We start from the raw sequence: 72,089 nt of genomic DNA, 5'->3' as shown, positions 1-72,089 counted from the left end.
ATTTAGCCATAGGTTCCAAATTTTGTGGAATTGTTTGGAGGTTTCATATCAATTCATATCTTTAATTCTATGGATATATAGAAAGAGTTACACTTTCCATAGATATATCTATATGTGATATTCTGTTAGATCTGTAGTGAGGAGATTTGCTCATATTCAGGCTCAGACTGGTCATCGGACAACCTGGCCAAATACTTGTATGTAGGACATTGCCAGAGTCCAGATGACATAGGGCAAGTTGTGGGATTAGTACATGCAAGTACCTTTTACCTAGAAGAAGTTCTTTCCTTAATACTGACCATGTGTTCCCCATGCAGGTCTTAGTTGCCTCGATCTGGAGTTCAAGGAAATGTTATTGTCTGTGATTATTACACCGATTGTGTTAGTTAAGGTGTGGAAAGATTATCCATTGTGGAACAGAGTGATGGAACATTATACCACGCTACACCAGGTTATACACCAAGTTTAAATCAGACTAACCCTCCCAAGTGGGCAGGGAAAGAAAGCTTTTAAAATCAAGAACATAACTTTTCATTGCTGTAGTTTTACTTTTGGCCAGAAGATGGCCCAAGAGAACCCATCAGCTATATTGTACATATGTTGTGCAGCTAAGCAGTATGAGAATATTTCAATACTCCCAACTGCCCATAATATAAAGATACTGTGTCTGGTCATTTATTTTTCTAGCATATGCCAAAGAAAAGTAAAACAGCAAGAAACGTTTCGGCTCCACCTGGAAAAAAAATTAGATCACTGTAGTACTTCAAATATCAGTCCTTTATTAGAAAAACATAAAATAATATATAAAAACGTACAGTGAAACAAATTAGAGTCTGTATTATTTATGATAATGCTATTAGCACAAACATTATACTTTTTCGAGATAAATCTTAATGTATCCTTCCTGGTAAAAATATTTTATAAATAAATACATTTAAATTTGAAGTACTACAGTGATCTATTTTTTTCTGGTAGGAGCCAAAACATTTTTTTTTCTGTTGTACGTGGAACATATAGTGAACTGACCACTCACATGGCGACTGGACACGAGGACACTAATACTGAATTGAAGGCAGTGAACTTTAGAAGGAGCCATGCAGGAGAGGTACCTGTTTACTAATGCAAGCTTTCCTGTCTGTGTTATCTGAATGCCTAAGTAAAGGTCAAAGGTTAAAACAAAAAATGAATGAATGAGTGCATTTTAGAGCAAACATGTGCAAAAACTATTGCTATATGAATGATCATACCAGATTGGTTAGTAAAGTCAATTCTGAAGATAAAACTACTCATATTAGAGTATTAGAGATGTATATTAGAGATGCTGTCTCCATCTTACAAAATAAACAAATAGCCTCTTTCTTCCTCCTCCTCTAATGTCCAAGAAAAGAGATTTCACCTATTAAAAAAAGAAAATCTGCATACTCTGTCCTCTATACATGAAAAAACTATTAGAAATATAAACCCAGAGTTTTGAATTGTTGACCATTCAAAGTGAATTCATAGTAAACATCAAATTTTAGGCCAAAAAGACACTTTAAAAAATGTCAGCTGTGCTTTCAGGTTAGACCCCTCTAGATAATTCCCATCCTTATTTCTAGATGGTTAGAAAGCACAAAATCCCTGGCTTCATTTGCTTTGTACTAAAAGGACCCTCTTCAGAGTCTCCGTGAGTATTAGGAACAGGTTTAATCACGGGTATGAACCCTTTGGCATTCCAGATGTTGTGGACTACATTACTAGCGATCATTTGCCACTGTTATGGCTGTAAGGGTTTTGCAGGAGACGTAGTCCACAGCATCTGGGTGCCGAAGGTTGTCTATCCCTGGGTTACACCATTTTTCAGATGAAATACAGTCAACCCCAATACTGGGGAATCTTGAGAAGATGTATTCCTTTATTATCTACATTTTCGATTGCTATTGTTAGATATTGTATCACTACTTCACCAGTATGTACCATTTGGATGTGGTTTTTTTATCCCTTGCCCTACATCTATTTTTAATCTATTAAATATTAAAGGAAGAATGTATATTTTAGCCTTCTCCTTCAAGGCCTTTGCACTGAACGCCACCTCTATACATCTTACTGTACACAAGTAATTTTCTTCTTATGTTTCTTCCTGTCAAAGTGCAATCTGACAATTATTCAACAAGGAAAAAATAAGTGACAGAAAAAAACCCAACATAATTTGTGACCTTGCACACTCCATATTGCATAATATACGGAAGAGAGAGAATTTGTGCCCAGCTGTGCCCGACTCTGCAATACCCACCGCTGTATGCAACAAGGAAAACATTTGCTGTAGATAAGGCAGGGAGTGACCTTGTATCTGCCTCAATACCTGTGAATAAGTAACCACTGTCACACTAGCACCAATAGGCAACTGTTACAATGAACATTTACTGCTATAAAACTTTGATTCAATCTTTCACAAGTTTACTATAGTTCAAAAACTATATTAAGGAAACAGCACACACACTAAATTCCATTTTTAAATGTTACAAGGCAATTTAAAATCATCTATCTTGGGGGGCGGGGCCTGGCCGCCAAGGTGGATGGACGTGGGGCACTTCAGCTCCCAGAGGAATCTCCAATAATCAGACCAAAACTACCCCTTTTCACCTGAAAAAACATCAGCAGCTGCCAGAAGGCAAAGGGGAAACTGAGCAGCAACCCTCGGGGCGGATGTCAGACTCCCGTACAGCCGACGGCACCGACTGATGGGCTGATGGGTTTGCGGCCTGCTGCGAGGCTCTGGCGGGAGAAACGGACGATCTCCTGCACTTAGTCCGGCGGGTCCTCTCTCACGCCTTTGGAGGGCCCCGTTCTCCCCCCCTGTGGGCCGGTGGGGGTTATCCCGGCCCACACCAGGGAAGCAGTGCTCACCTGCAACATTTGAGCAGTGGAGAGACCAACCTGGGCCCGCATGGCACAAGCAAAATGCCCGCCACGTCTACCATAAGCTGGAGAGCAGAGGCTGTCACAAAAGAGGCTACATACAGAAAGCCGGGGCCGAACTGAACATCGGATGCTGGCAGCGGCCCAAAAACAAACTGTGTATCCCCTCCGTCCACCAGATCTCTCTAAAGGGTGAATACCCAACAAGCATGTTCAGAGCCATTCCGGCTCATCACCGAGAGCATCCTCACTCCACCCAAGACCTCACCTTCCACGGTCGCAGGCAGGTTTGTGGGGACATTGTCAGGACTCTGATCCAGCCTATACTTATGGACATGGGTTGCAGGCTCAGCCCTTTGCCTGAGGTTGGTGCCAGCAGACACACAGACACACTCCCAGCTACTAAGACACCAAGCACGCAAGCAACCAGCGCGAGCTATATGGGACCCGATCCTGGCTATGACACCGACGGATGCGGCACAACTACAGGAACGACTAAGAGGCTGCCTGTCACACATACTCAAGTCTGTAGCAGACAACAATTGTATATTCTTTATTTCCAAATGTCACCTTTAATCCCATTTTTGTTGTTAAGTATTAAGTACAGTTGATTTAATTTTGCAGCTCCCCACTGACAGCACTTAACTCTCCTGAGCCTGCATGCATATCCGACCTGGCAGGCCCAGTGCTCCACTGCCCCTAGGTGGTTAAACCATACTATGTAAATGCAAGTTAACGAGTAACTATACTTACCTGTCGGTCCTGCATAACCTAGCAGGTCAGTCTTGTATGAATACCAGCATGCCTACTTAAATCAATGCAGGTCATCAAACTAACTATAAGCATCTTCTGTTAAAGCTATTATGCTAATCTATTACGTTAACCTATGTCAATGTTACCTTGTCTTGCATAACTCATGTTTAGACACCATGCCGACTTATCTGACAAGCCTGTTTATTTCTCATGCATAAAAAAAAATATATCATCTTTACCATAATGTCTCTGTGTTGACTCATGTAACCAGTTAAATGTCATAACCATACGATGTAATTGACAATGCGCTTCAAAAATAAAGAATTAAAAAAAAAAAAAAAACAACTCATCTATCTTAGTAAATAAATATGAGGATTTATTCACACCGTGACTATGACTAGGTGTTTAAGCCCACCATTGCTTTCGGGTACTTCAATGTAGAAACATAGAATGTGACGCAGATTAAAGCCATTCGGCCCATCTTGTCTGCCCAATGTTCTAAATACTTTCATTAGTCTCTTATAGCTAGGATAGCCTTATGCTTATCCCACGCATGCTTAAATTCCCCTCACTGTGTTAAACTCTACCACCAGCTTGAAGGCTATTCCATGCATCCACTACCCTCTCAGCAAAAGTAATACTTCCTGAAATTATTTTTAAACTTTTTACCCTCTAATTTAAGACTATGTCCTTTTGATGTGGTAGTTTAACTTCTTTTAACGCCTTTCCGACCGCGGATGTATCAGGTATGTCCAACAAAAACCAGTCTGTAAGGACCGCGGACGTACCTGATACGTCCACGGCTAATTAGAGCGCTGGCAGCAATCATGATCACTTTCAGCTGCTCTGATGGTATTGCAGAGATGCCTCGATGTCGAGGCATCGTGCAATACCTCTCCTTACTGCCAGATCACTTCCGGGTTGCTCCATGTGGCGCACGGCAGTTAAGCAGAGCATCGAAAGCCATCAGGCAGGCTTCCGATGCTCTGCCTGTGCTGAGTGCCTCGAGACACTCAGTGAAGAAATAAAGAAAATTTTAAAAAATAAATAAACAATAAATAAAATAAATAAATGTAAGCTATAACCCCCTCCCCCCCTGCAAAAGGCAGTGCATCATGGGGCTTCTGGGGGTGTCCCTAGCCTGCCTCATCATAGAGGCAGGCTAGGGTCATCCAATTAGAGCTTGCCCCTAGAATATTTATTCTAACCAGGGCCGCCACCAGAAATTTTGGGGCCCCTAACTGAGCTCAGTGTCTGGGCCCCTGGGGCCCGTCTCCAAGCCCGCCCACAGGGACCGCCTCCAAATCCCGCCCACAGGAATACACACACAGACACAAGCAAATTCACTGATACAAAAGGACACAGATACACACACACACACTGATACATACTAACAGACACACATACTGAAACAGACATACACGCATATAGGCAAACATATGAACACACACATACTTAGACATACACACATATACAGACACACAGGCATACATAGTGACAGACAGACACATACTAACATACATACAGACACATACATACATTCACACTGACATACATACAGACACCGACATACATTCATAATGACATACAGACACACATGCATAATGACATACAGACACCGACATACATTCATAATGACATACAGAACGACATACATACATTCATACTGGCATACAGACACTGACATCCATACACACATACATACATACACAGACATACATTCATAATGCCATACAGGCATACATTCATACTGGCATACATTAATACTGGCATACATACATACATGCATACAGATGCTGACATACATACATACATACACACATTTATAATGACATGGAGACATAGATACACTGACATTCATACACAAATAATGACATGCATTCATACAGACATGCATACATAGACATGCATACATTTACACACACACACACACACAGCTCATTTCTCAGCCACCCTCCTGTTTCTTACCTTTTCTTTGCAGAAGGGTGGCTGGGGCTGATGGGAGTCGACGTGGCTCGCCCTCTTTACTGCAGGGTTGTCTCTCCTTCCGCGCGGAGTGAGCTGGGAGGAAGTGACCAGTTCCTCCCAGCAGCACTTGCGCTCCGGCTGCTTTTTTTTTTTTTATAAAGGGGCCCGGTGGCGCTATTACACGGCCACAGCGCTGACCGGGCCCCTGAAGATATAGTTCAGCCGTTACACGTTGTCACCCCCTGATGGCGGCCCTGATTCTAACTATGATCCCCATTTGTCTGATCAGGTCAATATTAGTAAATATTGACTCTGATCAGTGTGGATCTCCCTCCCTCTCTTCACTTGCAGGCAGTGTTTTAGTGAGAGAGATCTGTGTTTTAGGTAGAGAGATTTAGGTAGGGATTTGTAAAATTGTGAGACCCAAAGGCTCTTTTAGAGCCATTAACCCCTTTCTTGCCAGTGATCACTATAATCACTGGCTCTTTTCTTTTAGGGGTTTGATTTTTGTGATTTTTTTTTTTTTTTTGTGAGACCCAAAAGCTCTTTTCAGAGCTATTAACCCCTATCATGCCAGTGATCACTTTATAGATCAACGGCTCTTGCACAGCAGCACTTATTTTTCTGTATGTGCATTTTTTTTAGGGGTTAATTTGTTTTAGTGTTTTTTGTGTAAAATATCACTAAGTAAAATGATTGTGATCATGTCATAGAGGTCGTATAGCGCTGAGGAGGCGTATGGCGGGGTCAGACATAGACGCGTCAGGTGGCGTATGCCATCCTGACACGTCTATGTCTGGCTCCGACCCTGATTTTGACCCTGCCAGGTGCTCAGATACATCACTAGATACAGAATCTGCTGCTAGTGATGTATCTAGTTATGATGTATCTGTGGCTGCTGGTCCCCCTGTCAGAAGGAGACGTGCTGCTCCAGCTGGCAGTGCTGCTGAGGAGTGGGTGGGTGCCTCATCGCCAGAGGACAGATATCCCACCCTTCACTGCAACTCCTGGCATCAATGTGGATGTCACAGGATTTAGCCCTCAGCAGTGTATAAAGATGTTTCTGGTTGCGATGATGTATTGGGGAACATTGTCACCCAAACTAATTTATATGCCCATCAGTTCCGTGCTTCTAAGCCTGAGTCTTTTTTGGCAAAGTAGCAATGGGACAGTATTTAAAAAATTCTGGACATTGACAATGCTGATGGGCATCATAAAGAAGCCCTCTATCCGCTCCTACTGGAGCAGGAACCCCATCTGCTCTACCCCCATTTACTCCCAGTGTATGTAGAGGAAGAGGTATGAAATGATTCTACATTTCATACACTTCAACGACAACAGCCTGTGGCCCCCTAGGGAGCATCCCCAGTTTGACAGGCTGTATAAAATCTGCCCCCTGATTACCCACTTCGCTGCCAGGTTTGCAGAGGCTTATACACCTGGAAGAATCCCTGATAGTATAAGGGAAGGCTGGGATTCAAGCAGTATATTCCTTCCAAGCACTCAAGGTATGGTGTAAAGGTGTATAAGCTCTGTTATAGCGAGACTGGGTATACTCAGGCCTTCCGGGTGTACAAGGGAAAGGATAGCCACCTTGACCCTCCAGGTTGCCCAGAACATATGGGAACTAGTGGCTAGATTGCCTGGGACCTGATATTCCCCCTGATGAACAAAGGGTACCACTTGTATACAGAAAATTTTTATACAAGTGTCCTTTTGTTCAAGCTACTGTACTGTTTTGATACAGTAGCTTGCGGTACAATAAAAAAGAACCACGCAGGTTTCCCAGGACAACTTGCATGCACCCGGCTCTGAAGGGGGAAGACCTCAGCTCTGTGCCAAGAGGAGCTGTTGGCAGTTAAGTACAGAGACAAGAAACATGTGTACCGAGGCAAACGGCGAGCAAGAGTCCAAGATGGCAGCCCTCATGGGAGACTGCTCAGACTTTTCCGACGACCAGTCTACAGACCTAGGCGAGGAGTACCCAGCCGCACAGGCAACCATACCAAAGACGTCACGGCCGAACACAAACTCTGCCCCTGTAACGACAGCCGTAATGAAGGAGCTCCTAGCGGACCTACAGCGGAACCTCATGGCCACCGGGAGACCTCATTGCCCCGGGAGAAGACACCTCCGATGATCGGATGGGGAAGGGGGGGCAAAAGCTTCTGCAAAAGACTGAGACCTTTAGCCAAGATCACTCCTTAACCGATCTTTTCACTGTTAATTGTATTCACACAAGTTCAGTGCTTGCCCAGTATCAGGCAAAACTTCCCGCTTACCTCTTATCGACAGAATCTATGACCACGCCACCGCATCATCACACATAACTGGACGCAGGCACATACAGCACTTACACGGCCCATGGGTAATTTTGGTGACAGACCACTCTTACGGTTTTTCTGGACCTCAGGCAAACCACTCGATGGACTGTGGCAAAATTGTCCTATTCTTTCAACAAAAAAAAGAAAAGGAAAGGAAGAGAACATTTTTTCCCTTTTTTTTTTTTAATTACATATACTCAACCACTATAAATAATGTCTCACTGAACACTCGATAACGACAATTTCCCGCCGCTAGGGGAAGCAACTTAAGACACATACATACACACCCGAATACTGCTGACTTCTATGAAAGTAGAGAAGCCCACATGGTGTTACCCTATGCCTAAGCCTATTTCTTTACCAATGTTAAACTATGCTTTGTCCAACACACACCCTAAGTGAGAACCCTCACGCATACTATGCTAAGCCTGCATATTACTCTAGGTCTCGGCAACACATAGTATTTTAAAATGTCAGAATGTCCTGCTTACTTCCATGCTACATCTACAAATGAGCACAGTATTCCCAATGCCAAGTTGTATATAGATGCTCCTCGATTACCTACCGCTAATGTGGCGCAGCAAACACGATAGATACGTAAATTTTTACTATGCCCAACACGTACCCTAAGCGAGAACCCCCACGCATACTATTTAAAGCCTACATATTACCCTAGGTTTCGACAACACACAGTAGGTACAACGACTGAATAGCGTGTTTACTTGCATATTACCTTAAAAACTACGACTAACACGTACCTAAGCGAAAACCCTCACACGTACCACTTACAGCCTACATATCACTCTAGGTTTCGGCAACACACAGTATTTGAAACGTCTGAATATCTTGTTTACTGTCATGCTACCTTTAAAAATGTGCACAGTATTCTCAATGCCAAGTTGTATATCGCTGCCCCACGGTTGCCCACCGCCATTGTGGCGTGGCACACCAGATTGTTACATTTTTCATGCACTAACACAAATAAAGAATTAAAAAAAAAAAAAACATGTGTACCTTCTTATCACCATCCACACTGAGAGGACTGTGGAGACTGCAGTATCTGTATGTGGCAGAGCTGAGAGCACAAGGAAGCCAGTGTGCATCAAGGCCTATAACCGGCATATGGGTGGCATTGATCTGGCAGATCAGCTGCTGCAGCCCTACCTAATTATATGGAAGACAAGGGCCTGGTATAAAAAGGTTGCAACCTACTTAATGCAGTTTGCAACCCACATCACTTTTTTGTTGTGCACAAAAGCAAACCCCGAATGCAACTGACTTTTTTACAGTTTCAGCTCCAGATCATTTTGGAGATTTTGTACCGTGATGCACCTGCTCCCCGGGAGGTGATGGGAGAGAGCAGAGTTGGGGCTACACATTTTATTTTTAAAATCCCCCCTACTGTGGCAAAGCAGAATCCCCCAAAACGATGCAGTTCCTTGCATCAAAGGAATCAAAGCACTCCATGTACAATACCTCTGGGTGTCTACGTTTCAAATATATACACGTTCATGGCAATAAATAAAACTGGGGTACGTGATGAGCCCAAAACTAAAGATGGGCCTATCAGAAGAAATACTCTCAATTTCAACTCAAATTACAAGTCATACAATTGTAACTGAACGTTCCCAAAATCCTGGCAAACCTATGCATGAGGAGCATGGGTGTACTCAGGAGGCCTTGAAGAAAACAACCTGGAGTGTTTTCTTGCAATAACCAACAACAGGCTCCCCTAAATCACAGTCAAAAAGCAATGTGTGTGTAAAAAGGAAAATTGACAAATTACTGCCACACATTTTCTCAAAATTTTTACTAAAACGATTGCATCAAAGGCAGGGCCGGACTGGCCCACCGGGATACCGGGGAATTTCCCGGTGGGCCGGTGGACTTGGGGCCGGCAGTGCAGCATCTGACACATTTTTCCCTCCTGTGAGGTTTTGTTTGGAGGCTGGGGGCCTGGGGCAGACAATTACCGAGGTGGCTGCTACACAGTCAGAGGTGGCAGCCAGCTGCAGCAGGGAGGAGAGAGAGTCTCTCCCACATTGCCAGCTCTTCTGCACGGCCTGTCTGATAAGGATCCAGCCCCTGCACTGGAGCTCCGCCCACCAGCCTCAGCCTGGTGAACTTCCACACAGGAAAAGGAAGTACAGGAAGAGGAAGCACCTCACGAAGGAACCTCACACTGAACTTAGAATCCACACTGCGAGGGACAGGTAAATGTATGATTGATACTGAGAGAGAGAGAGAGGGTGAGAAAGAGAGTGTGTGAGAGAGGGAGAGAGTGAGGTTGAGAGAGTGTGTGAGAGAGAGTGAGAGAGAGAGAGTGTGAGAGAGTGAGAGAGAGAGTGTGAGAGAGAGAGAGAGAGAGAGAGAGAGAGGTAGAGAGAGAGAGTGTGTGTGTGAGAGAGAGAGAGTGAGAGAGGTAGAGAGAGAGAGAGAGTGATAGGGAGAGAGGGAGAGAGAGAGTGAGAGAGTGTGAGGGAGAGGGAGAGCTTAGAATCCACACTGCCATTGACAGGTAAATGTATGATTGATACTGAGAGAGAGGGTGAGAGAGAGAGTGTGAGAGAGAGTGTGAGAGAGAGAGGGTGAGGGAGAGAGGGTGAGAGAGAGAGAGAGGGAGAGAGGGAAAACTTAGAATCCACACTGCCAGGGACAGGTAAATGTATGATTGATACTGAGAGAGAGAGGGTGAGAGAGAGAGTGTGAGAGAGGGAGAGAGTGTGTGAGAGAGAGTGAGAGAGAGAAAGAGAGAGAGAGAGAGAGAGTGAGAGTGTGAGAGGGAGAGAGTGTGAGAGGGAGAGAGTGTGAGAGAGAGGGAGAGAGAGAGTGAGAGAGAGTGTGAGAGAGAGAGAGTGTGAGAGAGAGAGTGTGAGAGAGAGAGTGTGTGAGAGAGGGTGAAAGTGAGAGAGGGTGAGAGAGAGAGAGTGTGAGAGAGAGTGAGAGAGTGAGAGAGAGAGTGTGTGAGAGAGTGAGAGAGAGAGTGTGTGTGAGAGGATGAGAGAGAGAGGGTGAGAGAGAGAGAGCGTGAGAGAGAGTGAGAGAGAGAGAGCGTGTGTGTGTGTATCAGTGAGCTTGTGGTGTGCTTGTGTGTGTATCAGTGAGCTTGTGTATATCAGTGAGCTTGTGGTGTGTATCAGTGAGCTTGTAGTGTGCTTGTGTGTGTATCAGTGAGCTTGTAGTGTGCATCAGTGAGCTTGTGGTGTGCTTGTGTGTGTACCAGTGAGCTTGTAGTGTGCATCAGTGAGCTTGTAGTGTGCTTGTGTATATCAGTGAGCTTCTAGTGTGCATCAGTGAGCTTGTGGTGTGCTTGTGTGTGTATCAGTGAGCTTGTGGTGTGCTTGTGTATGTCAGTGAGCTTGTGGTGTGTATCAGTGAGCTTGTAGTGTGCTTGTGTATATTAGTGAGCTTGTGGTGTGCTTGTGTAAATCCGTGAGCTTGTAGTGTGCATCAGTGAGCTTGTGGTGTGCTTGTGTGTGTATCAGTGAGCTTGTGGTGTGCTTCAGTGAGCTTCTGGTGTGCATGTAGTGTGCTTGTGTATCAGTAAGCTTGTGTGTTTGTCAGTGAGCTTGTGGTGTGCTTGTGTGTATATACGTGAGCTTGTGGTGTGCTTGTGTGTATCAGTGAGCTTGTAGTGTGCTTGTGTGTATCAGTGAGCTTGTAGTGTGCTTGTGTATATCAGTGAGCTTGTAGTGTGCTTGTGTATATCAGTGAGCTTGTAGTGTGCATCAGTGAGCTTGTGGTGTGCTTGTGTGTTTGTCAGTGAGCTTGTAGTGTGCTTGTGTGTGTCAGTAAGCTTGTGTGGGTCAGGACACTTCTGTGTTTGTCATTATCAAGCTTGTGTTGGTCAGAGAGGTTGTGTGTGTGGTGAGCTTGTCTGTAGTTAGGTTGTGTTTGTCACTGAGTTTGTCTCTAGTGTGCTTGAGTGAATGTCAGTGAATTTGTGTACGGCAGTAAGCTTGTCTGTAGTGAGCTTGTGCATGTGTCAGAGAGCTTTTGTGTTTATCGGTGAGCTTGTCTGTAGTGAGCTCTTTTGTGTCCGTGAGCTTTTCTGTAGTCAGTGTGTGTGTGTGTGTGTGTGTGCGCGCGCCATTGAACTAGTGTGATTTATTAATGTGGGACATTCTTTTAATATATATATTTTCTGAAATTACACAATTGACACACTGATGCCGATATGCTGATATTGGCATGGAGTGTTTCCCTGCTTAAAGAATTGTCCCCAAGCAGAGGCAGTCACAACGGACAGGGAGCATCCTGGAGGGTGGTGGTTATAGCACTGTGTAACACCCATGGATCATCTAGAGCAGTGGTAGTCAACCTTTTTCTACCTACCGCCCACTAATGCATCTTTTTGGTTGAAAAAATGTCCTTACCGCCCACCAGTTTTCGCGCAAATGCAGAATATTTTTAAGAAAGGAGGGTGTTTTTTAAAAAAATAAATGTACGTACATTTATCTTTTTATTTCTACTTAATGCAGGTTTATAAGGTTTTTAACTTTATAACGTTTAATGAGAAAACAATAAAGTAAATTGAAATTACCTTTACTAGTGATTAATGAGATCCTTGAGGTTGATGCTGCGAGACTAAATATTTGATATCTGGTTCGATTTTCGTAAGGAACAAACAAAGGTCTCTTTCAGTGATATTCAGACGACTTCTCTGTTTGCGCATAATATGATTTCTCATTTGTGCGTCAGCTCATCTCCTCTCCCTCCTCAATTCCCCTCCCCACCTTTTATTCCCCTTTTTTTCTATTTTTTAACCGTCCTTATAGCAATGCCCAGTAGGAAGGCTGAGCTAGGTAGCCCACTTACTATAGTCCACTATAACATACAGACACACACACAAAGACACAGACAGGCACACATACAAAGACACAGACAGGCACACATACACACACACACGTATGTGTGCCTGTCTGTGTCCTGTGTGTGTGTGTCCTGTGTGTGTGTGTCTTGTGTGTGTGTGTCTTGTGTGTGTGTGTCCTGTGTGTGTGTGTCCTGTGTGTGTGTGTCTGTATGTGTGTGTCTGTATGTTATAGTGGACTATAGTAAGTGGGCTACCTAGCTCAGCCTTCCTACTGGGCATTGTTATAAGGATGGTTAAAAAATAGAAAAAAGGGGAAAAAAAGGTGGGGAGGGGAATTGAGGAGGGAGAGGAGATGAGCTGACGCACAAATGAGAAATCATATTATGCGCAAACAGAGAAGTCGTCTGAATATCACTGAAAGAGACCTTCGTTTGTTCCTTACGAAAATCGAACCAGATATCAAATATTTAGTCTCGCAGCATATACATACAAACTAACAGGCACACATACAAACAGACATGCACACACACATAAGACATACATAGACACACACACATGCAGACACACAAACAATGACACATACATACAAAGACAAGACACACATACATACAGACAGACACATACAGACACACATACGACACACACAAGACATACATACAGACACAGACAGGCACATATACAGACACACAAGACACACATACATACACACACAAAGACACAGACAGGCACACATACACACAAGACACATACATACAAACAGACACACAGACATGCACACACACATGCAGACATACATAGACACACACACATGCAGACACAAGACACACATACAATGACACATACATACAAAGACAAGACACACATACATACAGACACACACACACAAATATATACACAGACAGACACATACAGACACACACACACATATATACACAGACAGACACACACACAAGACATACATACAAAGACAAGACACACATACATACAGAGACACACACACACATATATACACAGACAGAGACATACACACACACAAGACATACATACAAAGACACATACATACAAAGACACATACAGACACACACACACATATACACAGACAGACACATACACACACACAAGACATACATACATACAAACAGACACACACAAGACATACCTACAAAGACACACACACACATTATATTTAAGTCACCCTCCTGTTTCCTACCTTTAAGGTGCAGGAGGGTGACTTTCCCTGGGGTCCAGTGGTGGCTCAGGTGGATGGGAGTCAGAGTTCCCACTCTGACTCCCTGGTGATCCTCCCGCGCGGCTCTCAGTTTTAGCTGGGAGGAGTGACCGGGGAATCACTTCCTCCCAGCTCTGTGATGTCATCACAGGGTGCCCGGTCGCGCTGTTAAAGCGCCCAGCGCTGACCGGGCCCCCTTACAATCCGCATCCATCGGGTGGCCCTGACAGCATGGGCCACCCGATGGACACTTTGGAAGGCGGCCCCGGCGGTTTACCGGGCGGGGCGGAGCCGCAAATGGTCACAGCGGTACCCAGTCGCACGGGTACCGCCGGCTCGCACCCGCCCGCCCGATCAACCTGGAAATCCCTACCGCCCACCTGGAATCCTGAAACGCCCACTAGTGGGCGGTAGGGACCAGGTTGACGAACCATGATCTAGAGCGATGGGCTGCAGGTAAGACAAAAGTCTTCTTCAAAGTGCATACATATAAACAATACAAGCATACTATATGACACAATGAATTAGAGGGCTGAAATATTTTTTTTCCAGGGCTGCTTTCTGTTCCCAGTCCGGCCCTGATCAAAGGCATCAAAACACTCCATATACAATACAGTGGGGTGTCAACTTTTCAAATATATGCACGCTCATAGCAAGAAAATAAAATTGGCATATCTAAAAAGGCCCACAAAAAGAAGATAGGCAAAGAAGATATGTCAAGTTTGAAAAACACATGTAAGAACTTTGGCATTGCACCCCCCAAACAACCCAACAAACCTATGCATAGGCGGTATCACTGTACTCAGGAAATGTTGCTGAATACATATTGGGGTGTTCTTTGGCAGTAACACCTAACAGGAGCTGAGAATCCATGCCTAAAGTAGAATGTGTGTGAAAAATAACACAAAAAATGACTACCCAAACGTTTGACAAAGACTGGTGGTAGAATTAGTGTATGGAAAGTGTTAAAATACCACCATTTGGGGGGGGCGGAGCCTGGCAACCAGACTGAGCGGTGGTGCTGAACCTCAGCTCCCGCTCTATTACACATTTTTCGGGGGTAATTCCCCTTAACACCGGCACAATCACGCACAGGAGGGAAGCCAGCATGACGGGGTTACCCGGGGGAATCGCCCGATTCCAAACTCAAGCCTGTAACCCCTTGGGAACCCAGCATGACACTCTGAGGCCTGCCGGAGATCGAGCTGCGGGGAGACGGCCGCTCCCCGCACTGAGTGACCTGGACACAGATCCCTCGGGGCTACCGTCTCCCACCCCCCCCCCCCTTTGGACCGATGGGGGTTATCACGGTCCGTACCTAGCGACAGGAGGGGCATACGCGAGAAGAATCCACAATCTGAATCCCCGCAGCACGAGGGCAGCCGAGCACATGGCGCCCCCACAATGGCGGCGGCGGCAAACACATCAGGCAAGCCAAACCACGCGCCTGAAGCGGAGGAACATGGCGATGTTCTGCAGCGCATTGAAGCTTCTTTTGCCCGATTTTGGCACAACTTAAACAAACGGCTGCAGGCACCTCAGGTGACCCTACTCTCACTACCAAGAGCGAGTAAGCAGCACCACCCCAACGGGAGAAAGGAGAAGGCACCACCGAGCAAACAGACTGAGCGCAAAGCAGGAGCTGGGAGCACGGGGAAGAGAGGCACTACGCCCAAGCTGCTGCACAGACACCCGCTGCGGAGGCTGGGGATCCACCGCCGCAGGCGGCGACATCGCAGCAAGAATACCAGTCATGCCTTAACCCAGAGAGACCAAGCCTCAAGACAGAGGACCCGAGTTTGTAGCCTCTCCTTCCAGGCCTTCACTCCGACCAAGGGCCGAAGGGCCTACGCACCCTGCCGCCACATGATACGACCCATGAGCATACGTGCACACCCAAGTCTGGGTATAGGTTGACGTTGGACTCTCTGACCATGACACCCTTATTCGGACTCCAACATGCCTGAGAATAAGGCGCAAGTATTGATTGTTCCCTTCCTGGTGTTTGATTTTCCTTTTTCTAAGACCCTTCATATTGCTTCTCAATCCCAATGATGCTGCAGCTAGGAACCCTGACCTGCATGATTGAACTGCCTAATTGTCATCGTTATTATTTGACTGCCTATGCTTCATCTGAAAGCCCACTGATATTATACCATATACACCTAAGCAAATGTCACACACAGCATACTGACTAGCAGTCACATTCACACTTATAATGCTCTTTGGTTATGTTTAGTTTTTATCTCTTGCTCCCCTTTCCTTGACTTACTAGTCTTACACCTCGCAAATTGTCCCAGCGTGTTTAACACCACTTATAAGCACTAAGATGTCAGTTCCAGTACTTAAAGCACTACCAGCTATTGTTCTAGAATTCACTGACAAAATCGAGTTCTACTCTAGACATGTATGCATGCTAGCATAAACAGTGCAGAATATGTGTTATGATGCAAACCTCGAGACTAATCGCGTAGTTTTCATACGAAGTCACTAGTCACTAATCATTCTATATGCAATCTGGTAGAAAGTTCCTGTTATACAGCTGTTAAATATATAAAATTGTGCGTAACTTATAATGACAAACGTACTTAGCCAGCTTGTACCTAGCATGTTTTATTACTATAAAAAAAATTGTGCATTTCCTCTAAATGCTGCTTGAATGTTAACAAATCTGTGTGTTCAAACTGTCTGATTATGCTGTTGTGGCATTATTAGCACGCTCATGTTATTTTTTCTGCACAGCAAAAATAAAGAATTTAAAGAAAATAAATAAATACCACCATTTGAAATACCCTAGGGTGTATAATTTTCTAAAATATATGGTTTAAAGGGGGTAAATTGCATTGGCCGGCTTCAAAAATGGCCCAAATAGGACATGGGTGGATGATGACCAGCTGTGAAAATTCCAAGTTGGAAAACTGGAATGCGCACCCTCCAAATAAGGTATTTTAGCACCCAGAGAACCCGACACACCTGTACATGGTTGGTATTACTGTACTCAGGAGATGTTGCTGAATACATATTGGGGTGTTATTTGGCAGTAACACCTAACAAGAGCGGATAATCCATGCCTAAAGTAGAATGTGTGTGAAAAATAACACACAAAAATAACTACCCAAACGTTTGACAAAGGCATCGTGGTAGAATTAGTGCATGGAAAGTGTTAAAATACCAGTATTTGAAATACCCTAGGGTGTCTACTTTTCAAAAATATGTGGCTTTATTGGGGTAGATTTCATTGGCCGGCTTCAAAAATGTCCCAAAGAGGACATGGGTGCATGATGACCATCTGTGAAAATTCAAAGTTGGAAAGCTGGAATGCGCACCCTCCAAATAAGGTATTTTAGCCCCTAGAGATCCCACCACACCTGTACATGGGTGGTATCACTGTACTCAGCAGATGTTGCTGAACACATATTGGGGTGTTCTTTGGCAGTAACCCTTAAAGCTCTCAGTACATCTATTCTTCAATTGCTATGTGTGTCAAAAAAATCACCAATTTTTTTAATTTATTTTTTGGCATCGATTGGTGGTAAAATGGTTGCATGAAAAGAGTCAAATTCCCCAAGTTTAATACCTTAGGTTGTCTTCTTTTAAAAAAATATATACATGTGAAGGGTAATTCAGTGATTTCTGAAAACAAAAAATGGTTTGGAAATAGCAAAGTGCTTCTTGTACTTATTGCCCTATAACTTGCAAAAAACTGGTCCTTAATGGTAAGAAAATTGAAAACCGGTCTGGTCACTAAGGGGTTAAATATGCTCTTGTCCCTACTGTGCTCTCCATTAAATATAGTCTTCTCCTTTACTGTGTTGGTTCCCTTTATGTATTTAAATGTTTCTATCATATCCCCCTTGTCTCGTCTTTCCTCCAAGCTACATATGTTAAGACCCTTTAACCTTTCCTGGTAAGTTTTACCCTGCAATACATTACAGTTTAGTAGCCCTTCTCTGAACTCTCTCCAAAGTTAATCTGTTCGCGGATGACATACTGGTAACAATTACGCAACCCCTAATATCCCTACTGAACCTGATGACGCAAATCCAAAGGTATGGAACAGTGTCTTATTACAAACTAAAAGTCACCAAAACCCAGGCCATGGGAATGCAATTGGGTGAGAATCTAGTGAGCAGGCTAGAGCTGGCGTTCCCTCTGGACTGGAGGCACGATCATCTGAAATTTCTGGGCCTCAAACTTCCAAAAAACCCAGCCCATCTATTTAGGCACAATTATGCACGCTTGCTTAAAGAATTCAAGGATATCCTGCAGACATCGAGGGGACGATTCTTTTCCTGGCTTGGCCGCATAGCGGTAGTTAAAATGTCGCTCATACCCAAAATCCAATATCTTATTCGAACACTGCAAATACCCATACTGAAACAATACCTGAAAAACAAGCAAGATACTCTTAATTCTTTCATATGGGAAGAGAAAAAGGTGAGGGTGTCAACGGGGACGTTGCAACAGACAGTGAGCAAAGGGGGGTTGGGCCTACCGAACTTGACAGCATATTACAGAGCAGCCTACCTCCACAACATCGCTCAACTAAACCGGCCTACTAACGCCCCCCAATAGGTGGCGATTGAGTCCAGCTGGGCACCTCGAGGAGATCTCCGATCGCTTGTGTGGACACAGACATGCCCTAAACGCACTCTAGACGCCCTCCTTCCCATTACCCATACCCTATTACGAGTGGTGTAAAATAAAAAATAAACTGGTGGTGGAACCGCACTTACCCTTAGCCACGCCAATGCAAACTATAGGGCAAGAGATCCCAACCTTACCCAGGAAGACATGGGTGAGAGGAGGCGTACATCACATATATCAAGTTATTGATAGGGGCCGAATAAAATCTTGAGCCGAGCACTCACAGTCCACCATACAGCCCCCTACCCACCTTACAACCCCATACCTACTCACAGTCTCTCTACCCACTATATAGCCCCCTACCCACCTTAAAGAACCCCTACACACCTCAAAGCCCCCTACCAACTCACAGTCCCCCTACCCATCTTACTGAACCCCTACCCACCTCACAGTCCCCCTATCCACTCACAGCCCCCCTACCCATCTTACAACTCCCCTACCCACTCACAGCCCCCTACCCTCTCACAGCCCGTCTACCTTCTCACAGCCCCCCTACCAACTCACAGCCCCCTACCCTCTCACAGCCCGTCTACCTTCTCATAGCACCCCTAACCCTCTCACAGCCTTCCTACCCACACCTTGCCTTAGCCATTCCCACCCTGTCTCCCCACACACCGTCACAGCCACAGCCACACACTCTGTCACAGCCCCCTCACACATCCTGTCACCTCTCCATACACACACCCTGTCACACCCCCCATACACACACCCTGTCACCCTCCCACACATACACACACACTGTCACCCCCACACACACTCTATTTTATATTTATTGAAGGTCTGAGCTGCTTTAGAACCTCGCTGTAACTCCTCTGCCCCCTAGTGGCTCTTCCATCTCAGGGTTATGGAATGTTCCCAGCACCGTCTTATTTTAGAAACATCTATAGTTGAGTTGGGATCTTTGAGTTATTAATACTGTCTCTTAGGCAGTATAAAATATCCCACTCCGTGGTAACACAGAGCAAACACAAATCACTTTCATCTAGAGCAGGGGTTCTCAACCCAGTCCTCAAGGACCCCCTACCAGTCCAGGATTTAGGGATTACCTGGGTGTGTCTTAGGTGTTTAGAAAAAGAAGGAAATAAACACCTTAGACACACCTTTTTTCTTTTTCTAAACACCTTAGACACACCCAGGTAATCCCTAAATCCTGGACTGGTAGGGGGTCCTTGAGGACTGGGTTGAGAATCCCTGATCTAGAGATTGGAAACTTATAGGGAAGGTTCACTATTATTCTCAGTAGAGTTAGTGTAGTTTGTAGTAGACTTTGAATTGTAATATACAGGAATACTCAAGCAAATCAAGCTTTTAAAGTAACAGTTAAGAAAGGGTAATGTTAATAGGAGAAAAATGAATGCACGTGGTGAGCAAAAACGCAGTATCGCTCAGTCAATGAGCTAAGCCCTGGGCTCTCTGGCTGAGGTAGTGGAGAGGCGAGGAACGACGCAGACCACAGGAAACACATTAAATAGTTCTAAAAGAAAACTGTTCTGCTAGGAGATTCCATTAGCTCTCCTGAGCTAAGCTTTGGAATTTTATGGAAATTCAAACACAATCACAGGATACCATGAGACAAAATAATAACTACCTTGTCTTTTGGGAAAAGCAAAGTTGACAAAATTGAAAGAAAGAGAGTCATGAAAAAATATGAAGAAGGGTCTGCAGTTAAGGCCAGTGATAATCGTGTGATTATTCTGTAATGATGTAAAGATATTTAAAGGAGTGGGTGTTGACATGACCCACCTTAATTGAGAGGGATGAAGTGGGTTCAGAATTTGTCTCTGATTATTAATTTTCCTGTAAGTTACTTGGAATGCAATATTAAATTCACACTGAATAAAGGGGTGTGTAAAAATTTAAATTTAATTGATTAAAAATGGAAAAAATAAGTTTTGTTTTATTACAGGGAATGCTTTAACCCTTTTTTAGAGCAGTAGTAATGAAATAAGGTCATGTTTTATTACAGGACACTCTAATCACCCTAACAAGCTATGTCCCTTGCATAGATTATGATTAAAGCATGGTCTTTGTCACTCTCATTTCAAAGTAAATTTCAAATATAAGGTAAAAATAGCCAAATTAGATGCATTGCAGACTTGGAGAATATTTCTAGTTTGGCTATTTTGGCCTTAATTTTCAAATTAATTTTAAATTCCCTGCAACTAAAGCAGTACAAGCTGATCACAAGCTTATGAATCATAGAGCAGGAAAGGTTTTATTTTTAGCGAGTACAAGAGTTCAAAACACAAGACTGTTCAAATAAAAATAGGACAGTTGGCAACTATTTTAAAATAAAGTAACTTAAAATTTGTAATTTTTATTTTAAATGTTTTTATATTATTTAAACCAGCATTCAATAACAATAATGTAACACATGCCACATTTAATTTTATATATTATATAAACCAAATAATGTTTACATTTTGTATGTACTATCTACATAATATAGTAGTAAAGTGATGGGAGTTCTAGCCTCTATAAACTATCTAAATTAGTTACATTTGATTCTTCCAGCAGTGGGTTTGAACCTTGTCTGATAATTATTTTAACAAAAATATGAAAAAAAGAAGGGGGACAGCAAATACAAAGTATCCCCTTTATCAATACAATGTATTGATGTCAATAAACTCAATGGATTCTGAGCCATATAATTGTGTGTTTTGCAAATATTTATTTTTCCTGAAGCTTTGATGCTGAGAGACTTTGGTAAATTAACCCCAAAGCACATGACTCTGGTATATTGACCCTTTCATAACAATGCACCAAAGGCAGAACTGGCTGCACGGACATACTGCCCCTATTAGTAAAGTTTGCACCAGAACCCTCTCCCTCTCCATGATGGCTCCACCTCTCTCTGTCTATCCCACCTTCTACAGCAGGAAAAATAACCCTACTTCGATCCCCAGGGACTGAGTGAGCCGCAGAGCTAACAGTTGCTGCAAGGGTAAGTGCAAAGCTAATAAAACTACCTACCTGCTTCACATTACTGATTCTGAAAATGGGAAAGAATGAATCGATAACACTGAGATAAAAAACGTATTGATTCTCACAGTTCCAGATTTTCCAGGAGAACATAAGTGTTCATTAGACTGCCAGCTCTGCAGAACAGCTAAATAATAAATATATAATTATAAACAACTCATATATAGAGCCATGACATATATAGCAAATCAAATCACCAGATAAACTTAATTAATGCATTTTAAATGTACTGCCTCTTAATTAGTGCTGACAGCTAGGCATTATTAATGCTGAAAATGATATAGTACAGTGAGAAGTTATTGAACAGACTGGCATATAGTATTGTAATAATGAACCCCAATGCTTTCTTGGAAATTCTATTAAAATTACATTGAATGATCACTTAGATCAGGGGTTCCCAGCCCAGTCCTCAAGTACCCCCTACCAGTCCAGGATTTAGGGGTTACCCTGTTGTGTCTAAAGTGTTTTTTGTTTTTTTTTTGTTTTCTCAAAAACACCTTAGACACAATTTGAATAATTCTTAAATGCTGGTCTATTAGGGGGTACTAGAGGACTGGGTTGGGAACCCCTGATAGATGTTTAGCATTTATAGTAGCAGCAAATTCATGGGTGGATGTTGTGCATAAAGGGGACGCAATAGTAATTAACACCTTCACTACCAAGTCCTGAAAGATATTTATAAAGGAGACACAGTAATAATTAACACCTTCACTAGCAAGCTATTTTTGTAAAAAAAAAAATGTAAGCACATAGATATAAGATAAACAACATTTTTTTTTCCAGTGTACTGGGTGTTACAAATATATATTGTACTTATATTTATCAGAAACTGATGGGATTTCTGGGAATGCAGCTTTATAAAAAAAAAATGCCACCATAATGTTAAAGGACCACTATAGTGCCAGGAAAACATACTCGTTTTCCTGGCACTATAGTTCCTTGAGGGTGCCCCTACCCTCAGGGTCCCCCTCCCGCCCGGCTCTGGAAAGGGGAAAAGGGGTAAAACTTACCTTTTTCCAGCGCTGGGCGGGGAGCTCTCTACCTCCGATCCTCCTCCGTTCCGCCCCGTCGGCTGAATGCGCACGGACGGCAAGAGCTGCGCGCGCATTCAGCCGGTCGCATAGGAAAGCATTTACAATGCTTTCCTATGGACGCTTGCGTGCTCTCACTGTGATTTTCACAGTGAGAATCACGCAAGCGCCTCTAGCGGCTGTCAATGAGGCAGCCACTAGAGGCTTTGGGGGAAGGCTTAACCCATTTATAAACATAGCAGTTTCAGAGAAACTGCTATGTTTATAAAAAAAATGGGTTAACCCTAGCTGGACCTGGCACCCAGACCACTTCATTAAGCTGAAGTGGTCTGGGTGCCTAGAGTGGTCCTTTAAAATAAGGTCTGCATGCTTGTAGCATTATACTATAAAGAACACTTTAGGTTGCCACTGTAGCCTGCAGAAACACCTGGTAGTGTCTTCTGAACCAGCCCTCTCTTCTTAACACCACCTTTACATCTCTCTACATCCAGCAGAATGTGAGTGGCTCTGAGATGCAGAGCTTTTTAAACAAAAGGAAGCTCTCCGATTTGCCTTGCTGCCACTTACTGAAGTGGGAGAAAATCTGTTAGAACTGGTACAGAGGACCCAATTCAAAAGTGGTGTGAGGAAAGGGGCAGAGGACCCCCAAAAAAGGCGGTAAAAGCCAAGGATGAATGAAAGCTGTGAGAATGAGTTAGTGAGCATCAACTCAGCAAATCGGCGACAATAGCTGAACTCAAATATTCCAGTTTTACCATGGTAACCCTACCTAAATATTACAAAGAAGCCTAATCCTGCAGTGCGACCACCGAGAATTGGGAGAACACTAGCTCTCAACAATTTCTAGCCTGTGGGTACCGTGCAGGATTGCACAGCTATGCGAATGCTGAAGGTTAAGGAATTCAGAAAAAATTATACCTTTTTAATATTGTGAGGAGCAGGGCTGTCACAGAACAATGGTTCTGTTACTGGTCTGTCATCATGGCAGGCCTATGTTGTCCCTTGTTTTGCCAAAGATGCCAGGGACCCTCACCATGTTCCCCCTTTGCTTTATATGTACAAAGCATCATTCTAGCAGTAAAACAGACTCTGCAAGATTACATTCTGTCACAGTAAGTGAGTCAGGCACAATGGTGGATGATTGACCCTCTACAGTACAGGCACATCCTCTATACACAATTTTAAAAGTTTATTTATTACTGGTATTTATAAAGCGCCAACAAATTCCACAGCGCTGTACAATTAGGGGAGAACATGCAATCTACACAGACAAATACACAAGGTAGAGAGGATCCTGCCCGTAAGCTTAGATCTAGCCATTGAGGCTCTTTTACACAATTAGGGATACAGCGTTGGGGTCTGTTAACTGGATTCATTGTTTCCCCCCTCGGTCTTGAATTTCCTGTACCTGATGTCTTCTGTTAAGTAGAATTTGATATTTTTAATAACATTTCCTGTTGTCTGGTGTACCTGTAATTGGATTAACTGTTTTAAATTAGGCTCTCTGTAATTTGAGATGTAGCATGTTATAATTGATTTCATATTCCCCTGGGCATGTCCCTGATTGGCCACTGTTATTTATGTTTTATATGGAGAACTGCTATATATTCTGTCTATGAACCAGAACAAAGTGGGTTTGGGATTTATCAAGTAGGAGCTTGTGTGTCTTTTAAAGCATGCATGTATTTTGCTGTTGTTTGTCTACTATGGGATAGTTACCCATAGAGAATTGCCAGTGGACTATATACATAGAATATCCTATCCTATATAAATTGTTGGTGGATACACAACTCAAAGTACCAGGTTTTAGTGCTTGGCAGATAGTTGTGCAGGTTAGCAAAAGAAACCCATGGATGATAACATGCCTGAACTCCTACACCTTCCATAGTAAAGACACCAGGGATGTATTGTCACAACACATTCTCATTACATTTGGGTAAAAGTAAATCATTTATGTTATGGGACCAATACATTATTCACTTCCTTGTAATATAGAATTATCTCCTTTAAGGACAAGAGCTGAACTTAATTTTGATCTCACCTCCCTTCAAATCTATCAGCCTGACTTGGAGGAATGCAAGATGCCCTGTTGCAGTATTTGATGTATTCCCTGTTTGAGGACTGTTTCAGATTAGGGCTAGTGGCTCACTAGAAGATTTTTACTGTAAACTTAAACTACTGGTGACCTGAGGTAAGGACCAAACTTCTGGAATAAAAGGGAATCATGACATGTCACACATGTCATGTGTCCTTAAGGGGTTAAAGGGACACTATAGCGTTAGGAATACAAAAAAGAAGAGTAAAATACCTTGTGGCCCTTGCTGCCCCGATCTCCGTGCTGCCTGTCCTGTCTCCTTAAACATAGTGAAGCTTTTGGAGGCTGTTGAACAGCAAAAATGGCATCTCCGGGGCGGGGCCGGACCGCCATGCTGGAGGGTCGCACAATGGAGTAGCTCCGGCAATACTCCACAGTTTTCTTCTTTAAAAAACGACTTCATACCTGCTAAACGACTGGTAGCTGTGACCCAACGCAAGAAGCCACCCTGGTACCGAGGAGAGGCTTGCTGCAGAGTTGTAGTCCCTCGGTGAGGGGAACCCCGTCAATTATGATGAGGACCGCTCGGGCGGTTAGTGGGGTGGACGGCCGCTGCCTAGCTGGCCTGCTCACCAGCGGCAAGGCAGAAGCGCGAGGCTAGGCGAGTCTGGCCCTGTTCCCCCCCCCTCTGGACCGGCGGGGGTGATCCCGGTCCCCACCCTGTGGCCCAGCGGAGTGCACTAACACCGGCACCTGGAACAACGGCAGGTCGAACCCAAAGCGCCCACCTCTAAAATGGCGGAGACTGCATGCCCAGCCATCCATGCTCGAGGGCTGACTGGTGCACCCTCCCTCCCGACTCCACAAGGGCGGACTGCCGAAGTGAGCTGAGCAGGAACAGGCCTCATACCCCACCAGCTTAACTACAGAGTGGGACTTCATTACAACATAGCCTTACTTGACATACCGCATGTGAGTTGACAAACGAGGATTGACCAGCAACAGCCACCATACTGTACATGATGATCGGCACGGCAACAAGGACTCTTCTCCCGCCTAAGACAGGCACTCGCCTGGATCGCCCATACAGGCTCTGACCTTACACTACAGAACTCTAATTAGAAGCATAAAAATGAACACACACCTGGCTAGCAAGTGCCGAAGCATTTCAACAACCAGCTGAAAAAACAAAACAAAAGGGGACTTGATGTTGGCCAGGATGCCAGCCGAACCAGCGCAGTATTTAAGTGGCTGTAAATATATATAATTATGTGTGTACTTAACATTATTGCAGAGCACTGTATATTATTATTATTATCCTCGATCATAATACAATCGGTAGTACTACTGTTAACCTGCATAGATATCATCTAAAATTGCCTAAGCCTCCATGTAAGTTAAATTTGGCTAGCTCAGTGACTCGCTGCCCCCTGGTGGTTAATCTTCAGTAGTGTGGAGAAATTTGCACCTGACATAAATTCACATAAGCCTGTAACTTAATAATCGTTTCCTACTTACTTAAACATGCATAGCTCAGCTACAAAGTTTTATCAACATGTACCAAACCTGTTATGTCAAAAATTTAAATGTGCCGACAACTCTGCCATGACCTAGTATAAAGCTACGGTTTTCATTTAAAAAATGTATGCATACCTAACGTGCCACAATACTGCTATCATATGACTATGAGAATCGAACCTGTCAACGCTGTTGTGGCGACACAGGCACTGTTGTACCTACCTGCATACCAAAAATAAAGAATTAAAAAAAAAAATAAAAAAAAAATGGCATCTCCTCACACAGATGCATTGAATCAGTGCATCTCTATGGGATAGTGTTCATCTACTTCCTGCAGAGAATTAATTGCAAAGATTGCACTAATGGCTGTCTAATCTCCTGTTCAGGGCAGTGGCGGATCCAGAAGCTAAACTCGGGAGGTGAACTGGCAGATCATTTTAAGAAACAATCCAGGCACAATAACCACTACAGCTCTCTGTAGTGGTTTTGGTGCCAGGAGTTTCTTTGGCGCCCTCACAGAGTAAGTAGTCAAACCGTTTCAAAAAACTTTGATAACTTACCCGGGATCTGCCGGGGTAGGGGCTGTAGTGTGTATGTGTGTGAGGGGTGCAGTGTGTGTGAGGGTCGCAGTATGTGTATGGAGGGGTAGTGCATGTGTGAGAGGGGTGCAGTGTAAGTATGGGGTAGCAATTTGTATATTGGGAGCAGTGTGTTTTGTGTGTAAAGGGTGCAGTGTGTGTATATTGGGAGCAGTGTGTTTGTGTGTGAGTGGCACAGTGTGTTTTTGTGTGAGGGGTGCTGTGTGTGTATTGGGGCTATGTGTTTAAGGAGGGCAGTGTGTGTATTGGGGGCAGTGTGTATAAGGGGGGGCTGTGTGTATAAGGGGCAGTGTGTGTTTATGGATGGCTGCGTGTGTAAGGGGGGGGCTGCGTGTGTGTAAGGAGGGGGTTGGCTTTGTGTGTAAGGGGGGGCTGTATATTTGTGTATGGTGCAGTGTGTAGGGGGTTATAGTTTGTGTGTGTGGCACTGGGGGGCAGATTAAAGATTCTTTTTTTAAATTATTAAAGGACCACTTCAGCTTAATGAGGTGGTCTGGGTGCCAGGTCCATCTAGGGTTAACCCTGCCTGCTGTAAACATAGCAGTTTCAGAGAAACTGCTATGTTTACCTATGGGTTAATCCAGCCTCTAGTGGCTGTCTCATTGACAGCCGCTAGAGGCGCTTCCGCACTTCTCACTGTGATTTTCACAGTGAGAAGACGTCAGCGTGCATAGGAAAGCATTGAGAATTATTTCCTATGGACTGGCTGAATGCACGCGCGGCTCTTGCCGCTCATGCGCATTCAGCAGGTGACATCAGAAGAGGGAGGAGAGTCCCAGCGTCGAGGGAGCCCGGTGCTGTAAAAAAGGTAAGGGATTAACCCCTTCCTCACCCTTCAGCACCACGGGAGTGGGACCCTGAGGGTGGGGGCACCCTCAGGGCACTATAGTGGTCCTTTAAATAATAACTAAATAAATATAGTTAATGTCCCCCCTCCCTTCTTACCTTTGCTGAGGGAGGGGGAGACATTGCTTTCTTTCCATCCCTGGTGGTTTTAGTGGGGGAGTGAACTCTACCCTGCAGCTTAGGCTAGAGTTCACTCTCACGAGAATGAAGCGTTGCCGTGCTAGCCGCAGCAACGCTCCGTGCCCGCTAGAGGAGAACCCGGCGGAGCTTCAGTTAAGAGCTCCTCCGGGTTCTCTTTCTCTCTCCCTCCCCTGCCGGCCGTCCATCAATGTGCCTGTGTGGGCCGGCGAGGGAGATCACTGATCTCCCCTCCGGTCCGTGAAGGCAAACAGCTGGGCTGGTGCTTGGATAGCGCCAGCCCTGCATGGGCTGGCAGGGAAGACCCTCGGCCTCACTATTTTCTCGGAGGGGGGCAATTGCCCCGTTGCTCCCCCCCTCCCCCCCCAGATCCGCCACAGGTTCAGGGCTGGCTAATGGTGTCACTTGATGCTGCCGGAGATTGGGATATAAACACCCGACAGCAGAGGGGTTAAACTTTGTATGTGAAGGGTTACATTGTAACACCATGCAGATACAGACTAGACTACAGGCACCATGATCATATTAAATCATTGATGTGGACTCCAGCATATTGAGAGGTGGGATGCCAATGGGATATAGTCAAGGAGGGGGAACAACTGTGTCACTGGTTCTGCCCAAAAAATGCATACCTACCCAGAAAGGAGGCGGGTCTACCCAAATTACAGTCAGGTCAGCCTACTGTGCATACATGCCAGGTTGCCTGTTTATTATTATTATTATTATTATTATTATTTATATAGCGCCAACAAATTCCGCACTGCTTTCTATCTTGTTTTTCAGTGCTCTCTGCAGGATCCTAGTGCCCTGAATAGTACAAGTGCGTCTAATGATGTGCTCGCGCTATGCTTGTTGGTGGCCGCAGTTCCCTGGTTTCCTTAAAAGTGTGACACCAGGGAACAAGTTGGGACGGACAGACAGGATCTAAAAATTGCTTTCCCACTGAAATCGGGATGCTTGGGAAGCCTGTTGTTGCCTGTGCGTGCTGTCAGCTTGATGTCATTTTCCTTGATATTTGCCCCGCTATCAGGTTATAAAGTTGTGTATTGAATAAACTTGCCTGTTGTTCTAAAGACCCAACCCTCTTTAACGCCTGCCACCCTCAGCCAGTACACAGACCTCATGCAGAATGAGCAGACCACAATAAAATAAACTACATCACCAAAACCTATAATATAATTTTTGAAACATATTTGTACATAAACAAAACAGAAAAATGAATAAGATTAAATGAATACATTTATGAAGTGATAAAAATGCATTATTTTTTTTTTAGCACATAATCACAGTGGCATGATAAAGGAGTGAACTTTCCCTACATCATGCGTTGTAGATAAAAAGCAATTAAACAAGTTATTTTTGCTTCTCAGGGAAACAAACTATACAGAACTAACTTCAGCTTATGATGTTTGCTTTAAATTGTTTTCTAGTGTCTACATTAATGTCTGAAGAAGAGGTAATCTATAGTCCTATATGAGGTATTTGGGTAAAGGTGCAAGTGATAAAATAAGGGGTTGTTCACATGATACTTAAGGCCATTGGCAGAGCTCACCGGCAAGGGGGAGGTGGCTGTTTGTTTGTTCAGGATATTAAAAATTCTTTCCCCACACCTGCCTCCTCTTTCTCATTGGCTATTTCTTTACTGTCCATTTAAATCGCTTTAACTTGTTTTGTACCTATGCGAGGATAGACAAGGGGACATTATTAATGCTATTATTATCTTAAGTGACAAGCAGCTCAACCTGACTTAAACTTTGGATATCATTTCAACACCCTTGTGACTGGTTCTAATTACATTTTTGCATCATTTAACTAATTTAACAAGATCTAAAGAGGTAAGATCGAGTTTGTAAAGCGGTCTTGGAGATATATATTTTCTATTTAATGTTTAATGATAAATAGGATATAAAGAATTACATATGTACATAGTTTGAGTAAACAATTTGAGATAATGCATTTCAATTTCAGACATTTTCAATATAATTTATTATCATCTTTATTAATGCTCATATTGCTGCAAAACATTTAGGGATTTACTAAGATTCTAAATTTTTTTAAATTGTATCATGTAATTTGTGTAATAAAGTGCTAGCTTCATTGCTGCACAAGGTGTTATTGTAGCAGGTACACTATTTTAACTCTTCTCATGCCGAGTTGCTCATCTTAGAGATACATTATAAATATATAATACCTTCTCTCTTGCCTTTGCGAATCTAGATCTTACCTTTTACAGAGACATGAAAATAGCGGTGATTGGGCAGAGCCTTTTCGGCAGAGAAGTTTACAAAGCGCTGTTAAAAGAGGGGCATCAGGTGGTAGGTGTGTTTACCATCCCAGATAAAGATGGTAAACCTGACCCCCTTGGTAAGTTATAGGCAAACTATGTAATGCATATTCTGTAACACGAGCAATGCAAGTTAGTATATTTTACCTTTGGTAATCACATATGAATAAGAATCTGGTATTCACTAAAACTGCCTTTAGTGTAATTCATCCTAGGGCCCTGTTAGGCTCATTGGGCAATGCATTAGTCATGCTCCCTCAAATTATGCTAATTTCAGAAATGGTTAGTTATTAAACCACGTTTTATAGAATTAGGTCAGAATTGTAAAACTGAGGTTAAATATTAGTGAAATTGAGGCTAAAGCTGTGACTAGCGCAGCTATTTTATACCTCAATTTTATAATTCAGGTTCAATTTGTCAAAATTAACTTTTATTAAAAATTCAACCCTAAATTTCTCTGTTATCAACAGTTTAACTTTGTCATTGGGGTTTAAATGAGAACACAACATGTAAACTTAAGCATGCCCTACAGATAGCTATTATATCAAATATGGGAGACTTCCTAACGTTTTTCTGCTTAATAGAAACCCAATCGAAATGTCCACTTTTTACTTGGAGTACAATGTCACTCCAAATGTTTACTTTTAACTTGGAGTCATCATATACGCCAGCAATAGTTTAAACTGAATCCTACAACTTGCGTTACTCACAAGGTGACGCATATAATGCTACCTCAGTATGATGGAGACAGGTAACAGCAGACGTGCAACTGTTGCAAATCCCAGGTGTCTGTATTTGAGTAGAATGTTCCATAGGATTCATAGCTTGCTGCTGTGTTAATAAATACATTGCACCACGGCACAGTATGCATTGCTGGTATCAGATATTTTTGTAGACTCTGTTTTAAAACCCATGCTGTGTGTGAACTCCTACTGTTGTAGGATAATTAACCATGTTATGTTCTTTTAACTACGGTTCTGGTGTTTGCTGTCAATGCATGTTTAATGCACCCCTGATTAATCTTCCTGCAGGCATGGAAGCAGAAAAGGATGGAGTGCCTGTATTTAAGTTTCCCAGATGGAGGGTGAAAGGGAGTGCAATCCCTGAAGTGGTAGAGAAGTACAAGGCGTTGGAAGCAGAGCTGAACGTGCTCCCATTCTGCTCCCAATTTATTCCAATGGAAGTAATTGATTTCCCCAAACATGGATCCATTATTTATCACCCATCCATCTTGCCACGTCATCGTGGAGCCTCTGCGATCAATTGGTAAGAGTTATTGGAACTGGTTAGGTTTGACTGATCGATAATCCACAATGAAGGTCCAGCACACTGACTGCCGTAAATAACCCGACACTGTCCTTTATTAATAGTTGATGTTAGAGATCTTGACTAGAAGATCATATACTAGAGAACGATAAAGAACACAAGAATACTTGCCTTGTAGTACCAATGCATCTCTCTGTCATCAACCCCTACATATAGCTGCGTGATTACAGAATTATTATATGTATAATCTTTTCATACTTTGGGTTTTGGCGGCAGTCCATCTGTAGGGCCATAAGATTCTCATATTCCATTTTCTGTTTTGAAAATAACTTTTTTTTTATTTTTTCCAGGACCCTCATGCAGGGGGACAAGATTGGGGGCTTCACCGTTTTCTGGGCTGACGATGGGCTGGATACAGGAGACATTCTGCTACAGAGAGAGTGTGAGGTCCTTCTTGATGACACTGTGAATTCAATATACAACAGGTTTCTCTTCCCTGAGGGAGTGAAGGGGATGGTGAGTCTATTCAGTATACAAAGAAAAGAGATCTTATAGCAACTTCACGTCCCTTGTGCTCCTTTTCACCTGTTCCTACAGAACTTCAGTTGCTATGACCTTGCACAGGTTTTACCAATCTCTCCTCATCATGTCAATGACAGGATTTTGCTTTTAAAATGCTTTAACCTCCTTTGGTCTGAATACTGCATACATATATCATATCTTTAATTGTGCATTGCTATAGCAGGCAGCATTATCTTACATAGTAAACATTTTTGCAAAACTATACTTCCTGTATGTGAGCACATACAGCCTACAGACATTATCTTTAAGTCTTGAAGGCGTTAAAATTCCCAAAATACCCTCAATTTCCTAACAAATATCAATTTTAGATGGCTATAGTTATCTAAATAAATCTATAATATTATCAAAAAGGGTATTTCTGCTTCTATGCTAATATTTAAGTCCCTGTCTGAATTATTGTGCACCAAGGTATCCAACATAATTTATAAAAACATTTTATGCCTCTAATAAAACTGTAATAGATGAATAGATAGAAAATTATTATAATTCAATGTACATGTTTACTTACTGTTAAACCTAGGTTAATGCAATAATTAAGCAGCAAATGTTTCAAATATATAATGGTAATTTGTTTGAAAAAAATATGGTAATAATGACAAAGTTAAAGGACACTCCACTGCCCCTCCTCTCCCTCCCCCCCTCTCCCCTCCCCCCCCTCCTCTCCCCTCCCCCACACACAAATAAAATCCATAAAAAAAAAAAAAATCAATGTTTAGTAAGGCAGGTGATCTGGGCAATTGTTGCCTTTTGAATTTAGCTCCATTGAGCTAACCAAACCAGAAAGTAACAGGACCTGGTGTCTGATAACTTTGTATTATAAAATTGCAATTGTTTGTTAAAATCTGCACTTGTGTATAAAGAAAAAAAGAGGACACGCTCTTCACACATTAAGCAATTCAGTAACCAAAGTACTTTAGGGGTCTGGAATGTCCCTTTAAACCCACGACTGCAAACCCATTTGCTTTACTGAACATTAAAACTGCAGCAACATTTAAAGCAAAGTCATTCTATGGGCACCAATGAAAGTCAACGTTTGACTTCCCTCTACAATAAAGAGATTTCTGCTTTTCAGGTTGTGCATATTTTCATGAATTTGTGTCTGTAATAATTCATTTTTCTTCAGTTCATATTTCTGTTCTGAGTAGGTAATACTTTTCTTTAATTCTAGGTGGAGGCCGTCCAGCAGATTGCCCAAGGCACTGCACCAAAAGTCCCGCAGCCCTCAGAAGGTGCAACATATGACCCCATCCAAAGAAAAGAGAATGCCAAGGTAACAATCACAATGACTCCCACCCTTCTATAGATTGCACCAACTCTCATTTTTGGCATTTAATATCTTCTCTTTGACTTTATTGGAGTCAATAAAAAAGATGACTTTATTGACCTCAATAATAATCCAGCAAATCTTTTTTTTTTTTTCTCGCAATCAAGAGTAATTGGATTAACCCAATCATAATCAGGTGAGTCTGAAAGCCTCGGATATGGGGAAGCACTCCCACGGGGTTATTTGTTAAACTAAGAATTCACAGTGAATTTAAGGTGAATTTCAAATTTAAAGTGACACTATAGTCAACAAAACAACTACAGCTTATTGTATTTGTTCTGGTGAGTATAATCATTCCCTTCAAGCTTTTTAGTAGTAAACACTTTCTTTTCGGAGATTAATTTTGTTTTTGTTTGTATAAAGATTAACTGGGACCAAACTGCAGAAGCTATCCACAACTTTATCAGAGGGAATGACAAAGTGCCCGGAGCTTGGACAGAAATTGAGGGAAAGGTGAGTGTCTGTTTTGAAACATTCCTAATGCTTCCTGTATGCATCCCAGGTGTCTGTATTAAGGACATAAATTACTTTATACCTGCTGTCTTTTTTTCTAGGAGCTCAGAATCTGTGTCCATACAGCTTTATCATAGCATTCTACAGCAATCAATTTCACAGTAATACGTGGTCTGTATGAGTGTACCACAGAGCTCAACAGCAATAAAACTAATTGTTACAGGCCTGTACACAAGTTGTTACTGCTTGCACCTCTGCCTTCACAACGGCTAGGTCAATTTCCAACTGCTTTTGAAAGTCTGTAAATAAACTGTGGATATCCTGTTTGGTAGCTGGGGTTGAACCATCCAATAGTGCTGGAACCTCTTGACGGGGAATGGTGTACAGGGAGGTAAGGCCTGGTCCACCATGCCATCATCCGATGAAGTGTAAGCCTTAGAATCTTCTGGGTATGCCATCTTGATGCGAGGTGTATAGTGATATCAATATTGCGAGTATCTTTAGCAGTAGACAGTTGAGTCTTCTGAGATCTGTGGATGTACATGTGCCAAGGTAATTGTAGATTATGCTAGCTTTAGTGTACCTATAATCTTAATTTTATTAATGACAGGAGGCGAGTATTTGCTTAAGTCTCTCTTTACTAGAACTCCACAGCAGCACAGAAAAAACAACCAATCAGAAAAAAGTTAGATACTATAAAACTCCCCTCCCCATGCATCATTTCCTCTTTCAAGCTGCGACAAAAACAGAATAAAAGGCAGAGAACATCATGGGGAAGAAACGAAGTCCTAGACACGATGAATATAATGACGTCCACCATCCGAGAGTAACCGTCAAACTAGATAGTGTTGATGGACTGTAAGCTGAAACGAGAGAAAAACAGAATCGAACAGGTTGATTATCCAATGAAATGTACTCTGAATAAACATGTGTGCACCCATGTAGCAACCAAAAAGACCTTAAATTCTAGATATCCCAACCCTACTTATGAAAGAAAAGACATAAGAGCATGTAACAGGTAGCAGAGACAACAAGCAGAGTTGCATACGTACCTGATCAAACCAAACTATAAACATAGAACAAGGGAGGGATAAAAATGGGTGGGAAATACTCGCCTCCTGTCATTAATAAAATTAAGATTATAGGTACACTAAAGCTAGCATAATCTACAATTTTATAACATGACAGGAGGCTTCGTATTTGCTGTTTCAACGCTCAGATCACCAATCCAACGCTGGTTGTGTCGCTGGTACCTATTCCAGGAGATAGCGGAGTAATCCTAATTGCACTTACCAACTGCGAAAAACGACAGTAGACGGATCAATGAAGATGTCAGCCGATGAAGCATCTCAAAACACAGAAAAAACACCATCTGCTGATAGATCCAACAAACTTGTTGTTGTCACCCGCTTCCTAGCGGTTGGGGCCTGAGCTTGCAAACTGACCTATCAGCTATATTCCTGTAATTGTAGAAATAACGAAGGCCTTTTGCGGATGCAAGGCCGCGAGAAGAAATTGCCACCTTGTCTCAACTCTTGATCTGTAGGGTGGTTCCTTCGATCGTGTCAGGGTCATCCGGCGACGCGATCTTGCAGGTAGATCCCCAATCACAAGGAATGTGTCTAAGTCCACCACCAAGACGCAATATAACCGAGTATGATCCTTCGTTCACTCCTGGTCTACCTGGTGAGATGTCTCATCCGAGAATAAACTGTAGTGTTGTCAATTAGCCGTATCCTAAGTGATTCCGACATTCCAAATGGACTGTGTAATCCTCGGACTCTGTAGAGAAAAGATTCCAAAAGGACGTCCAGTCATGGTTCCGAACTGAACTCGTGTGGAGGAACAGTGGTCGACTAATTTCTGGAATAGAGAATCCCAGAAATATTCAAAGGGATGGAGAGTGCAAACCGGAGTGCAGATTTCCATCCAGGTATGTCCTCGCCTAAGAGTGAAAGGCGTCTGTGTAGGAGTCGGGGTACCCCAGGTACTCTCCCAAGGTCCGTAGGTCTCCTCGACGGTAGTTGAAGAGTAGGTTAGCGTGAATCAAAAGGCAGAATGGCTCCCGCGAGGGGTAAATAGCTAATAGACGGAGAACCCACCAACTCCGAATCCTGTTCGCCAGGTAAGCGTTCCGAGGAGATGGGGCCGTCCTGCCCCCTTCTCCCAAGATCGTATGAGCAGGGAACTCAAGCCAACCGGGATGTCCGGTCTTACCATGTGAACCATGTGTGCGGTTACCTAGGGGCCGGATAACTGGCCTTCCTTGATCTTGGTACCCGAGCAAGGCAGTGTCCTTTCGTTCCATGAAGGTTTCCGTAGCTCCTGTCATCTTGACATGGGAGAAACGGTCTGTGCGGTTGGTCCGCAATAGTCTGGATATCCAAAAACAGAAAGCAGGTTTCCGATTTATAAGGTGCAGAAAATACCAAAAACCTGCACTCTCGTAATACCTGAGGCCATCCGTTAGCCGTACTATCTCCAGTAGTGTGTGTACCTAAGTGATCCAGACCCAGTAGAGCCCTCACAGGAGATAGAATAGAGGGATCCAGACTAAATTTATATCTTGTATGACTAGGCAGTCCTCTATAACGAAATCAGTAGTACGGGCGTCAGATCCAATCGAATGCAGGAGGGACGCCCCGCTATGCAGTCACCGATGTCTTGCACAGGTACAAGCCTGTGTAGAGTGTCGAGTGTACGAGAGAGCCGCGTTCTCATCTAATGAGATCGACTAACGTGAGAGCGTCCGGCCAATAGCCAGAGCGGCCGCGCCTGTTAACAACCAAAACAGTAGGGTTTACATCCGTGACCGGTTCCTTCTATGAGAACGTGTCCTCCGAACATGTACTCTGTATCCAGCCCAGTATTCGGCTGCGCCCTCCCATAACAAATCAGTGTCCGTCCTGTATCTGAGAGGGTACGCTCTCTGTTCCTGAAAATAAAGTATTCTTGAATCGGGATGATGGAGGGCCGCACCCTCCTGTGGTCCAAACTAGAGTCCCTAGAGAATCAGGGTGACCAATTGTAGGGTACACCCAAAACCAATATCAGTATAAGGCTGATGGCAATCCACGGAAGAAAACAACAATGGAAAAGAAAAAACTACCAACTGTCCGCCCGGATCCCGTGCGCGCGCGCGGGGTCCAGGACGACCGTTGGTAGCCGGAGGAAAGCTGGAGACGTTCTCCGCAATCCACAAGCACCCGGGAGGTCGGGGGAGGTCAAGTCAGGCCTCTCGACGACCCGAGCGAAAGGAAAAAGAAGTTACGAAAACGAAAAAATTAACGCAGATAAGAGAAAAATACATAAATTCTTGAGCACCGATCCTTGCCCGTGCGAAGTCTTCCTTGGAGATGTATGACCGGGTACCTTATAAAAAACCCTGCCCTTCAGGCATGAGGTTTAGGGCCTTCACCCTAACCACCGTATTCAGAAGGCCGTATACTGGTTTCCTCTTGGATAGGTTGGCAAAGATGCCAGTCTGGACACCTGCCTATTTCCATGTCACTGGTGGGCACCGGCATTTCCCAGTGATATTCCCCCAGGTCTGCGGCCTAGCAGGGGTACGGCACCCAGACATAACAGGCCGTCTTAATAGGTACCGACATTCTTAATAGGCACAGACGTAGTCGGCCGTACTTATGGGCACAGACATAGCAGGTCGTACTTATGGGCACAGACATAGCAGGCCGTTCTTATGGACACAGACATTGCAGGCCAATCTTATGGGCACAGACATAGCAGGCCAATCTTATGGGCACAGACATAGCAGGCCGATCTTATGGGCACAGACATAGCAGGCCAATCTTATGGGCACAGATATAGCAGGCCAATCTTATGGGCACAGACATAGCAGGCCAATCTTATGGGCACAGACATAGCAGGCCAATCTTATGGGCACAGACATAGCAGGCCGATCTAATGGGCACAGACCTAGCAGGTCGATCCTATGGTCACCGCCATAGCGGGCCGTTCTTATGGCACAGACATAGCAGGCCGTTCTTATAGGCGCAGACATAGCAGGCCGGTCTTATGGGCACAGACATAGCAGGCCATTCTTATGGGCACAGACATAGCAGGCTGTTCTTATGGGCACAGACATAGCAGGCCATTCTTATGGGCACAGACATAGCAGGCCAGTCTTATGGGCACAGACATAGCAGGCCATTCTTATGGGCACCGACATAGCAGGCCGTTCTTATGGGCACAGACATAGCAGGCCAATCCTGAATTGTGTATTATTGTTATATTATGCTAACCTGTTATTCATATAGCGCTCTCCGATTCCGTAGCGCGTTCCTATGGGTATGGAGTGAGCAATGGGGACCTCCGAGTTTCAGCAGAGGTCCCTAAAAAAAGCAGAGCCTCAGAGCATCCTGTGACATAGGACCTCTAGACGCCAACCCATAGGCAGCGTAACGCCGTATGAATAACCTGAACCGGGACTCGCAGTCCCTCAATGCCCAGCAGGCAAATAGTGGTATTCCATCCGTATAGGGTATAAGCGGAAGTTGTTCCAGTGACTACCATGTCCATGAATGTAAGATGCACTGAGCAATACTCTCCGTAAACAGCGAATTGGTATGGAGTAGGGCTAACGATAGCCAACTCAATGAATTCCCCCGGGAAACTGGTAAAAAATTATGGTATCAGCGTAGACTGGTCTCCCTTACCAGTTTGAGTCAGAGCCAGGTCTGTAAGCGAGAAAAATATGCCAGGGACAGAGAAATCATACCAGAGTAGTCTCACAGAGACTTCCAGCTGGGCAGAAAAAATATATACCGAAACGGAGATGAATCCTAGAGCTAACTGGCACTGTAAACACCCTGTACAGAGTCTGTGTAACTGAGTTCATATATATCTGCAACTCACAATAACCTGTGACGTATCCCATCAGGCACTCACAGAAACCTGTAGATATACACTGACAGTAAAACTCACAGCGATCCGTGACGTACCGTCAGCAAAACTCACATCAATCTGCGATGTACACAATCAACAGAAACACTAGCAATCCGCGCTATACACCGACAACAAGCCCACAGTAAACCGTGATACACACTGTCGGTAAAACTCACAGAATCTGTGATATACACTGTCCGCAGAGCAAACTAACATGTGATATCCACTGTCAGTAAACTAATGTGTGATCTACACTGTCAGTAAACTAATGTGTGATCTACACTGTCAGTAAACCAATATGTGATATACACTGTCAGAAAACTAATATGTGATATACGCTGTCAGTAAACTAATATGTGATATACGACGTCGGTAAAACTAATATGTGATATACATAGACAGCAAAGCAAAGCTAAAATGTGAGCTCCACTGTCAGAAAAACTAAATGTGATATACACTGTCAGTGAGACTAATGTGATATACGCTGTCGGAAAGACTAATGAGATATACACTGTCAGAAAACTAAAATGTGATATACACTATCAGAAAACTAAAATGTGGTATACCCTGTCAGTAAAACTAATGTGTGACGTACACTGTCAGTAAAAACTAATGTGACATACACTGACAGCAAAACTAATATGTGAAAAAACACTGGCAGAAAAACTATGGGATATATGCTGTCAGAAAACTAATAAGTGGTTGTCAGAGAAAAACCAGAGCAAGACAGAATATCCAATAAAAACTCACAATATACAATATATCTGAAGAAGTGAAAAATGCCCTAAGACACACAGTAATCTGTGAGATATATGCTGCAAATACATAGTACATGGGAGGAAGGCATGGGATGCAGCACAGAGCCCTCCGTTCCACACAAAACGGAAGGCAATCCGCCGGGGAAAAAGCAGGGCAGCGATAGCCGCGATCCGACCACCGTGGGCGGAGGAGAGGCCGCGGGTAGGTGCACACTCCTCCACCCGGTCGGCCGCCTGCGGCTCTGTGAAGAAGTTGAGCGCGGCGGTCGGCCATGTGGTGGACGGGGCGGCCACGTGTGTGAGTGGAACGGCCGGCTGGTACTCGCGTCCGACCGCGAGCACCTCGGTCGCCGGAATGGAACTAGGGGAACGGGGAAATCAGGAGGCAGCCAGAGGCTAGTCTCCTGAAACCCCTATACCGCGCAGGCAGCCCGCGGAAAATGGCGGGCAAAGAGAGTGGGCAGTGAGGGGAGGGAGGGACGACATGCGAAACAGGGAAGACCCCCAAGAACTCCCCTAAAACTACCACATGGAAGGGAAGAAATCCCTAAGACGACAGGGGAAGCAAAGGCAAGGGAAGAAATATATGTAAGCAGACAATGACACAAAAAATAACCTAATATATAGAAGTACAGAACACATGGTACTAAATAAAGGTACAGATAACAAAAAGTAAATATACTAAGAAATCAAATATAAATCCTAATAAATCATAATACAACCCAAAGCCACCCACATAAGCAGGAGGCAGTGGTACTCTGACCTGTACTGATGCGGAGCAGCAAAGAAAGAGGGAATGATGCATGGGGAGGGGAGTTTTATAGTATCTAACTTTTTTCTGATTGGTTGTTTTTTCTGTGCTGCTGTGGAGTTCTAGTAAAGAGAGACTTAAGCAAATACGAAGCCTCCTGTCATGTTATAAAATTGGTGAGTAGTCATCCATAGGGCCTCCGGAATAACCAGCCTTTACCAGTAGGCCACCCACAAAATAAGACTTTAGCAAATGGCAACAGTCGGGCAGAAAAAAATGCGTCCTCCTGCTCTATGCAACACTCTGCCACAAGCAGATGGGGGAGTTTTCCTGCATAGAGGGCTAGATTATACACAAAAGGACAGGTGCTACTAGAAATTACATCTGTACTGGTTCCATGGTAGACTCCACTGAACTGGTACTTTCTGCTCCAAACAGTTACAGAATTTGATAGTGCAGATTCATTATCCCTTTTCAATAACAGTTACAGAACTTGTAATAAAATATTCTAATACTTTCTGTATTGGAATTAAATGAATGTATTCATTATTTATGTTTTATTGAAATTTTTCGATGGTTTAACATCATTATCTGTCTCATGCGTTACATAGATTCATATGTGACAAGTAGTGTAAAACGACTAGTATACATATTGTTAGTATATAGGTGTAGGACTATTGGTGTGAAACAATTGGTAAACATATGGGTAATATATAGGTAGATAAGTATGTGAGGAATAGACTCTCGCTATTTAACAGGAGTCCTGGGTAGAAGACACATTTTCAGTACTATAGTGAGTCACTTAGTGAGTCTGCGTTCTGGCGCTCCTTTGGCTGCCGGTATCAGTCTCTTAATTGTCACATTGCCCGGTGCCTTGTTTTGCTTGTGCTTATGGTGTGGACTGTGCTCCCGTGCCACTAGTGCATCTTCGGGCAGAGGGTTACCTTGCTGTTGCCCTGTCGTCAGCCCTGCGAGTTGTAAGAAGCTGTCCGGGTCATCTGTTGAGGTAAGTGTGTGGCTTTCGCCTGCGATGACAGTGGTGAGGGACCCGTCCATGCCCCAGCGGTATCTCAGGTTGGCGTCTCTTAGTTTCTTGGCCACCGGCGCCAGTTTCCTTTTTCTATTCGCGCCGAAAACGGTGTGTCAGGGTACACTGCTATTCTGTGGCCTTCGTGGGTCATTGTGCCTAGATCGGGTCATTATTGCGGCCCGCACGGAGATGTCCCTGGTGACAATGATGACGTTTCTGGGCGCTTCTTTGGGCGCTGCTGCGGATTTTCGCACCCTGAAAGCCGTGGTGATTTGTGCCCTGTCTGTAAGGCCTCTGATGCTCATGGCTGTCGTGAGGTCATGGACATAGGGCAGGAGCTGTGCGTCTTCTATGTGTTCGGGGACACCTCTAAGGCGCAGGTTTTTTCGCCTGTGCCTTGCCTCTATGATAGACATTGAGCGTCTCAGGTCTCGTACCTGTAGTGTGAGCTCCTGCAGATTCTGATCAGTGTCAGAGAGTTTTTTGTCCCTGGTTGTCTCCCATGTCTCTAGGTCGCGGACTGTGCGGCGCACATCCTCCACTTCTGTCTGGACCTTCCGGAGGTCCTCTCTCCAGATCTGCCTTAGGTCGAGCAAGAGCCTCTTTATATCCCCTTTTGTGGCCGGGGTCTCGTCTGTTTCAGGGTCCGGCGAGCTTTCTCGGACTTCTGAGCGAGGCGAGGGCAGTGAGTCCTCTTCTTCTGCAGAGGCTTCTGGTGAGTAACAGGCCTCAGGCGCCATTTTGGGTCTTCGTGGAGGCTCGAAGGAAAGGCTGATGTCGGGCAGACGAGGTGTAACTGATCCCAGGTTTTTTCTATTTTTCTTCCCCATTGTCTCTGTGTGGGGGTTTTGTTCGTCTCGGGTGTGTTTATTTTATTTTTCCGTGGTATAGGGCCGTATTATCTACGATTGCGAGCAGAGCTCCGTGGAGAGACGTCCGCTCGGTTCAGCCGCTGGCCACGCCCCCGAATGTATTCATTATTAATGTGTTTTTTTAATTCATCTGAAATGAACTTTGAATTGCTAGAACTTTGGCATTGCAGTGAAAAGCCAGTCAATGCAAACTGCAATATTAGAGAATTTGGCTTCCTGTGAATGAATGTTTACTATCCATACAATCTTGTAATCATCATGACACAGCATGAAGGCAAAGTGCAAATCATTAATACAGCAGACGTTCACTTAAAATAGGATGAGAGCATAACAAAATAATAAACTGTGCACATCGGTAACAACACCCATACCAGCAACCACGCCACTAGTTAAACTCATAGCACCACTGACACCCCCTCCAGCAATAATTTAATATTTCTCAATGCTAGGTTTATAATAAAAAAGTTCTTATGCCGCCTCCTTCCTATGTGTAGTTTCCTTGTCACCCCAGCGGTCTCTCTATCTTATTTATAACTCTTGTTCTGTGTTGTCCATGTGAAACATTCCTTGACAATCGATATATATTTGATACATCTTACTATAAAAGCAGTTTGTTTGTTTACTATATGATTATATCTTTCCAACCTTTACATACTCCTCAATCTTGATAAGTATGAAGACAGAACAGGGGTGGACAGGGCAGGTTGGGACCGTAAAGGGATGACCGTAATCTGGGCATGTTATCATAGTTTAGAATGTTATTATATTATTTTTACACAAGTATTTTAGATTTTTATGTAGATTGCTGCATTGCACAATGTGTTGGTAATGAATTAGATGAATAATTTTATGGTTTACAAGTTGAGCTCTTTTATACACTAGATTTTAAATTATTCAGACCATGCAAAGTAGTTTTATTAAATCTCTTTTTATCACTTTATTCATTTCTCCAGAAAGTTACATTTTTCGGCTCCACATTGACATCGAACGGACCAGTCACAGATGGGGTACCACTAGAAATACCTGGAGCATCGCAACCAGCCATGGTCAGCAAGAACGGTCTTGTCCTGTTTGTGAATGATGGTAAAACGGTGAGATTTTTATTTCGTAAACTATAATATAGTGCAATAAACGCGGAACCCTTTTGTACTGAAACTGACTTCAGATAATAAACCAATATTAAACATAAGACTGTGAAACCGAGCTCAGGTTATACTTGTACATCTTTAACATGGAACACAGTTTGCAAAGCATTATGGGAGCTTTACTTTCGCAACATCAGAGCAAATGTATGATGGTTAAACTTGCATTTAGATACCAAGATAGATAACACATAACTATACCAGCAATAATAATAATACATTGATAATAGGGCGGCCATATTTATCTTAATATTGGAGGTATTTGTGGAAAATGTATACTGCAGACCAAGGGTAAGCAACCTTTGGCACTCCAGATGTTGTGGACTACAACTACTCTGATGCCTTGCCAGCATTATGTCCGTAAGAACATCATGGGAGATGTAGTTCACAACATCTAGAGTGCAAACGGTTGTCTAATCCTGCTGCAGACAGAGCTATGTTAACCGCCACATGACATGGAGCCTGGCAAGAGTTATCAAATCATAATATACATGAATTGTGATTAGTGGTTAAAGGGTTAAATTATTGCAGGATGCATCTATCATGAGCTTCCTTAATGTAAAGGTCCAGTGTGGATATAGGACAACAACCCTACCTTCACACTGCGTGCTATAACAGTGCCTCTATCTGTTGGTCTCTCTCTCGATCTGTGTGTCTAACATTATACAGTTCTAACTGACATGCACTGATCTTTCATTCTCATTCCTACACAAAATAGCTAAAGATGAGCTAATGCTGGGATTTGTCATCTGGATAATCTGAATATTTGCAAAATAAAATGCTTTGCCAATTGGAAAATAATGACTGAGAAAATGAATGGACAAATAAAAAGGTGGCATACGTATTCTGAATATGGATACATCTCGTTTCACAGTGCTGCTTGCTTGATAAGATGCATTATTCGTAATTTCAACAACATGATAACTATTCTAGACTTTGTCCTTATTCTGTTTATTTCCTATAAATTGTATGGAATTTATTCAGTACATTTTGAATTGTGTTAAAAAGAATTCTGCCAACTCTACTAAACTGGACAAAAAAAATTACTTATTTATTTTACTATTTAAAAAAAAAAAAAAATGGCTCATGTTTTAAAAATAGTCGTCAATTTATTATTCTTAGATACATTTACTTTAGTTATATTGAAGAAACCTCTATGAGAAACACAAGTAAAGTTAAAAAAAAAAAAAAAACAATTTGCCATCTAGTCCATGGTGGGAAGACCCAAACCTAGACAATTTATGTAGCATATTAATCTTTAAATTATGAGAACTGTAAAATGAGTTATTTAATACAGTATTATTTGTGATTTCATGCAGCTCACAGTAAAGAATCTTCAGTTTGAAGATGGAAAGATGATACCGGCTTCACAGTATTTCAAATCCTCTGACACTACCACATTGCAACTCTCAGAAGAAGAACAGGCACTATCCAAGGAGATTAGGGTATGTGCAGCAAGTAGGGCAGCATATAAAAATATAAAGAGACTTACTTACAAATATAAAGAGACTTAAATATAAAAAGACTTTACAAAATGTGCCATTTGGTTTATTCTGAAGTACCCAATTTGGTACCAGAAGAGGATTATGATCACTTGGGCCCAAGACAGGTCACCAGTTTTCATCCCCCTCTTTATTCTTTACATAGGGATAATTATTGGTCCTTGGGCCCCTGTCTAAGCATTGGGACGTTTGCTTAGGTTCACGTTATGATTCATTTTGCTCTGTGGGGTATGTGAACCAGTGGTATAGTATGCATGGTCTATGCCAGTAGTAGTTGACCATGATACCCAATCCATATTTTATTTCCATAATATCCGCAGTGCTACAGTTAATCATCATTGGCTTGGTATAGCTTAAATAAATGGCACAGTCACTTTGATGTAAGTTTTTTTTAATTCTCTTTCTCAGGCTGTGTGGAAACGAATTCTCACCAATGTCTCCGAAATTGAAAATTCCACTGATTTCTTCAAGGCAGGAGCAGCCTCTATGGATGTAGTGAGGTCTGTTTGTTAGGGGAGGGGTCGGTCGGTATGCCAAGAAAAATAAATATCTTATTAAACAACAAATACATAATAAACACAACATACAGTATAAACGCATTAATTGTAATAACCGGAACATAGGGTTCTGAGCTAGTGTTCTGGGAAACGTATGGAAAGCATGTGTGAGTGGGTGGGTGTCTGCATACATGCATTTGTGTGTGTATTTACTTATATTTATGTAAGTTACAATTAAATCAGCCTATTTGAAGAGTACAAAACATGTTTGAATTTTCCAAATTACTTTCAGTGATTGTGTCTTACAATGCAGCCCTGATGCCTTGTTACACTCAGGGCCGTCTTTAACGCGGGGCAAACGGGGCAGCTGCCCCGGGCCCAGTTGCTCCTGGGGGGCCCAGTGCAGCTGCCCCGTGGGCCCCGCGATTTGCGCAGCCCCCCTTGGACCCGGCGGTGCGGCTGCACAGAGCTGCACCGGCCCGCACACTGAGGAGGCTCCCCGGGTGGCTCATGCACTAAGGGCCACCCGGGGAGCATGTGTGAGCAGGGGCCCGGTCTGGCGCTGTGACGCTTAAACAGCGCGACCAGGCCCCTTCCTGTAGTGACGTCACTTCCTCCCGACGGAGAGCACAGCCGCGCGGGAGGAGAATGGCAGGGAGGGGAGTTCCAGAGGAGAACTCCTATCTGCCTCAGCCTGCCACTGTACCCCAGGGAAACCACCCTCCAGAAAAAGGTAAGAACCTGGAGGGTGGCTAAATGTATGCTTGTGTGTCAGTATGTCTGTCTGTGTATGTATGTATGTGTGTGTATGTCAGTAGGCCTGTGTGTGTCAGTATGTCTGTCTATGTGTATGTCAGTAGACCTGTGTGTGTCAATACTTCTGTCAGTGTATGTGTCTGTGTGTCAGTATATCTGTCAGTGTATGTGTCTGTGTGTGTATGTATGTCTGTGTGTGTGTGTGTCAATACTTCTGTCAGTGTATGTGTCTGTGTGTCAGTATATCTGTCAGTGTATGTGTCTGTGTGTGTCAATACATCTGTCAGTGTATGTGTCTGTGTGTGTCAGTATATCTGTCAGTGTATGTGTTTGTGTGTGTGTGTCAGTATATCTGTCAGTGTATGTGTCTGTGTGTATGTATGTCTGTGTGTGTCAATACGTCTGTCAGTGTATGTCTGTGTGTCAGTATATCTGTCAGTGTATGTGTCTGTGTGTGTATGTCTGTCTGTGTGTGTGTGTCAATACGTCTGTCAGTGTATGTGTCTGTGTGTCAGTATATCTGTCAGTGTATGTGTCTGTGTGTGTATGTCTGTGTGTGTGTGTCAATACGTCTGTCAGTGTATGTGTCTGTGTGTGTCAGTATATCTGTCAGTGTATGTGTCTGTGTGTGTATGTATGTCTGTGTGTGTGTGTGTCAATACGTCTGTTGGTGTATGTGTCTGTGTGTGTCAGTATATCTGTCAGTGTATGTGCCTGTGTGTATGTATGTATGTCTGTGTGTGTGTCAGTATGTCTGCCAGTATATATTTGTGTGTCAGTGTATGTGTGTGTCAGTATGTATCTTGGAATGTTTTAATGTCTGTCTGTGTGTATGTGCCAGTACGTCTGTCTATGTGTATGTCAGTATGCCTGTGTGTGTGTCAATACGTCTGTCAGTGTATGTGCCTGTGTGTGTCAGTATATCTGTCAGTATGTCTGCCAGTGTATGTGTCTGTCTGTGTGTGTATGTATGTCTGTGTGTGTCAGTATGTCTGCCAGTATATATTTGTGTATCAGTGTGTATCTGTGAATGTTTTAATGTCTGTCTGTGTCTGTATGTGCCAGTACGTCTGTCAGTGTGATTGCACATTGGGCGTAATTGGGGGGAGGGATAGGAGGGGCAGGGCCCAGGGGGCCCAAGAAAATGCATTGCCCAGGGTCCTAATCATATTATAGACGGCCCTGGTTACACTGTGCATTTATTTTATGATATAGCCCTTCAGTAAATTCTGCAGCACGAATTCACCAGTGTAAAAGCAAATGATTCACTTTAGTAAAAGTATAACAAAATTACCGGTAGATAAAACTTAATTTATATGTTTGCATGGTGCCTTCTCTTGCAAAGGAGAAACATATAGTATTAGGTTCTCCTGATGGCTTTGTGTGTTTCCAGGCTCGTAGAAGAAGTGAAGCTAAAATGCGATGGGCTGCAACTGCAGAACGAAGATGTTTACATGGCGACACAGTTCGAGGAATTCATACAAATGCTGGTGCGGCGCCGTAGGGGAGAGGACAGAGAAGAAGAGCTGATAATTGATTATGTGAGTTACATTATGTGATGGCCTGTTCTTTATAGTGAGTTCAGGGTATTTTCTTTTATTTTACTTAGAGGTAGAAGGATGTAACAGATATACTGATTGTAATTTATCTCCCTTCAATATCCAACATTTTCTGTCTTGATGATGTTTCAGTAAAAGAAACATGAAAAAAGTTTTTATGTTGACGTAGACAATGTGCAATGCCATTTAAACTCACATGTAAAGTATTGCATCATCTCCTAGTATTTAGATATTAGAGGTTCTTTTGTGTTAATCGTCCCTACAATAAACATGTTCCTGACTTTTTTTCCAGGTGGAAAAAGACACTAATAACATGACTGTCAGAATGCCTCATCAGTTGTTTATCAATGGAAAATTTATAGATGCCGAAGGTGGAAAAACATATGAAACATTTAATCCAACAGATGGAATGGTAAGTGCCGCTAAAAGGCAGTAAGTGGAGGGGTCCAATTAATGGTGATAGCTATAAATAGTACCTAACACCCACCAGTCACAGCTGTTCTAAAATTAGGGGTTCTCCATGCAATATTGAACCTACAGGATCTGCCCATTGAAAAAAAAAATTAAATCACAGCGATTGATCACCGTGCTTAATGTTCTAGATAATTTTCTAGTGTATGATCAAACCATAGACTTGACTCCTGACTTGATCCAGTATAGCCTTGTCTTTCCAAGGTTGATTAAATGGGTACCACTAAAATACTAATAGCATCTATGCCAAGGAGATTATTGAAAAAATTGTGAACGCTTACTTGTATTACTTGTATAAACTCATTCGGCTTGCCCTGTAGCACTCAGAGGGACAAAGGAAAGGTAAATTTTCTTACATAAACCTCCAACTCTTTGCCACCAAAATGTTCTTCCTTGTTCATTTGTTCAATCCTTTGGCTCTTGGTGGCTTCATCTACCAGAAGCTGTTCTCACTATGCACTCGTTCATGTACAACAGTACAGAGCCTATGGAAGATCCTGTAAATGATTTGGAAGTGATGGTTTATAGGAAATTGCAACACATGGTGGCACAGTTTCTGTCTATTCTTAGGCTATCTGCAAGGTATCGCTAGCACAGGTGTCTGATATTGATAAAGCTGTGGCTGCAGCTAAGGAGGCCTTTGAAAATGGCGAGTGGGGGAAGATGAACCCGAGGGACCGAGGAATTCTGCTTTACAGGTGAGATGAAAACACTGGCCGTGAACTAGATTTTTTGTGATGGAATTTCAATTATTGTGTTTCAAATTTTTCTGAAAGAACAGTCATTGAAAAATAAAAACTTGTTAATTTCCCCTGAATTTTTATCATCTCTCTATTTACTAAATTAATTACTACTTTCTATGAGATAACTATGGCATCTACTGTAGTAGGAAGCTGAGCCAACAGTCAGATAGATTATAAGCCTGTGTGGAACTTTTCCTGAGGGAACATTAAAGTTTGTAAAATTAAACTATTTTGGACGTATGAAAATTACCACTTACATAATCACTTTTATTATTAATAATAATCATTAAATGTTTTTTAATGTTCTAACGAATCACTTTTATTATTAATAATAATCATTAAATGTTTTTTAATGTTCTAACGCAATACAAGAGACATCCATTCTTTGCTGCTTGAGCCTGAGCAGCAGTGGGTGACGGTGTTTGGCTAAGAGTGTCAACTGGCTACTTCAGCCTATCACAGTCCGCATTACTCTCATAAATTGGCATGAAATCAGCTAGAGCTCATTCAATGTTTACTGCTTGAAAGTGGTTCAACACTGAATGGATAAAGCCAGGGGGCTTAAAGTGCTATAACCAATTTAATGAGATGGCATGGTTATAGTGACCTTTAGAACCTCTTTAAGTACATAATTAGTTAAGCTACTTTGACAAACTCAATTTATTCACTGAACACCAAACTGTGTGAATTAAAAACTGAATTGAAGCAGCAGTGGTTTTAGAAACATTCTTCAATTCAGCTACATTTATTGCTTGGCTATTTTAGTGTAAATGTAGTACTGTATTTAGTAAAAAAAAAAATAATCATTTGCATCCTTTAGTGCCAAATGACAAAGTAATGATAATCAAAATACATATTGATATCACAAATACATAGTGAAAGATGTTTATCAAAGAGGATGGGGGATTAGGAAACTGCATTTTCCCAGGAATCTTACGGACTATAACACATTTTTACTTTTGTTCCATGACTCTAGATTGGCAGACCTCATGGAGCAACATCAAGAAGAGCTGGCCACTATTGAATCCATAGACTCTGGGGCCGTGTACACACTGGCATTGAAAACCCACGTGGGGATGTCCATCCAAACTTTCAGATATTTTGCCGGCTGGTGCGATAAAATCCAGGTGACAGAAAGATAGCAAGAAGATCTATGACTGAATCACTTTGAATTTAATTCTTTGTAATAATTTCTGATGTATTATCATATTGGAGATTAGGCTGGGATTTTCAAAATGCATTAAAAAGGTAGTTTTAAAGAGTAAATTACAAAAAAATAACACAATAACATTTTCTAACAATTTATGGTACAGGTTTCTATTTGCACTAAGCAGATGGCGAAAATCTTAATCTTCCTGGGAATACACAGGGTAATCAATTAAAGGCATTTGCTTTTTAAAGCATATTGGATGTCATACATTTTGTATGAACATGTATTTTGATAATATACAATGTAAAATAGCTGGTATTTTAATGACCGCATGCTGTAAATGGTTTAAAGGAATAACTATGCTTTAAATTTGCATAGTAAAGTGCATAGTAACAGATTTGCCTACTGTGTATTTTAGGGCTGCACCATTCCCATTAACCAGGCTCGGCCAAACCGCAATCTGACGTTTACTAAGAAAGAACCCATTGGGTGAGTTTGGTCTGCTTATTTGTGCATTAAATGACAAACTAACACATTATTATTATTATTATTATTACCGCCATTTATATAGCGCCAACAGATTCCGTAGCGCTTTACAATATTATAAGAGGGGGGATTTAACTATAAATAGGACAATTACAAGAACACTTACAAGTACAATAGGTTGAAGAGGACTCTGCTCAAACAAGCTTACAGTCTATATGAGGAGGGGTGTAAAACAATAGGACAGGAATTTGCAATCAAATAAGGTGGGAGTGAGGCAGAGTTGGAGGAGAGAGTAGAGTGCTGCCCTTTAGGAGAGAGCAAGAGACAGGTATGTGAGGTAGAGGTTACTCTGGGAGGTCACAAGCTTTCCTAAAGAGATGGGTTTTAAGGCACTTCATAAACGATTGAAGACTAGGGGAGAGTCTGATGGCAGTAGGCAGGCTATTAGATAGGAAGGGAGCCGCCCGCGAGAAGTCCTGCAAGTGTGAGTTGGCCGTACGGGTGTGAGCAGCGGACAGGAGAAGGTCACGGGCCGAGCGAAGAGACCAAGAAGGAGCATACCTATGGATCTGTAAAGAGATATAAGAGGGGCTAGAATTGGTCAATGCTTTATAGGTATGGGTTAGCACGTTGAATTGACTCCTATAGGATACAGGAAGTCAATGTAAGGACTGACAGAGGGGTGAGGTGTGAGAGGACCAACTAGAGAGGAACATTAGTCTGGCGGCAGCATTCATTATAGACTGTAGTGGGGTTATACGGTTTTGGGAAGACCATTTAGGAGAGGGTTACAATAATCCATGCGGGAAATTACTAGATCAGGGATAAGTATTAGGAGAAGGAAAGACGAGGAGTTCAGTTTTAGAGAGATTTAGTTTCAGAAAGCGGGACGGCATCCAGTCAGAGATGGAAAAAAGGCCAGCAGTGACACATTGCAGGACGGCAGGGGAGAGGTCCGGGGAGGAGACATATATCTGGGTGTCATCAGCATACAGGTGGTAGTGGAATCCAAATTAGGTAATTTAATTTGCCAAGAGAGGCAGTAAAAAAGAGAAAATAGAAGGGGACCAAGGACAGAGCCTTGGAGGACTCCAACCGAGACAGGACGAAGGGAGGAAGTTTCATTAGAAAAGGAGACACTAAATGAGCATTGGGAGAGATAAGAGGAAAACCACGAGAGGACAGAGTCGCAGAGACCCATTGATTGAAGAGTTTGAAGAAGGAGAGCATGGTAACCGGTGTCAAAGGCAGCAGAGAGGTCAAGAAGAATTAGTATGGAGTAGTGGCCTTTGGGTTTAGCTGCGATTAGATCGTTAGTCACTTTGATAAGAGCAGTCTCAGTAGAGTGGAGGGGGAATTGAGGAAGTGAGACATATGAGACCAGTCTTTCCAGAAGTTTTGAGGAAAAAGGAAGCAGGGATATAGGACGATAGTTAGAGGGGGAGGACGGGTGAACAGATGTTTGTTTCAGGATAGTTACTACAGTGGCATGTTTAAGGTCAGCAGGGACAATGCTAGAAGAGAGCGAGCAGTTGAAGATGTGTGTTAAGGAAGGCACAAGACAAGGGGAGAGAGATTTGATAAGGTGAGATGAGACCAGATCAAGCGGGCAAGTGGTGGGGCGAGAGGAAAGGAGAAGCACATCCACCTTTTGTTCAGTAGCCGAGGAGAAAGTCTGAAGGGTAGGAAAGGCATGATCTACGTGTGGTTGAGAAAGAGAGAGGCAGGGTGGAGAGAATAATTTCCTTAGCTGTTCTATCTTGTCGGTAAAGTAACATGCAAAGCTATATCGGCTGTAAGGTTAGTTTGAGTGGTGGCCACAGCCGGGCGAGGAAGAGCGTTAAAGGGATGCCTGGGATTTATGAGAGAGGAAAAGTATGACTGTTTGGCGAGGGCAAGAGCTGCGCTGTATGAACATAATATGAATCTATAATGGAGAAAGTCTGATTGGGTGCTGGAGGTCAATAAAATGTAGGTTCCTCCTGAGTTGAGGAGGGTTAGGCTGAGGTTGTTGGGTGAGGGGGTATTCAAGAGCAAATGATAAGAGGTGGTGGTCAGAGAGGGGAAATGGAGTGTTGGAGATATTAGACACTGTACATGCATAAGAGAAAATGAGGTTGAGGGTATTGCCAGCTACATGGGTGGGAGAATTAGCCCACTACGATAGCCCAGGAAGTAATTGAAAGTAGTTTAGAGGCTGCTGAGGTCAAGGGTGGGTTAATGGGAATAATGAAATCCCAAAAAATTAGGGATGGTATGTTAGAGGAGCGGAAGTAGGGTAGCCAATACATGGCACAGAATGAAATAAACACCTTCTTAACCCCTTAAGGACATATGACATGTGTGACATGTCATGATTCCCTTTTATTCCAGAAGTTTGGTCCTTAAGGGTTTAAAGTCTATTTAGACTATTGAATGCATTATGGTTATGCTAGAACTATAAAGAGACATTTAAGCCTGAAACAGAAACAGCATATCTTCCTATTTGACCATTTTCACTGTTATAAATACATACTATTACTATTTATATACCAAAGGGTTTAAATAAAAAACTAAACAGAACAGGATTATTCAATAATCATTGATTCGAGCTGACAGCTTTAAATTGAAGGTTTATATGGCCTACATTTTCAAGTTAACTATTATCTAATTTAAAGTCATTGCCTGGTGAATACACCCTAGTAAACCTACCATTCTAAATTACTATGGGAGACCTGTCCAAAATATATTTGCATAACTCACTTTGAACACAAAGGATCCAGTTTGGGTTCAAACAGTGCATGCCAACAAGTTACTTTCCAATTTTGCTGAATTACAACTCTTGTGTGCTTTGATAAATCTGCCTCCAGAAACAGTCTGGCTGAGTAGCACAGGACTTGTAGACAGCTATACCAGTCTATGCCAGTCTTGAGCTAAACACTTGCAGGTAAATTATTATGAATGGTAAATTATTATAGATGCTGCCCACTGTGGTTAAATCTGGAATTATTCCCAAAAAAAGCTGTGACCACTTTCTGAAACATATTCTGTGGGTCTACTACATCTCAGCAGCCAGTACATAGATGAAAGTCCTGCAGGAAATACATGAAACGATTACTCCAAGCACCATGACCAGTTCATTGATTTGAAGTGGTCATGGTGCCTGTAGTCTGTATAAAGATTCACATACATTGGGTACTTTCACTCCATCCTCCTTGACTTACCAACCCCTTTGGCAAGGGATGTCCGCCAAGGACGATCAGGAAACAGGAAGAACTTGGTGTTGGCGCTGATATTTAGATACGTTTTAGCATTTATTTATTTTAAAGTTGGGGTGGGGGGCAGACCACTCCAGAAAGGGTTACTGTAATTAAAGGCAGTGTTTTATGAAAACACTGTTTTATGGGTGCATTAACCCTAAAAGATAAACCAACAGAATGTAGTAGTAAATATAGTAAACCGACAGAATGTTGCAGTTTTTTATTGACCAGCTTGTTTATTGCAGAGTCTGTGGTATCATCATCCCCTGGAACTACCCCTTGATGATGCTGGCGTGGAAAACTGCTGCTTGCCTTGCCGCTGGTAATACTGTGGTGCTGAAACCAGCTCAGGTGAGGGAGCTTTGGATGTGTATGCTACCATCTAAACTTTAAATCCAGTGAAAACATACATAAGTCAAACGTATTAATCACAAATAGAATATCAACACTGAACGCCATTATTAACTCCATTATAAAACATGGAGTGACACGGCTATGCCCCCAGTATTCTCTATTGTTCTGGTTGACTAGAGTTTATTGTATTTTGAGATGAAGGTAATTCAGTGTATTCAATGTTTATTGCATAGTTGTAGCTGTATGCTAACATGTACAAACTGAATCTTTGGGATATCCTCCTCAGGTGACCCCACTCACTGCACTTAAGTTTGCTGAGTTAACGGTGAAAGCTGGCATTCCCAAGGGGGTGGTAAATATCCTGCCGGGAGCCGGTAAGTGTATAGACCCCAGGTGTGGTCAGAGATTACTGGGGGAGTGATACAGTTACAGTTATCAACAGCTGTGAAACTTCGTTTCAGAATTCACATACAGTCCACTAGAAGGGCAAACCAAAATTACATATAAAATATGATCCATCTTTACCAGTTCTGTTTTACATTTCTTGAAAGTAAATAGAAGGAAATTACATTTCAGAAATGAATGATGACGTTCCTATTATTACAATTGTCCTCCTCAGTTCCCTCACTCCCATTGCCCGGTTTACTCTCTCTTTTGGTTCGTCCACACACACCACTTTAACTAGTTTATTCCGTCAATCTCTCCTCCCCTGTCCTTACTCTTGTGTTTTATTTTTGTTACCCTATCCTGATAAATTGTAATCTCGTTTGAGCAGGGCCTTCTTCACCTCTTGTCAGATATCCCTATTCTATAACTGTAAAGTTGTGTTGAATATGTTGGTGCTACATAAATGATAAGAACAATAATGAGGAACATTACGGGTGACGCACACTATCACTTTTTCTACTTTTTTTGGTCAGGCTCTCTCATTGGCCAACGGCTTTCAGACCATCCTCATGTCAGAAAACTTGGTTTTACAGGATCCACTGAAATTGGGAAACAGATCATGAAAAGGTAATATTACTTAGACGAGTGGTTCCCAAACCTGGCCTTTAAGTCCCTAACCAGTCCAGGATTTAGGTATTGCCCGGTTATGTCTAAGGTGTTTTTAGAAAAAAGAGAAAAAAACACTGTAGCCACAACTGAGTAATCACTAAATCCTTGACTGGTGGGGGTGCCTTGAGGACTGGTTTGGGAACCCCTGACTTGGACTATTGTCCTGCAATCTTAACATCTTGATGTATCAGCAACATGTCCAGCATAACATAATATTGTAATACATTTTTACAGTTTGGGTACTTCCAAGTTTTTAGGTCAAAATACCAGAGTTAAAAAAATTCTCCAACATCAGCTTTTTTCCCCCCACCCATTTTGCTATTTGATCCTAAGATTTACTCTTTGCTTGTTAGCTCTCCAGCATTCTTAATTTAAAGAATAATCACAAGTGTACACAGTTACATTAGAGGAAAGTGTTTTTATTAAGTGAGAGCAGTAAAGGTGTTGAATTTTCTGCCTAGAGAAGTTGATTTATCTGTTCTTTAGATATCTGTAAAAAAATAAAGTCTGGATGCTTCAAATAAAAAGTTTCTTCAACGATGATTAACATTAAAAGGGTTATTCACTAAACTCCGGATTTTGTCCAAAATGACCGAACTCCGACCGCATTGGCAACGGCAATTCGATTTTGTAAAATTTGTTCAGAAGTGATCAAAAGATCTGCATTTGAACCAATTTACTCTATCACTTTAACACTAGGTCCCCCCATTCCTGTTTAATATTAGTATGAAGCCCACCCATGCGCCGGGGAAGGGGACAATAAGTCCCTCCCTTTATTAATGTTAGAGTCCCTGCCCAACATATGGGGGGGTGGCCGGGAGGGGACAATAGGTTTACCCCCATGAATACTTAATGTAGCAGCCACCCGATGCCCACCTCCATTATAGTTATATGGAATTCTTATTGACCCATAGGATTTTTTATTATTTATTTTACTTTATTAATGTGGCGGCTGGCTATCAAGTGCTGGCCAGGGCCACATAATTACCTGTTCACCGCCGAGGGTTTTTAACTTTCCCCTGTTGGCTGGGGAAATAGTTCTGATGTTTTTGTTTTTTCTAATCCAGGCCTGGAGTTAAAGCCTAATGAATTAATTCACTCAGGATTTCATCTTTCCGGCAGTTCGGTGCTTGAGTTACAAAATCTGGACAGTGATGAATTCCATCCATAATGTTATGATTTTGCAGTCCCCAAATGCAGCCAGATTCAGACCTATTCGGTGCAAAGCCACTCAGAGTTTAGTGAATAACCCTGTATGTTGGATTATAGCATCCATTAATGTCCTATGAGCTCCCTTTGGGGGAATGATGCTTTATAACTATTATTATAACATCTAGCTGTGCTCAGAGCAATGTGAAGAAAGTGTCCCTGGAACTGGGTGGGAAATCTCCCCTCATCATCTTCAAGGACTGTGACTTGGACAAAGCCGTCCGCATGGTGAGCTCACAAACTATCACTTCTCCTGAACATTAGAAAAAACATTGAAAACCACCTATAAGTCGTGTTTAACATTTTCATGTGATGCTTCACTTTGGTTTAAATATACAGTATAGGAAAATGTAGCTATTGGCATCATAAACCAGATCACTCCTGGCACAACCAGGGCATACTATGCATAGAAATAATCACAAACAATCTAGACCCAAGATGGAGGCGCTCAGTTGCAGGATAGAGCTAAAATCAGCAGTGTGGATTTCTACATTTCATTTTATTTTCCATACCTCACAAAACACACAATTGTTAAACATAGGGATAATTACACATATATGAAAAACCCTAGAAAGTGACACTGTCTCTTTTAGTGTCTACATGTTATACTACAATTTCTAAAAGAACTGCTCATTTCTGTGGCCCATTTTTCAGCTTGTCAATTAGATGGTCCAACTAGGCCATTTCTATAATGAGAACCCTTGGGTTCTGGAAATTCTCAAGGTCCTCATTTATCTATGGCCCCACTGGCAACAGTTTCAGCTGAGAACGATTGCCAATGATTCCTGTAGCCAATGTAATTCAGGAAAAGTCAAACACACAACAGATATAGATCGTGTGCAGTTGTACCTTGGCAATCCAGCGGTCAATGGAGTACCATTCCTTTAGGCTAGCATGTGGGTCTGAGGGTACAGTCAAAACCAAACTGGTAAATCTAAAATATATACATACATATATAAATCTACATACAAAGAAGCTGGAAAAGAAAACTATATAAAAGTGGTACTATAATAAAAAGTATCATTAGCTCACTATAGGCCAAAGTACAGATAATAGCACATTTTAATAGCCTTTTGGAATATGGGGGAAATTCTTGGTGAAATGTAGCAGATTAACAGCCAAAACAAAGAACATTTTTGGAAAGCCCAGATAAGTTCCAGGTTTTGGATTTCTAGTTGCAGCAAATCCTACACCTGAAAATATATTTTATAGCACAATTAAATAAAAAATAAAAAAAATGTTAAAACTGTGGTCTGCTTCTTCTAATCTGAATTTTTTATGTTCTATTTGTTTGTATATTCTTCCCAATCTATCTCTTTCGAACGCTTGTTTTTATCACAGGGAATGAGTGCTGTATTCTTTAACAAGGGAGAGAACTGCATAGCGGCTGGACGACTATTTCTAGAACATTCGATCCACGATGAGTTTCTGCAGAGAGTGGCAAGTGACCTGTCTATCTCAGAATGACTAGGTTTCATAAAATATAGAGCAACCCTTTTCAATGGCTACCTCCTTTGCAATGCTTTTTCAAAATCCAGATTTAGTGGGCCTCAAACAAATCCAGGCTTTTAGCATGCTGCTTAGCAATAAAGACAATCAATTGGTTATTCCATATTAAAGGGACACTATATTTACCAAAACAACCTTTAGCTTAATGAAACAGTTTTGGTGTAAAGATCATGTCACTGCAGTCTCACTGCTCAATTCTCTGCCATTTAGAAGTTACATCACTTTGTTTATAAACCCTAGTCACACCTCCCTGCATGTGACTTACACAGCCTTCATAAACACTTCCTGTAAAGAGTCATCTAATGTTTATCCTTCCTTTATTGCAAGTTCTGTTTAATTTAGATTTTCTTATCCCCTGCTATGTTAATAGCTTGCTAGACGCTGCAAGAACCTCCTGTATGTGATTAAAGTTCCATTTACAGAGCAAGATATAAAATTGTTTAAGGTAAATTACATCTGATTGAAAGTGAAACCAGTTTTTTTATGCAGGCTGTGTCAATCAGAGCCAGGGGAGGTGTGGCAAGGGCTGCATAAACAGAAACCGTGATGTAACTCCTAAATGGTAGTGAATTGAGCATTGAAACCTGAGAGGTATGATCTATACACTAAAACTGCTTCATTAAGCTAAAGTTGTTTAGGTGACTATAGTGTCCCTTTAAGTAAAAACTCATCTGTAGCCCTTACGTTCATCTGCACTGTTGTAGAACACAGTATTTTGACCTATATAAAATGAAAACAATTAAAATCTTCACTTGCCCCTTTTTCACATCTGCAAATCGTTCTAATGTTTAATGGCCATTTTTATGTGCCTAGGTTGGATCTGTGCTGCAAATGTTAAATATGATAGACATGGTTTTGCACTATAAGTGTTAAAGTGTAAAAATATATGATAGCTACTAGAAACGTGCCTCTCAAAGACTATGCATAACATTAATTCATTAAATATCTCTTTACTTATATATAGCGAAAAATAGCACCATAGTAAATTTCTCAGCATCCTCCTAAAGACCATCAGTCAATTAATTCTTGCAAAGCAGAACCCTAGTTTTCTCTTTTTTTAATTGGTCAGTACCAAGATCCAACAGCACATTGGCCTTGGTGTGACTGTAGCACGGTTGTCAGAACATGAACATAATATTTAATATTCTCTTTGGCAGGTGGGAAAAGTGAAGAAAATGAAGATCGGTGACCCCTTGGACAGGTCTACAGACCATGGACCTCAAAACCACAAAGCTCACTTGGATAAACTGCTTGAATACTGCCAGAGAGGAGTAAAAGAGGGGGCCACACTGGTATATGGGGGGCAGCAGGTCCAGAGACCAGGTAAGTATCTGAAACTGAGAATTAAGAGAAAAAGCGGACAAGTGGAGCCAAGTTAGAAAAAGCGGACAAGTGGAGCCAAGTTGGATACACTGAAAAAGTGGGGGGTAACCCCGGGTTAGAAATCAAGAGGCAAGAGATAGTGTATCTAACGGATAATGCAAGATATATGAATCAGTAGGATGTCTAGATAAATACTGGACAAGCTATCTAAACAAGGTAAACCAACCGAAGTTAAAAGAAAATAATAAAGATTTATTTAAACATATAAAACATATATATCAATACAACCCAAATAGGTGCTAAGTGTGTACAACAAAACGTGAATGTGTACAACAAAACGTGAATCTAAAGGTAAGTGCTGCATGGGCCTGTACTAGTATATATACACAGAGTGTCAGCAAAAATATAATATAGCTAGTCCATGCAGCCCTGGGTATAAAAAGCTCCTGTCAGTAGATAATGATCAGTGACACTCCAGACATAATAAAAGAGGGCAGAGCACTGATCTGATGACTTAATAATCGATAGGACGGTCTGTCAGAACTGTTAGGGTTTATCAGTTCTGGAAAAATAGCAGTGAGGTGCTCGTGGATTAGACTGATCCACTAGGCATCTGCAAAACTGTTATAGAAAAGAGGTCTAAACGAACCTCAAGGTAAGCGAGTACATTCTAAATATAATAGTGCTAGCTAATACTTGAAATTGCTGGCATCCTCATATTAATCACTGAGTGCAAATAACACAAAATAAAAATTAAAGGCTGACAGTAAAGCACATGCTCGAGTGAATTAGTTGATATTGATACAATGAAAGGAAAAGAGGGGGGGGGAAACAATACAGGTACAGTCACAAAGTAACGTGCTACAAAGTATAAGATAGGAATAGCACACTATGTGTACTCTTGGCTATAGACGAAGAGAGGGATCTAATAGCCCCTATAGTTCAATGGTACCCTGTGCCTTCCAGGGCACCTATCACCCACCCCCCTAAAAACTGATCACTCTAAAAAGATGGCAAAATAATAAATAATAGTAAAGAAAAAATAAGGAATAATTGAACAGCACGGTCACCGGTCCGTGCACTAACACTGGAGGTCTGAGAGTGTAGCGCACCACAATCCTCTAACAAAGTAAAGAGAGGATGAGGAGATAGACCAGCACGACCTCCAGTGTTAGTGCACGGACCGAATAATCATATAATCACACCTGCTGTTTAGTTAGACAGGATAAAGTTACAATTTGCTTTACTGCGTGCTTGATAAAGCGGTTTTATAATCCGAGATTTACATATCATAGAAAGGGACATTGTCTATGTGTCTTTATCACCATGCCAAAAAAGAAATACAGCTGGCTAGGACTTTCTTATGCAGCATTAACCAAGGAAGAAAAGAGGATCACAGGGTATTTAAGGACAACCTATACAATCAGCCACAGCTTGATCCAAGAATTCACTTTATCAGAGTTTGTGTCCTGTTCCACAAACTACAGTTTCCACAGTCATTGTTTTCCATTATATATGGAGTGAATGCCATCACAGTACTGTACGTTGGATTTAAATTAAATCTATTTGGAGTGTTTGCCCAAGAATGTTGCCACAACTTGTTGTTTTGAGTTTGTTTTTCATAGTTTACCTGTGTATTTGTTTGCCAATTGTAAATTTATGCCAAATATTACGATTCTTTATACCAACTAGTAATAATACAGAGTATGGTTTTCATATAGTGCCTACAGAAATGAATGCTCTAAACTCAGCAGTTGCTGGTTCTTAGTAAACCCTCTGATGTAAAAGTGAAGTCATATTGGTTCAAGGTTCTGATAATTTCTGCCAAATTCAACTGCCAAGTCCGTGAGTTCAGTCACATCCAGAAGGAGTTCAGCCCAGTTCATTATTCTAATTTAAATGCCATTAATAATGAATTGACCATTTCTAGCTTTTAATAGAGAACACATTGTTTTATGAATTGATCACTATAAACATTTACGTATAACTATCTAAACCGACTTTCCTATACGACAAGCTTAATATGCAGTGCATATTTGCCGTAAGTACCTTTCAAGCCAACATTTGTGTTTCTAAACTGTGACGCGGTATAGGTTACTGCATGCCCTTTGAATTATTTAACTATCGCTATCTGATGTGCACCTTTCCAGCCCTGTGGTGCAACAAAATAGTTACCTAAGAGCTGGAAGTGGACCAGAGTTAAACTGAAGAAGCTTACATCTAAGTTTATGCAATTTATTGTTTTCTAACAGTAATGTAGAAAGGATAGAAGGTGCCTGGAATATCCCTGCAGTGGAAGTCTATACAAAGGGCAGTAGATACATGGAATAGACTTCCAGTGGATGCAGTAAATGTTAACAGTTATAAAGAGGGGCTAGACGATAACTTGACTCCTTACAATAGGGGGCAGTAAAGGACAGCACAGTGATATAGAAAAGGTAGTAGATAACTGGAATAGCCTTCCAGTGGACACAACAAAAGTGAACAGTGATACAGAAAGAGCTGTGGATACTTAAAATTACCTTCCAGTAGACGTAATGTAAATAAGTAATATGGAGGTGGTAGTTGATGGGTTTAATTACCTGATTAATAATTTGTGTTACAAAAGCAATAAAGCTGTGTATTATTTTACAGGATATTTCTTTGAGCCAACCATTTTCACTGATGTCACGGATGAGATGTACATAGCAAAGGAGGAGTCCTTTGGGCCCGTGATGATAATATCCAAGTTTAATGATGGGTAAGAGAAACTCTGTCATTAATGAACAATTGCCTGGCATTAAAACAAGCCCCTTCTTTAAAGAAACATTATATCACTAGGAATACAAATCTATATCCCTAACGCTATAGTGTACCTTTCTCTAGAGTATTTTTGCCTCCCCTCAGTTTGCCAGTCATCGAGGAGGCATAGGTACCTGCGCCAATGGCCAATCCAATGCTGATGCACATGCGCATTAGTACTCTGTATGACAGTCACTAGAGGCCTGATTAACCCTTTAAGGTAAACATAACCTTTTCTTCAAACTGGCAAAATTTTAACTTGTAAGGTCATAGGGTTGCACGCACTCCGTTTGCAGAATAACCTGCAAAAATAACGTTTTTACTTACCTGGAATCCAGCACTGGACTCTTACAGAAGCCTGTGATTGGACTATTTTGCCGGCTCAGAGCGCATGCACACAAACTGATCCAGCAAGCGGAGCAAGGGGAGGAGAAGGCTTTTCTATGAGCACTGGGCTCAAATGACATAAGATAGATTGACAGAAGACTAATAAAATATACCCGCATTGACATTGGGAGACACTAAGGCACATGTGCTGGAGGTGCAACTAGCCCTCAACACGCAATTAAAATTAACTCTGTAAGCTCACTGCACATACTGACCCCTATCACCATGCCCACTTTAAATCACTGAAGTGGTCATCATGGTTGGAGTAACCCTTTGAATATATGAGTCCGCTGCACCCAGACCACTTAATTGACCTTAGTTGTCCTTTAATAAACATTTTATATTTGAGAAACATCTAATCATCAGAGCTCGCGGAAGCCGTGATGACTGACCTTAAAGTGTACCTGTTATTTTATACACATATTGAAAAGAAATATAGTACAATAATATTAGACGTGTGCCTGCTTTGCACTTTATCCCAATGTAGGTGGGTCATCCGAATTCTGTAACTCTTAGGTCATTATACGATATGGACGTATAACCAAATAAGCAACTCGCACAATGGATGAGCAATATTCATCTGATATGCGATTGGGAGTTCTATCTGTAGCTTTAAAAAAAAAAAAGATGATTAATGGGAGAAAAGAGAACTGATGGTTAGGGGGCAGCCACTAAATGTTGATTTTATTCACAGATCAAGTGAGAAGTGACCAATAGAGGGGGTGGAGGGGAGGAGAAGCAGTACACAAAAATCCCTATATAGTGTGTATATATAAAATGATAAAATATATAAATATAGATTTTTTTAAAATATATATATATTGTTTTTGCTGCTTTCACCTCTGTTGGTTACTTCTTCTCACTTGATCTGCAAACCAAATGGCAGAAAAATGTACCTATCGTTGTACTGTATAATATGTATATTCTGTACATATTTTACAGTATACTGCTTGGCCCATTTTCACTCCAGTTTCATTAACCAAAATCATTTTCCTGAATATGTTTGAATGGCCGACTATCAGACTACCTGATCTAATTTAGTTTTTTGTCATTTGCCACATTTTTCAGCACAAGTCATAGATCTCTAGGTCTAGGATGTGTTTGTGAATTCACCATATCTACATTTCCCAATCAAACTGTCCATCAAAACAGCTTCTAAGCAATGGTGGAGTAATGAAAATGACATAGATATTAAGATGTAGCTCCAAACCAAAGAACTTCATGGAACTTGCAATGCAGATCACCACAATGACTAAAGATTGGGAAATGCTGTTGATTATAGTTGCCATGTGTGTGTTGATGATCACTGGTTTATGTGAATAAGGTAGTGAATTTCTGTTTTAGTGATGTTGATGGTGTACTGAAGCGTGCAAACGACACAGAGTTCGGCCTGGCATCAGGCGTGTTCACGAAGGATATCAGCAAAGCTTTGTACGTGAGTGAAAAGCTGCAGGCAGGGACAGTGTTTGTGAATACGTACAATAAGACAGATGTGGCGTCTCCATTCGGGGGCTTCAAGCAGTCTGGATTTGGAAAAGACTTGGGTAAGAATCCATGTTGTTACTAAGTAACTTGCTACTCCTACTGTGCATCTTTGGGATGGCATATCACATGCCCTCTGAGCGGTCCTAGTGTGCATGCAATAAAGCCAGCAAAACGTCATTATTCTGTAAAGGACATTGGCATGCCCTCTGTCACGGCCCCAGCCTCTTCAAAATTAGAGTTAAAGGGACACTACAGTCACCCAGAACAGCTTAATGTAGTTGTTTTGTTGAGTATAGTCAGTCTCTGCAGGATTTTTGCTGTAAGCACTGCCTTTTCAGAGAAAAGGACGTTTTTACATTACAGCGTAGAGACAATTCCTTGGATGAGATCATCAGAATTGACACTCTCAGGAAATCCAATGCTTTCCTATGGGAAAGCAATGTGATTGGCTGAGATCATCACTTCTGATAATGTCAGCCAAGGAGGCAGATCAGGGGCAGAGCCCACACCAGCAGACTTGAATAAATGGAAGATTTCACTATATTTAAGGGTTAAGATTGGGCCAGCGAAGTTATTTTAACACTATAGGGTCAGGAATACGTGTTTGTGTTCCTGACCCTATTGTGTTACTTCTCATACTACATTTCCATTATTAATTATTAACATTTTTTTAGTTTGTGTAGGTAGTAGTAGGTGAATAAAAGTGTACAGGGAGTGCAGAATTATTAGGCAAGTTGTATTTTTGAGGATTAATTTTATTATTGAACAACAACCATGTTCTCAATGAACCCAAAAAACTCATTAATATCAAAGCTGAATATTTTTGGAAGTAGTTTTTAGTTTGTTTTTAGTTATAGCTATTTTAGGGGGATATCTGTGTGTGCAGGTGACTATTACTGTGCATAATTATTAGGCAACTTAACAAAAAACAAATATATACCCATTTCAATTATTTATTTTTACCAGTGAAACCAATATAACATCTCAACATTCACAAATATACATTTCTGACATTCAAAAACATAACAAAAACAAATCAGTGACCAATATAGCCACCTTTCTTTGCAAGGACACTCAAAAGCCTGCCATCCATGGATTCTGTCAGTGTTTTGATCTGTTCACCATCAACATTGCGTGCAGCAGCAACCACAGCCTCCCAGACACTGTTCAGAGAGGTGTACTGTTTTCCCTCCTTGTAAATCTCACATTTGATGATGGACCACAGGTTCTCAATGGGGTTCAGATCAGGTGAACAAGGAGGCCATGTCATTAGATTTTCTTCTTTTATACCCTTTCTTGCCAGCCACGCTGTGGAGTACTTGGACGCGTGTGATGGAGCATTGTCCTGCATGAAAATCATGTTTTTCTTGAAGGATGCAGACTTTTTCCTGTACCACTGCTTGAAGAAGGTGTCTTCCAGAAACTGGCAGTAGGGCTGGGAGTTGAGCTTCACTCCATCCTCAACCCGAAAAGGCCCCACAAGCTCATCTTTGATGATACCAGCCCAAACCAGTACTCCACCTCCACCTTGCTGGCGTCTGAGTCGGACTGGAGCTCTCTGCCCTTTACCAATCCATCCATCTGGCCCATCAAGACTCACTCTCATTTCATCAGTCCATAAAACCTTAGAAAAATCAGTCTTGAGATATTTCTTGTCCCAGTCTTGACGTTTCAGCTTGTGTGTCTTGTTCAGTGGTGGTCGTCTTTCAGCCTTTCTTACCTTGGCCATGTCTCTGAGTATTGCACACCTTGTGCTTTTGGGCACTCCAGTGATGTTGCAGCTCTGAAATATGACCAAACTGGTGGCAAGTGGCATCTTGGCAGCTGCACGCTTGACTTTTCTCAGTTCATGGGCAGTTATTTTGCGCCTTGGTTTCTCCACACGCTTCTTGCGACCCTGTTGACTATTTTGAATGAAACGCGTGATTGTTCGATGATCACGCTTCAGAAGCTTTGCAATTTTAAGAGTGCTGCATCCCTCTGCAAGATATCTCACTATTTTTGACTTTTCTGAGCCTGTCAAGTCCTTCTTTTGACCCATTTTGCCAAAGGAAAGGAAGTTGCCTAATAATTATGCACACCTGATATAGGGTGTTGATGTCATTAGACCACACCCCTTCTCATTACAGAGATGCACATCACCTAATATGCTTAATTGGTAGTAGGCTTTCGAGCCTATACAGCTTGGAGTAAGACAACATGCATAAAGAGGATGATGTGGTCAAAATACTAATTTGCCTAATAATTCTGCACTCCCTGTAGTGTAGGTGAATAAAAGCAAAAAATAAAGCTTGAAGACATGGTTTAAAATGAATCTTTCTCACTCAGTACATCAGTTTGAACACAGTCTTATAAAACAAAATATTTTATAGCTCCAAATTACATAAATGTTTGTGGTTTTATATTTACCATATAAACATGTATATGCCCATTACATGCCAAGGTATTTGGTCAGTGACTGTCCCTCAAGGTGACATAAGGAGAGACTTTTGTATGTAATGAAAAGAAGGAATTTGGCATATTCAATCTGCAATGGAACATTCCTCTCTATAGACACTCACAACCTGTGCTAGTTTTTCGAGCTGTTCACTTAGCCTAAAAGCAGCTTTCCTGATTACCTGTCATGATCTTAAAAAGGTCATAGAGGAGACTTATGCCAGGGTTGACTTCAGGTACTTTGTGTTCTTAGACATAGTATGAAGAGGATATCCTATATTAGAAATGATAGGAAAGAGAGAGAGAAGAAACAGAAATAAAGGGGCTTAGGCAAAATGCCCTAAATATATTATAAACAGGACTGAAAGAAAATAATAAGAAAACCTATAGATAAAAAGTATAGGTTAAAATAAAAGGACAAAACAGAACAAATAGGTTGCAGGATTACAGGAAAAGGAGAAATGTAGTTAATCAGCCCCCAATTATGAGTATTGATCAAGCAGGAAAATAACGCCATATAATATTACTTTGAGATGGAGTCCAGATTGGTGTTATGCAGGCAGGTATGGAGCAGACAAGTTGTATGGATCAGGTGGGTAAGATAAAGCATAGTTCAGGCTGGTATTAAGCAGGGCTGGAAGTAAGCAGGATTGAGGAATAGTTCAGGCTGGTATCGAGCAGAGTTGGCAGTAAGCAGGATTGAGGAGTCGTTCAGGCTGGTTATTGAGCAGGGCTGGAAGTAAGCAGGATTGAGGAGTAGTTCAGGCTGGTATTAAGCAGGGCTGGAAGTAAGCAGGATTGAGGAATAGTTCAGGCTGGTATTGAGCAGAGTTGGCAGTAAGCAGGATTGAGGAGTCGTTCAGGCTGGTTATTGAGCAGGGCTGGAAGTAAGCAGGGTTGAGGAGTAGTTCAGGCTGGTATTGAGCAGGGCTGGAAGTAAGCAGGATTGAGGAGTAGTTCAGGCTGGTATTAAGCAGGGTTGGAATTAAGCAGGGTTGAGGAGTAGTTCAGGCTGGTATTAAGCAGGGTTGGAATTAAGCAGAATTAAGAGGAGTAGTTCAGGCTAGACATGTGCAATTCGTTTCGGTCCGAATATGTATTCGGACGAATTTCGGGCAATTCGGACATTCGATTACCTCCGAATGTCCGAATTGCCGAAGTGCTGAATTGCCGAGGTCCCGAAGTTCCGAAATTACCGAATTTCCGAAGTGTCGAAGTGTAAAAGTGCAGAAGTTCTGAAGCACAGTATTGCATAAGTACTAATATACTTACCCCGTGAAAGAAGGAAAATGTTACATTGTATACAATTTTAAATAAAAAGTATACAAACATAGCCAGGATTCACCTGTAAGCATTTGCAACACTTACAACAATCAAGTAACATACATTCATATAAAATGCAAGTTACTTGGCCAGTCAATGTATATGCCAGGAATGAATAAGTAGATAACTCCCTAATTCCCACGGTATTAGAGAGCTATCTACTAAAAGGCTGAAAGACCTAAATTGGTCTTTCAGACAAATTTACTAATACTAAGTAAAGATTACTTAGTATTAGTAAATTATGCCCCTATTCGATATACCGCGAGTAGGGGCATGTCTATTAAACAGTGAGCAGCCTGTGGCTGCTCACTGTTAAAAAAAAAAAAAGTCCCCCTTCCAGAGCCCCCACCCCTGAGCGGCGGGTGGGGGCCCTAAATTATAATAAGGGGGGGGACCTAAGGTCCTCCCCCCTGGCCCCCACCCCTGAGCGGTGGGTGGGGGCCCTAAATACTAATAAGGGGGGGACCTAATGTCCTCCCCCTGGCCCCCACCCCTGAGCGGTGGGTGGGGGCTCTAAATAGTAATAGGGGGGACCTAATGTCCTCCCCCCTGGCCCCCACCCCTGAGCGGCGGATGGGGCCCTAAATACTAATAAAGGGGGAGGACCTAATGTCCTCCCCCCTGGCCCCCACCCCTGAGCGGTGGGTGGGGGCCCTATATACTAATAAAGGGGGGGGAACCTAATGTCCTCCCTCCTGGCCCCCACCCTTGAGCGGCGGGTGGGGGCACTAAATACCAATGGGGGGACCTATTGTCCTCCCTCCCCAGCCCCCACCCCTGAGCGGCGGGTGGGGGCCCTAAATACCAATAGGGGGGACCTATTGTCCTCCCCCCAGCCCCCACCCCTGAGCGGTGGGTGGGGGCCCTAGAAAAAAATGCCCCCCCAGGTGACTAGGGGTCCCCAAACCCCTAGTCACCCCCTCCCCCCACAAAAAAAAAATTAGCCCCCTACCTACCCCCCTCACCCTAAAAATAATGAGGGGGGGACTGTGGCAGAAGCAGCCACAAGAGACTGTTGCACTAAGTACTACATTGTATTTAAACTGTATGTCTAATGTAATCGGTACCCGAACCGGAAACTCTTAGCCGGTTCGGGAACCGATTAAAGTACCGAAAGAAAGACCACCCTGCTGTGGTCGTGTGCCTCACCTTAGGGGAAGGCAACAATGTTGCAAGTATTAGCAATTGGGTTCGTGTGTGGCCATCTTAAACTCCCGAACAGCGGTGTTTGGTCGTCGAGCGTCTGGAACTAAAATCGGACGCTCGACTACCCAGACACCGCTCAGACCTCCAGAACAACGGAAACATGCGATTCAAACTGCCGAACGGCCCGCCGTTCGGTAGGATGAATCCCCCAGACTAGGGGATTCATCCGAATGCAGAATTAGAGCCGGATGGCTAAACTGTTCGGTACTTTGTGTTCATTGAAATAGACCGACCGCAGGGCCAGAATTCATGGAGCTGTTTTCGGCTACCGAATCCCTGCGGTCGGTCAAAACTTTAACTGTCTGTAACTCCCGAACCCCTGGTCCGATCTGGGTGAATTTTGAGTATGTTGCTCACCCAGATCAGACCTACCAGGGGACCCCTCATTTGTCTCCGTATCCCCTGTATTTAGGGGACATCCAGAAACTGGAGAAAACTCTGTTCCCACTAATGAGTTTAACTGTTAATCTAAGGGGAGGAGAGGGAGAGGAGGTGACCACGATAGTATTGGATACTGTAAGTTACCTCCCTTGCATGGGAAAAAGACATAAAAGCAAATGTGTGAATAAAGCTGACAGTTGACCTCCAAGCTATGTGTCGTCTAGTTCTTGGAGGGAAGGGATTGTAACTACGCTACCTGTCTTGTACCTGTCTTGGATTGCTGTTCCTGTCTACCAGCGGAGATACCTTGGATCATACCTCTACTCCGCTACAGGGACCTTTAACTAAGAACCGGTAAAAAAAAAATAACTTACCATTCGATGTTTTCTTCTAAAATCTTCTTTTTTCAGCCCCAAAAAAAGGCCAAATACATAACCATAATAACCGACGCAATAAAAAAAAAAAAAAAAGCGCAAAAAAAAAGAATCCTTCTTCACCCATGGAGGGCTCCGCGCAGACTGAGCTCTGCAGGGTGGGGGAAGGCTTATGAAGCCTTGCCCCGCCCTGCAATTAGGCTCAGAGCACTCTGATTGGTGGGTTTAAGCCATCCAATCAGAGTGCTCTGACAGGTAAATGAAGAGACTGACAGGTAAGTCTCTACATTTACCTGTCACAGCACTCTGATTGGTGGGTTTGAAATCCACCAATCAGAGTGCTCTGTGTCATTTTACACAGCGTGGGAAAGTTCTTTGGAATTTTCCCACGCTGTGTAATTTGACTCATAACTCTCTGATTGGTGGATTAAGTAACCAATCAGAGAGTTATGAGTCAAATTACACAGCGTGGGAAAAGTCATTAGGTCCCCCCATTTATTAGTATATAGGGCCCCCACCCACCGCTCAGGGGTGGGGGTTAGGGGGGAGGACATTAGGTCCCCCCCCCTTATTAGTATTTAGGGCCCCACCCGCCGCTCAGGGGTGGGGGCCAGGGGGGAGGACCTTATGTCCCCCCCCTTTTTAGGATTTAGGGCGCCCACTCGCCGCTCAGGGGTGGGGGCCAGGGGGGAGGACATTAGGTCCCCCCTTATTAGTATTTAGGGCCCCAACCCGCCGCTCAGGGGGAGGATATTAGGTCCCCCCCTTATACCAATTTAGGGCCCCCACCCACTGCTCAGAGGTGGGAGCCGGGGGGAGGACAATAGGTCCCCCCCCCCATGGTTTTACTTTAGGGCCCCCACCTGCCGGGGGGCCTGCTCACTGTTTACTAGACATGCCCCTACTCACGGTATAGCGAGTAGGGGCAAAATTTACAAATACTAAGTCATTTTTACTTAGTATTAGTAAATTTGTCTGAAACCGTGGGAATTAGGGAGTTATCTACTAATCGGCTGCAATAGAAGTGACGAAGTGCCGAAGTCCCGAATTTCGGAATGCCGAACCGAACCGAAAATTTTCCCCATGCACATGCCTAGTTCAGGCTGGTATTGAGAAGGGTTGGAAGTAAGCAGGATTGAGGAGTAGTTCAGGCTGGTATTGCACAGTTTTGAAGTAAGCAGGATTGAAGCAAGGTGCACAGGAGTCAGGATCTGAAGTGTTTCAGGATGAGCATCAACTTTAAAGTAAAGGCCATGAAGTGAGTTGGATGTAGCCTTTGTAGGTTGCTCAATTAGTCCAGGCAGGTGAGGATTATAAGGTAAGTTTTCAGAGCTAGAGGCACTAGTGGTCAAACATTATCAGTGCAGTAACTTGGTTTTAAAGGGGAAAAAAAGTCAAAAAGTCTTGTTCGTTAGGATAAGATCCTGACATTACCCCTCGTGATTGGCCCAGAATGTGCATGTTTCTGAAAAGGTATAAGATGCTTTATCTTCTTTTGAAATGCTAATAATAGAAAAAAAAATTTGTCGACAACATAAAAAATGTAGTTCTGCATTCTGAAAACATGTACTGTGAGTTTGAATTCCCCACTGTCTGTATTCATTCAAAATGTTTAGTAGTTTGCACTAGGGGGCGCAAGCTATTTTAGGAAAAAATTACAAATGGTTTTTAAGATAAATAAAGTGTAATTTATTAAGTGCATACATTGTACCTTAAAGCAGCACTGTCATGGGTAGGGTCTTTGCATTTTTGCCTCAGATACATGTCACTAAAGTGAATTTATGTGTCCTGACCCCTTTCCATTTCTCTTACAGGGCAGGAAGCCTTGAATGAATATTTAAAGACCAAAGCTGTCACAATTGAGTACTAGACACACACCAGGATTATAAGATATCAATTCCCAGCACATTTTATTTCATTCATTGGAATCTAAAATGTTTATAAATTAAAGGGACACTAATACCTCAGTGATCCTATATCTAAATCCTAAAAAAAAAAAGTGTCACAAATTTTAAGTATGAACTTAACCATGGATATCTCTGTCTTCCCATGAACCTGATCCATACAACGTCAAACAGGAGCCATCAATTATGTCATTTTTTTTCTATGTAAAATTTAAAAGGTCCACTAATTCTTTAAGAATATTACTATTTTTGAATAGCACACTGAGGAGTTTATACACTTACAACTTTTTAATGGAAATCGGTTGTGAAAAAAGTACTATAATGTTGCTTGAAGTGAGCCTACACTACCTACTCAGTAATAAAAGTATGGGTAAAATATGTACGAACTTCAATTCTTAAAGGCTATATTTAGAACAGTTCAAGAATAAAAAAAAATCTGTCCCTATAGACCCTGTGCCACTATGGCTCCCCTTGCTTATTTTGCATTTTGAGCTAATTTGTTAAATGAGTTGGACAGTCCATTTTGCTAAAGAATCCTGAAGGCTGATTTGTTATTATGTATATTAACATACTTAAGTGGCTGAGACAACTGAAATGTTTTTTTTTTAATGCAACTCAGACCTTGGGACATAGAGCAGTCAATCAGCATGAAGAAGACAACCTCCTCACCCACACCATGTACAATCATGGCAAGCCGAATATAACTTGCTGGGGTTCCACCAATCCCCTTGTCCCAAACCCCTACTAACCAGGGTGTTGGGGTACCAATATGACAAATGGTCCTTCCTCCTTTTACATCCCATGTGAATTA

At 42.4% G+C, this 72,089-nt stretch overlaps 1 protein-coding gene across 1 annotated transcript; it reads left to right on the top strand.

The window, feature by feature from the left end:
* Nucleotides 1–21,469: 21,469 nt before the first annotated feature.
* Nucleotides 21,470–71,873, top strand: ALDH1L1 (aldehyde dehydrogenase 1 family member L1). The gene is made up of 23 exons (XM_063426264.1): nucleotides 21,470–21,575; nucleotides 29,998–30,144; nucleotides 31,096–31,330; nucleotides 31,681–31,846; nucleotides 33,081–33,182; nucleotides 33,600–33,689; nucleotides 42,959–43,096; nucleotides 44,467–44,592; nucleotides 45,058–45,149; nucleotides 47,296–47,443; nucleotides 47,754–47,873; nucleotides 48,503–48,630; nucleotides 49,652–49,802; nucleotides 50,244–50,314; nucleotides 53,796–53,901; nucleotides 54,191–54,278; nucleotides 54,825–54,918; nucleotides 56,298–56,397; nucleotides 57,511–57,609; nucleotides 58,836–59,001; nucleotides 61,636–61,741; nucleotides 63,514–63,713; nucleotides 71,189–71,873. The coding sequence occupies exons 2-23, from the start codon at nucleotides 30,018–30,020 to the stop codon at nucleotides 71,242–71,244; spliced, it is 2,709 nt and encodes a 902-aa protein (XP_063282334.1). The 5' UTR covers nucleotides 21,470–21,575; nucleotides 29,998–30,017; the 3' UTR covers nucleotides 71,245–71,873.
* Nucleotides 71,874–72,089: the final 216 nt, after the last annotated feature.

The sequence above is a fragment of the Pelobates fuscus genome, chromosome 7, assembly GCF_036172605.1.
Source record: "Pelobates fuscus isolate aPelFus1 chromosome 7, aPelFus1.pri, whole genome shotgun sequence".
NCBI classification, from domain to species: domain Eukaryota; kingdom Metazoa; phylum Chordata; class Amphibia; order Anura; family Pelobatidae; genus Pelobates; species Pelobates fuscus.
This window is presented reverse-complemented; position numbering and strand designations above follow the sequence as displayed.

Bases quoted from the DNA above. Each gene is read 5' to 3' on its own strand.
- ALDH1L1 (XM_063426264.1), top strand. From the start codon at position 30,018: ATGAAAATAGCGGTGATTGGGCAGAGCCTTTTCGGCAGAGAAGTTTAC. The intron at 31,331-31,680 runs GTAAGAGTTATT...TATTTTTTCCAG, and splicing joins GGAGCCTCTGCGATCAATTG to GACCCTCATGCAGGGGGACA. The intron at 44,593-45,057 runs GTATGTGCAGCA...TCTCTTTCTCAG, and splicing joins CACTATCCAAGGAGATTAGG to GCTGTGTGGAAACGAATTCT.